This window comes from Toxorhynchites rutilus, chromosome 2 (genome assembly GCF_029784135.1).
Source record: "Toxorhynchites rutilus septentrionalis strain SRP chromosome 2, ASM2978413v1, whole genome shotgun sequence".
NCBI lineage: Eukaryota > Metazoa > Arthropoda > Insecta > Diptera > Culicidae > Toxorhynchites > Toxorhynchites rutilus.
Genome location: NC_073745.1, coordinates 134,068,685 through 134,140,773, shown reverse-complemented (window position 1 = coordinate 134,140,773; position 72,089 = coordinate 134,068,685). Strand labels below are relative to the sequence as shown.

Sequence of the window (72,089 nt, the reverse complement as noted above, 5' to 3'; positions counted from 1 at the left end):
ATGTAATGAGAGTACAGATCCATGGATCTCGACCGTTGGTTCAACTCGAGAAGCTTCTTACAATTCTCAATTACTAATGGGTTCATGATTTCGCTTCGGATTAAGAAGCGATAGGACAGTTCCCAAAACCGAACCTGCAATGGTAAAACACCTGCCAAGACTTCAAGGCTCATGTTGTGTGTTGATTGCATGCACCCTAAGGCTAAACGCAAGCAACGATACTGTATCCTCTCCAGTTTAATGATGTGGGTTTTAGCAGCCGAACGAAAACAAAACGAACCATATTCCATGACTGACAGAATTGTAGTTTTGTACAGCCGTATTAGGTCTTCTGGATGAGCACCCCACCATGTTCCAATAACTGTCCGGAGAAAATTTGTTCTCTGTTGACATTTTTTATTCAGATACGCAATATGTTTTCCCCATGTACATTTAGCATCAAACCAAACTCCAAGATATTTGAAGCTTGTGGATTGAACGATGGTTTTGTTGAACAATTGAAGCAGAAGTTCGGGAGGTTGGTGCTTCCTAGAAAATACAACCATTTCTGTTTTCTCAGTTGAGAATTCAATACCTAGATTCACAGCCCATGTAGATAAATTATTTAAGGAAATTTGCAGCGGTCTTTGAAAATCAATAGTTCTAGTACCTGATATGGTTACAACACTATCATCTGCCAGTTGCCTCAAAGTACATCCATCTGCAAGATGATCATCTATATCATTAATATAGAAATTATACAGAAGAGGACTTAAGCAAGAACCTTGAGGGAGACCTATGTAGCTAGTCCTAGAAACGGCACAATTTCCATGAGAAAAGTGCATGTGCTTTTCGGATAACAGATTAAACAAAAAGTTGTTTAAAATTGGTGAAAATCCATGGTTGTGAAGTTTATCGGATAAAATTCTTATTGATACTGAGTCAAACGCCCCTTTAATGTCTAAGAAAACAGAAGCCATCTGTTTTTTTTTATTACCAAAGGTCGTCAGAATTTCCGAAGCAAGTAACGCAAGACAATCATTTGTCCCTTTGCCCTTGCGGAAACCGAACTGCGTATCTGATAAAAAGTTATCCTCTTCAACCCATTCGTCTAAACGTCGGAGCAGAGTTGCAAAATCTCACATTCACTTTACTGACAGCGCAAGATATTGAGACAACATCAAAATCAACCACCAATTCCCCTGCAGTTCATGACAAATGAACCAAACTTAATTCCATGCAACCGACACTCCGTCACGTGGAACATTTGGTTTTTGCATTATTCCCCACACTCATTCGTTCCACTGTCTCACTGAGAATTTCCGCCCGAAATTTTCATACGCATCTTCGATCAGCTGACAGTGGAAGGGAACAAAATTCCATACAAGGAAATATCATCTCACTGACACCGCGTCAGACGTTTAAACGCGTGTTCGTGTGTGTTTTCCTAGTATGTTTCTAGCCCCGGTCCCATTTTTGTGCCGCTTATTGCACACACATCGATGGGCAACGGCACATTTGAGTGCTAAGTTTATGGGTGTATGACCAACGAAAATTTCACCAGGACGCAATGAAAGGTGATATTTTCGGCTTGAGCATTCACTGACATCGAGAATGAACTGATATTTCTGTTGATGGAACGAAAACTATATCAAAACAAACGAGATGGTGAGCCAGCGGTCATAGGCACAGCAGCACCGCGATAGAAAGAAGTGAAGAATGTCGGTGGAGATATTTTGCACTGATAAAAATTGCTTTTCGATTTCAACATGTTCTTTCGAAATTTTGCATCCTTGCGTCGGAGTATCATTTTTGACGTAGGACTACGTCTAACCGGAAGATATAGGGGGTGAAATGAAAATCTAGGCACTGAACAAGTAGGAAAAAATGCAAGATTTGGAACGCTTATAACTCGAGCATTTCTCAATAGATCGCAAAGGTTTTTGCATCAATTGATAGGAAATATATCTACGCATCTATCATAACGAATAACATTTCATTTTTCTTGAGATAAATAATTAAATAATTGTGAAATATCAAGCATTGTCCAAATGCACTATGTGTCCATTTTTGATTGGTCCATTTTGTGCTCCTCAAATCGTACCGTCCAAAACGGGCAACCAGAGCAGCAGCAAAATACAATGAAGCACGATTGGAAAGGAAAAAGAAAAAACAGGAAGTGGGTTATATCTATGGTATAACCGCAAGGGTGACGTAGGACTACCGTTGATTTAGATATCATTTGTTTGAAGTTGAATCTAAATCCATTCTGAATAAATGAATAAATGAATATTTGGGGGACTTCGAAAACGAGAGCGTTACGGTGGAGGCACAAGGTTTTATGCATCCAATATAGGATACGAAAAACCTTGTTCTGAAGAATAGTCTTCAAAAGCTTTCCTGCTAACTGCACTTGATTGACAAATTACAAAACCAAAGGTATTATATGGATATTTTATGGATAGAAAACATTAAAATAAACTTTTTCGCTTGAATGTAATTTTCAATTCCAAGGGGTACTGGCAGATTATTATCCAGCAACGATTAGATATTTCCACATTTTCCTCGATACTGGAAGCCTACCAGTAGTTAATACTAACTCGATAACCACCTGTTAATAGCACTTTATTGAAAAATATTTGGTCAGTGTTACATGGATAGAAAACATTAAAATAAACTCTTTCACATGAATGTATTTTTAAATTCCCAGAGGAACTGGCAGATTATTTCCCAGCAATGATTAGATCTTTCCGGAACTTTCTCGATGCTGAATCACATACACGTATGTGTCGATCCTTAGCCGTCCACCTCCTCCAGCACGTTAGGCAACGATGTTGTCTTGTCGATGTCCTCACGAAAAATGAATGCGTCTCACCACCATAATATCGCTTAAGTATGTTTTTTGTGTGTGATTGAATCGACAGAAGGTGTGGTTTACGATGGCAATTTGGAAGGCAAACTAGACGGCGATGAACTCTCTGAGCTCGAAACTTTCGGCGACTGAGCAGTAATCGATTGCGTGCGCATACAATATTGGATACGGAAATATCCTACTGATGGGGAAGAAAAATCTTCAGAAGCTTTCCTGCTAATTACACTTAGTTGAAAAATTACAAAATCAAATGTATTTGGTCGCTGTGTTATTTGGTTAGAAAACATTAAAATAAACTCTTTCACATGAATGTATTTTTAAAATCCCAGAGGAACTGGCAGATTATATTCCAGAAGTGATTAGATCTTTCCGGAACTTTCTCGATGCTGAATGGCATCCAAACGGAAAGAATTCCGCGCGTGTATGTGTGTGTGTAGCGATGTCTTCCCGGGGAACCGTTTGTGGCATCACTCTCCTCCTGATGGATTCCCTTCTGGCCTAAGGTGCACAAACAGGCTCTTGGTGACACCGTTCATCCGCGCTTTCATGATAAACACGAAGAGCTTCACCACAACAGCAACAACATGCTCCAATCGCTGTTCAATTAGAACTGAGTGGATTTCCGAGCGGCGTTCGCTTATATACCGATTGGTGATTTCAATAGCCTGTTTTGAGAACAATTTTAAGGCTATTGAAACAAGTTTTTGGATCAAAAAGTAACAAGTATATAACGCGTAGACATTTTATCTTTCGAATGAAGTGTTTAACATACCATTTCGTTCAGTTGTTTAGGAGCTATTAACACTCAAAATCTCGGTCTCCGGCGTAACGCTTTCGGTTTCGAAACTTTGATTTTACACCCCGGTATAGAAATGAAAGACGTAGTCCTACGTCAAAAAATGAACGAAACATTGGTCGCAGTCTCACACATGCATAATTCTCGAGCCAGCCAGACAGCTTAAAAATCCCCGCTCCGCTGCCGTAACGATCATTCTCATCGAAACCGTACACCACATCGTTTCGCATCACATCACATCAACAAACCAACACAAGCAGCCATGTCTGGACATGACAAATGAGGAAAAGTGAAGAGAAAGGCAAAATCCCGCTCGAACCGTGTTGGTTTGCATTTCCCCGTAGGTGTATTCACCAATTGCTCCACAAGGGTAGCTAGGCCGAGCGCGTTAGTACCAGTCCACCTAGCCGCCGTTATATAGTTCCGGCCGCCGAAGTGATCGAGTTGGCTGGCAAAGCTGCTCGCGACGATAAGAAAACTCGCATTCAGAACAGAACACATTCGGTTCGGTGGACATCAAGACAACAACAGGCAGTTGCAGCGAGTGGCGAGTGGCAAACGCAATCGCAAAACGGCAGCAGGTAGCAGAAGAAAAAAGTTTGTTCTTTATACAAACTGCTGTGGTGGCAAATCCAGAACAAGGCGGCATCGAGGGCGTTCGAAATGGTTTTTTTCAAAACCACGAGTACTAAGTTTTCTAAATTGGAACCATTCCATAAAACATGGCGCTTTTCAGGGCCATTAAACCTTCCAAAAAAGTGTTTACGAAATACAGTTCAATGCTTTCTAAAACAATATCCCAAATAATAATAAAACACAAATTTATTTTTTCATAATTTGTTTGCCAGGAGATAATTTGTTTGAGTATGAGAATTTGGCAGTTGTTCTGAGCTTATTGATGGTTGGGGACTTTCCCGATTATTCAATTTTCACCAATTCTTAAATTGATTTTAGATTGAAAGTACAGTCATTTACATTTAGCTCGACATTTAGCTAATTGGACGGACCTGTAATGCGACGTATTTATTTGGACATTTTTGTAAATATAGAGTTCGGGGTCCAAATTTTGACCCCACATTAAAAGTGGACACTGTACCACTGTCATAGCAAATGTTCAATTACAGTTTAAAATCGCCTCCAATGCGACACTGAGTGGTGTTTCGGCACGTCGCATTAAATATAATTTATGTTGTACAGTAACTCACAGTCACAGTCACAAGCTGGATGGGAAGAAATTTTCTAACTGTGAAAGCTGTGGCGAGTGGCAAACGCAATCGCTAAACAGGAAGGTTTAGCCGAACAAGATGGGGATATCGAGTGATAACAAAACAATAAACTCTTTAGATTAAAGATAATTTTGTGATCCTGAAAAGGACCTTTTTTAGCCTGCATCTGAATCCAACGAGCGAATAAATCGTAATGAATGTATTTTCTTCTTCTTCTTTTTGGCTTTAAGAGGGTTTAAACTCTTGTGCTCCCGTGGCCGAGTGGTTAGCGTCATAACTAACATGCCGGGTGTTCGGGTTCGATTCCCGTTCTGGTTGGGGGAATTTTTCGTCAAAGAAATTTCCTCCGACTTGCACTGTGATCACGCGTATTCTAGAGCTTGCCACTCAGAATGCATTGCAAGGCGTGTCATTTGGCATAGAAATCTCAACTAAGTACTAATAAAAATGACGCAAGTAACGTTGAGACGGCGAAGTTCCTCTAGGAACGTTAGTGTCATTAAAGAAGAAGAAGAAGAAGAAGAAGGGTTTAAACTTTTCAGTTCATTCGCCTCTATGAATGTATTTTTTTTGCCATCGCTGCCTTTTAACGCTCATTCATTCGTCTCGTTGGACTCGCCCCTTTGGCTGAGTCTGCCGATTTGTCTCTATCCTGTGAGCGTGTACCGCTAAAGTACAAAACGCGCGGATCCGCTGAAAAATATATCATTCTCTTTCAAACCGTAAATCAGTGTGGTTGTATGGCATCATTTCACATCTCACCGCATCAACGGATTGGTGCCGTAGCACCAGTATACCTAATAGCGGTTATAGAATTTCTGCCGCTGGAGTGCTCGAGTTGAGCACATTCGGTTCGGTGGCAACAACTAGTTTCAGCGAGTGGCAAACGCAATCGCAAAACGGCAGCAGGTAGAAGAAGGAAAAAATTTGTTTATACAACCTGCTTTGGTGGCAAAACTAGCCTCCGTAAAACACGGCGCTTTTCAGGGCCATTAAACCATTCAAAGAAGAGTTATTAAAAGTTATTTACAATACCAATGCATTCTAAAGTGACATAATATGACATATAATATGAACTGAATTATTTTGTTTATGCGTGTTTTTGAACTTATTGATGGTTGGGGTCTTTTAAATTGATCATTCAGTTTTCACAAACCCATACATGGTTTCCGAATTAAAAGTGGCTTCAAATTACAATACATTGTATGCAGGATGGCATTAACGAGTTTTCTCGGTAGCATGAACTGCTTTCTTTGGATGATAACTGATGTTGAAAATTGACTGACGTTACATCTGCATTGTATAGAAAAATAACTAAGGAGCAACATGATGAGCTATGTAGTTCCTGCTGCTCTGTTCTTATTTTAAAGAACTTTAATCCGAATGTCATCCGTCCCTGTATTTACTGTTGGTTTTTCAGAACGCTTATAGCTCGTTTATTTCTCGACAGATCGTAGAGTTCGTCTCCAAAACCTCAGTTCTTTTTCTTTTTTATTTACTTTGTTTGCGGAGACTACAAATCTTACAATTCATTCGTCTCCGAAACCACAGTTTAAGGTACGGTAATGTGCTCAATAGAGAAATATATGATAGTAAATGAGCTGATGACCACCTATGCATTCCCTATCACAGCCATCATTTTGATTGTACGATATGTGCCAAATACGCCAAAAGAAGTTTGTAAAAAAAAACGCAAAAACACAGCACCAAAGGTTCTTTTCTGAACCCCCAACATGTTCATAAAGAGTAAACAGTAAACTAATCCATTTTTCAGGTAGATAAGTAGGTATTCACGTAGGAGAAGAAAATAAAACAATATATTTAAAATATATATTTAGCAAAAGCTGTCCCCTTTGTATGGTTCTACGTCACTCCGGTTATGTCCCCGACATTACCCACCCGTCTTTTTTCCAATAACTTACGGATGCAAGATAGCATGGCTATTGGTCTGTATGAGTTATGGTGGGAAGCTGGCTTATTCGGTTTTTGAATGGCTATTACTCTCACTTGTTTCCACTCGATAGGGACAATATTTTGCTCAATAAACTTAATAAATAACCTTAATAAACGTTTCTTAGCGACGTTTGGAAGGTTCTTCAAAAGATTAAATTTGATTCCATCGGAACCAGGAGCTGAATTATTGCACGAAAGAAGTGCAAGTAAGAATTCAGTCATAGAAAACAATGTCTCGTTATTACTATTGGAAGACGATGTATTAAAGGGTGTGTCACATCAAATTGCATCACGGAAAAAACGCTGTAGAAATTCGCCCAGTAGACCGATCCTTTTGAAAATTTTAGACAGTAAAATAAAAACTATTAAACAGCTTTTGTCATTTTCTTTTCATTCATACTTCGAGCCCAAGCCCGTATGCTCGCACCTTCCTCTTTACCCCGTCCATAAGGTTCTGTACAACGTCAGGTTGTAGTTTTTTTTGAACAGAAATCCATTTTCTCTTGAAGTCCGCCTCCGATTTGACAACTTTTGGGTTCTTCCGGAGGGCCTGCTTCATAATCGCCCAATATTTCTCTATTGGGCGAAGCTCCGGCGCGTTGGGCGGGTTCATTTCCTTTGGCACGAAGGTGACCCCGTTGGTTTCGTACCAGAAGATGGTAGGGCCCTCGTGCTGCTTCAATAGTGGTACTAAGCGCTTCTGTAGGCACTCCATAAGGTAAACCTGCCCGTTTACCGTGCCGGTCATCACGAAGGGGGCGCTCCGCTTTCCGCAAGGGCAGATCGCTTGCCACACCATGTATTTTTTGGCAAACTTGGATAGTTTCTGCTTGTGAATCTCCTCCGGAACGCTGAATTTGTCCTCTGCGGAGAAGAACAACAGGCCCGGCAGCTGACGAAAGTCCGCTTTGACGTAGGTTTCGTCGTCCATTACCAGGCAATGCGGCTTCGTCAGCATTTCAGTGTACAGCTTCCGGGCTCGCGTCTTCCCCACCATGTTTTGCCTTTCGTCGCGGTTAGGAGCCTTCTGAACCTTGTATGTACGCAGGCCCTCCCGCTGCTTGGTCCGCTGGACGAATGAACTTGACAAATTCAGCTTATTGGCGACATCCCGGACCGAACTTCTCGGATCACGTCTAACTGCTTAACTACGCGCTTGTGATCTTTTTCACTGACGGAGCATCCATTTTTGCCGTTCTTCACCTTCCGGTCGATGGTTAGGTTCTCGAAGTATCGTTTTAGTACTCTGCTGACCGTGGATTGGACGATTCCCAGCATCTTACCGATGTCCCGATGTGACAACTCCGGATTCTCGAAATGAGTGCACAGGATTAATTCACGACTCTTTTTTTCGTTCGACGACATTTTTCCAAATTTACGAAAAATTGACAGTGAAGCATGGCCAACGTGATCTATACACTCTTATCTGATTATAAGCGAAAGCTGAAGATATAATTCCTAAAAATTAAATTTCTACAGCGTTTTTCCGTGATGCAATTTGATGTGACACACCCTTTACGAAATATGTCTTCTGCAGGGACAAAATCTGGACATACTTTTTTGGCAAAATCAAGAATCCATCGGTCTGAATACTATTTGTTTTCGTTTGTATGGTTTTTGTTTCGCAAACACCTGGCCGTGTTCCACAGGGTACTCATAGATGTTTCCCTTGACAAACCATTGACATATCGTCGCCAATAACTGCGTTTTTTCGCTCCAATAAGATTTTTGAATTTGGTCTCCAAAAGTTCATACTTATCAAAATTTTCCATTGAGCCATTTTTGCGAAAAATTTTGAAAGCAGAGGATTTATTGAAATAAGCATCCGAGCACTCTTTGTCCCACCAAGGAGCACCAGGGCGTCGGCGAAGTTTTGCACCAGGGAAACGTTTCGTTTGAACTTCAATAGCAGTGTCTCCTAGAGGCGAATGAACTGCAAAGTTTAAAGCCTCTTAAAAACAAAGAAGAAGAAGATAGCAGTGTGGTAAATCAAACTAGCAATGAAATCATATTCTTCTAGAGGTGGAAGTTCAGGAGTCGAATTGATGCTCTCTGATATAATACTAGCAAATTTCTCCCAGTCAATATTATGGGTAAGATCGTATACAACTTCGACCAATTTCTGTGGACACATCTCATTGGCAATAGAAACAAGGATTGGTAAGTGATCGCTACCGTGAGGATCTTGGATTACTTCCCACATACAATCTAACGATAAAGTAGACGAACAGAGTGACAAGTCTAGTGTACTTTCTCTTGGGTTGGGTAGTCTTGTAGCTTCGCCAGTGTTCAAAATTGATAAATTGAAATTATCGCATAGATCGTAGATGATTGAGGAACGGTTATCATCATATAGTGCCCCCCAGGCCACACCATGTGAATTGAAATCACCCAATATTAACTTGGGTTCAGGTAAAATCTCGATAATTCCATCGAGTTGGTTGCGTGAAATTCCAACTCTGGGAGGAATATATACAGAAGCAATGCATAGGTCTTTTCCCCTTATCGTGGTTTGACAAGCAACTACCTCGATTCCTAGAAGCGATGGTAATGGGATTTTATAGAAGGAATGGCATTTTTTGATCCCCAAAAGAACGCCACCGTGTGAGTCTCTTCGGTCTAAACGGATAATGTTAAAATCATGAAAATTCAAGTCCTCATCAGGGGTAAGCCATGTTTTACAAAGAGCAAATACGTCAGAACTTATATTGTTGACTAAAAATTTTAACGATTCGATTTTGGGTTTAATACTTCTGCAGTTCCATTGAATAACTTTAATTGTATCCATATCGCTTATAGAACAATTAGGCATCGAGAGAGAAAATGGTTGCAAGGAGGGGCCATTTTTCTGTCAAGAATGCAAATAATGCAGGAACCAAACTAATGATAATACTTTTGAGGGGCTCGGGAATGTTTAAAGTATCTAGAATGTGACTCGCAATACTTGGAAGGGAAAATAACCCAGCTTTGGAAGACACGGACGGAGTGTTCACGTCTTTTTGTGTTCTCGGGGAAGTAAAACCAGGAGGTGTTTGTTTTGGAGTTTTATCACTTCCAGAGGATTTCTCAGTTGGTTTAAAGTTTTCTTGCTTCTTACGAGGAGTCGGAGGAGTAAGAGGAGCAGAAATTTTTCTTTTTCTTGAGCCTCCCGGTATTCACATGAATGCTTCTTCAATGGAAGTAAAATTTTCACAATCATCGGTTGGCAAAATTGCATAAGGGTTCTCATGTGCTCCAGGATTAGGGATCTCTTTTGCGACAGCCCTTTTGAGCATTTCAGCATCGTCGTCTTGGATCGTTGTTTGAGAGAGTTCATAACTTTTGCCTCCCGCGATTTAAACGCTGGACACGCAGAAAGATCGTGAACTTCTCCTTTGCAGAAAATGCAGTTATCGGCATCTTCAGAGCATGATTTATCCTCATGCATCCCCCCACATTTTGCACAACGTATCTTGTTGCTGCAGTGGGAGTCTGTATGCCCCAATTGCTTGCATTTCATACAGCTCATCACTTTAGGTACGTAAAGGCGCACCAGAAGCAAAACCTTTTCAATTTCCACAAATTGTGGAAGAACTTTTCCGGGAAAGGTTACTCGAAACGAACCTGATTCGATATACTCTTTCCCTTTTTCGGAATGAGATACCGAATGCAATTTCTTGCAAGCAAGTATCTTCAGATGATCAATATTGGCATTCTTGAATCGACCTTTTCCATGGTGATGAAACCATCAATTTCAACGTCTATTGAAGGAATATAAACAAAATATTCCTCCGTAAAAAGTTTGCATTGCGTTATCTCAGTGGCTTGCTTGTGGTCTTTGACAACCACGCGAAGCTTGTTTAGCTGTCTAATTAGTTTTATCGAATCGACCGTGCTGAAATTCTTTTTGAGTTCTCTGGCTATTGTCAAAATTCTCAAAGCTTTCTGACGGGAGCGAAAATAAACATTGTAAGGTCCATCGGAATCTTCAGGATAGGACTTAATCCGAGGAGCTGTTTTTGATGGTGGATCGGGGTCCCCGGCTCCGGGATAGTTGATTCATTATTAGGAATGGGAGGGGCAGGGGGACTGTGGTGTTTAGTAATATCCACTTCCATTGTGAAAGCAAGAAATTAATTTCTTGTTAATGAGGACGATAAAAACAGGAAGGAAAAGCAAAAAAAGGGTAGCAAAAAGCAGAACTTAGCCTACCTGTTTTCGAAGAGTAACTCCAACAATGAGATCAGGGAAGGAACTGTGTTTGGGATAGACATTCAACACTAGCGAAAATCATATTCGAGTTCAAACAAAAACATGGAATTTTCACATCACGTAGACATGTTTAAGTGTTTTTCGGAAGACTGATGCATAGCATATCAAACAAATCTTAGAAAATTTCCGATTCGATAGTTATTAACGTTAACCCTATTTCATAAAAAGGTGACTTGTTTTCTGATTTGGCACCCTTGATGTAAGATGTAGTTCTACGTGAAGAACGGATCAGAAGACTCCTTCTCAGCCAGTTCCTGGTAGCAATAAGGATTTTACACTATTACCCGGAGAAGAGAAATACAAACGCTGCTCCACGATCTTCTTCTAGAAAACTCGCATCTAATCGAGGATTGATAGCCTTTTCGGACATTGTGGACTTCATATTAAACACGTTCAAAATTCAAGAGCCCCTCAGAAGCCTTATTTTTGCCTTGCTTTCATCTCTGAAATCTTATCTTAAGCAACTGACTGTTTCATGGCCCCTCCTTGCATCAATCATATCTCTCGATGGATAATTCACCTAACGTAGTAGAAGATATGATCACTGTGCTACAATGCTGTAGTCTAGTGCCTAAACTAGGCTCGTTCAAATTGTTACTTCAAAATTATGACTGTGATATATTCGCCCTTTCTAAAACATGGCTTTCTTCTTGCACAGAACTCAACTTCCACGATTTTAACATTATTCGCCTGGATAGAAATGATTCTTATGGAGGAGTACTTTTGGGGATCAAAAAGTGCTACTCTTTCTATAAAATTCCTCTCCCAGCTCTATTAGACGTCGAAATTGTCGCATGTCAGATAGCTGCAAAGGATAAACAACTTTGCATAGCTTCAGTATACGTTCCTCCAAATACTTACATTAGCCGTAGTCAACTTTGGGATCTAGTCTCGATTCTCTCATCCCCAGTTATAATTCTGGGTAACATGAACTCCATTGGAACTGGGTTGGGCGATCCTTATGATGACGCTAGAGCGGCTATTTTTTACAATTTACGTGACGATTTCAACTCTACTATCTTGAACACTGGTCAAGCGATACGAATTCCAAAACCTCCGCCTCGAGAAAGTCGACTCCACCTATCTTTGTGCTCAAATTTGCTATTATTATATTGCCAGTGGAAGGTCATCAACGAACCCCATGGTAGCGATAATTTGCCAATCAATATATCAATCAAGCGTGGCCCGTAACCTACTGAACCTTTCCGAGTTCCATTTGACCTAACAAGGAACATCGACTGGCAAAAATATGCAATGACGGTAACAATCGGTGTCGAATCAATAGATGTACTTCCACAATTGAAAGAATATCGATTCTTCGTAGATTTGATGTATAAAAGCTCACTGGAAGCACTAAAAGAAAAGTTCCAAGTGCTTCGTTTAAAATTCCTGGCCGGGACGATCAATGCACAAAATCGTATTTCAAAAAATTTGACACTTTCAAAACTTTTCATAGACATGAAACATCTACCCACTTCGAGGAACATTCAAAGCTTGAAATACAGCTGAAACAATCTGTGATATAACCGCAAGGTAGACGTAGAACTACCGCTGGCCCTGTAATCATTTTTTGAAGTTGCATCTGAATCAGTTCTCAATGGATGAATGAATAATTATTTCAGAAGATTGCTGGAAGTTTTCCTCGTTAGAGTGTGAGAGGATGAGTATGAGTATGAAATTGAAACTATTTCGAACTAATTGGTGGTCCAGAAAGTTGGGTTTGCGTGATTCTGCAAAAGCAACTGATGAAGTTTGGTACATAATTCTATTTTGTTCTCGTGAGAATAATACACGAGTGTTTTCATGACCATTCCACGCGGAAGCAGAATAGAAACTGATGCTATTGGATACGATTGCATCACTGAAACCGAAATAGCAAATCTACCTTTGCTCGAGCGCATCTACAAACGAACATATCCTCGTGACCATTCCATGCGAAAGCAAAACAGGAACTGATGCTCTTGGATACGATTGCATCACGGGAACCGAATGCGCAAATCCTCCTTTTCTCCAGGTGCCTTGATTTTACGTCCGTCCGATTTGACGTATTACGATCATCACAAAAGCAATCATCATGAGCTAGATTGTTATGATCTCAATGTTTTCAAAGCAATTTTCAAGCTATTCAAACGATTTTAGACCAATAAGTGACAATCATATAAGTCTTGGGCATTTTATCTTTCGAATGAAGTGATTATTATACAACTCCATTCAGCCGGTAAAAAAGTAAAAAGGGATATGTCTCAGTGTCAATTCAACAACAAAGCGACTTTTACTTCAAATTCTGGAGAACTCTGAACACATTTTGTCTCTAGAAGATCTCTAGTTCATTTGCGCTCGAGAATTCGAATGATTGTGACATTGTATTTTTATTATTTTGGGCCTATACTATGCAGTAGATTAACCTAGATCTTTCAAACGACCTCTTCAAAAATCGAAGGTTTTCCGATTACACACCGTTTCAATAATTAGTTTTATGAATATGGTTTGAGTTACAACCAAAGCTTCAATGTTGAAATCAACAAATTGAGTTATCACAGTTCCGTTATTGTGGGAGAACTGAAGCTATATTCAACTCAATCAATCAATTATCATTTCTAAAAAAATAAAATTTAGTTCACAGTTGCGCAATATATTCTTTGTTCAGATTTATTGAAAAAAACTTCAAAACCTACACTGTTTGACCGAAGCCAAATATTTGACTCTTTTTGACAGTTAAAATTTGATCAAATATATTCGACACAAAACACGACATGCAAATATTCAGTTATTGGATGCTATTGGATGTTATATGTTATAAAATCGACCCGTTTCTGAAGCGGATGTTGACTGGCGATGAAAAGTGGGTCACTTACGACAACGTGAAGCGCAAACGGTCGTGGTCGAAGCCCGCTGAAGCGGCTCAGACGGTGGCCAAGCCCTCATTAACGGCCAGGAAGGTTCTGCTGTGTGTTTGGTGGGATTGTCAAGGAATAATCTATTATGAGCTGCTTCCCTATGGCCAAACGCTCAATTCGGACCTGTACTGCCAACAACTGGACCGCTTGAAGGTAGCACTCATGAAGAAGAGGCCATCTTTGATAAACAGAGGCCGCATTGTCTTCCATCAGGACAACGCCAGGCCACACACTTCTTTGGTGACGCGCCAGAAGCTCCGGGAGCTCGGATGGGAGGTTCTTTTGCATCCGCCGTATAGTCCGGACCTTGCACCAGGTGACTACCACCTGTTTTTGTCCATGGCGAACGAGCTAGGTAGTCAGAAGTTAGCCATAAAAGAGGCCTGTGAAAATTGGCTATCCGAGTTTTTTGCCAATAAGGAAGCGAGCTTCTATAACAGGGGTATTATGAAGTTGGCATCTCGTTGGGAACAAGTCATCGAATAAAACGGCGCATATTTGACTTAAAACAGATGATTGTAACTAATTTTATGAACAAATGAAATTTCAAAAAAAAAATACCGCAGGACTTTTTTGACAGCCTAATGGCGGGTTTACATTAGGGAGATCTATAGCTATAGATGGATTTATTCACGTGAAAATAGGTGTAAACGGGTGAGAATAAATATGATACACTTATTCGAGGTTGTATATATAACTTGAATAAATTTAGCATATGTAAACGCTTGTGAATTTCTCACTGGTGAGAAATCACTAAAGTTGGATGCAGTTCTACTTTAGGTGAATAAATTCACCGATAATATGAATATATTCATTATAGAAGTTCACGCTAGTGTAAACGGTTGATGCGATATCTATAAATCTCATCATATTTCTTCACATGAATATATCACTAGTCTAAACCCACCCTAATATATTCCTATTCTTCCAGAATGTTCGATTGCATCCTCGGAAGCATGAGGGAATTCAATATCATTCTAGTTCATGGGTCCGGACACGATTGGTAATGCTAAAAGTGAAATACATTGTATGTATCATTCGATAATTTGAGTTTCCTCCCTCACCATTTTTCAAAAGTTGTCTGCGCCGTTAAGCCCCGGTATATTCATTTCGCTGTTCATAGCTCTCTGCGTTAAAATGGCTCGAGCAAACTCCATATTTTTGGTCTGGACACCAGGATTCATCATGTCCACAGAAGCGTATCCACATTTTCCTCTGCTCGTCATAGCGTGGGAATCTGTGGTACAATATCGACGTGTTTTTAGTCATACGTTGACTATTGTGGCACTGCTTTACAGCACAATAATAGGCCATAGGCCTCTTCCTATTAAAGTGACGATGACGCTTCACCTGGTATACAAATTATATAGCAAAAGTCTTATTAGGTGCAAAATCCGCAATACAGATTTCAATACAGATTTTCTGTTTCCTCTACAGATAAAAAGATTTCGTTGCTCGCAAATACAGATTCCAATGTGGCAACATGACGTACCGCTGGGGCTTGCCGACGTGCCAAAAACCGACTCGAATCAGAGAGAGAGAGAGAGAGAGAGAGAGAGAGAGACAGCAATTGAACCAAATGAATATTGATTCTCTTATTTCTTTTTTCTATTTATCGACAAAAATATATTACTTTTTTGGCTTTACATTTGGTCATTGTTAGGTCAGAGCGAACCAAGTCGCAAAATTGAAAATTTTGAGTTATTGATTACGTTTGGCTAAGTATTATGTAAGCTACATATCACACTTATCAGATTTGGAAAATTACGCATACAGCAGGATTGACGGATCGAAATTGTTATGAATGATCAACGAAAACCCCTCATAGTATGCAGTCGAAGCGGACCATGTACCATTTACCATGGCGAAATGGCTCTATATCATGTCCTGACAGAATGGACCATGTGTCAATCATTTGTATTTTGATTTTAAATAATTTCCAATCGCAATTTACAATTTTTTACAATTATCATACTTCAAAGTATGTAGAGTAGCTAACATTTCTGAGAACAATATTGATCAAAAAAAATCAAGGATCAAATATATCAGTTACTTCTATGAAGAACAAATGATGCATTGTTTTTCATAGAAGTCAACTTTTGTTCGAATCGTGCCATTTGTTCTTTTTTATCGATCACATTCGATTATTTTATAGATAATTAAAACATTTACAATGCATTAGTTATGTTTTATTTAGCACCCAAAATAATAATTTATATGTCAGAACATCGTTTGCCGGGTCAGTTTTACATAATAATTACAGCTCCCAGTCCCACATTGATTTTCCTCTTATTAGCACTTCTTTATATCCTTTCAGCGGATCTCCTATTTGATACCAAACGAATTCAGTGCTGTTGGTCAAATCTCCGTTGCCATTTAAATTGACCGCAGGGGTATCATTTTGGTTGAGCTGCAGGGCTTGTACTAAGTCATCAAATACATCCATTTCCTTGCAGCAGTGTAGATGCGTGTTACTATCCCGTTGAGATACATTTATCTCATATTTATGACAATTTATCGGCAGCTGATAATTCTCGATTATTTGCCAAGCAGTCGTTGTTTCAGTACTATTGTTTTCTTGGTCTGAACCTGGTGTAACGCCAAGCAATATAAATATATTCGTTGGGCCCGATATCTTACCGCTCGGTTGAAATTCGTCCGTTAGCATCATTTCCAGTGCTAGATGTTTTAAAATTGGTTCTAAAGCATTGCGATGATGAGCCGAATAATGGTTTCTATTGACTGTCGGTACATCTATTTGGAAGGCTTCTTTTGCTGTGTAGATAGTTGATCCAAACAGGAGGGATATCCGCATATTTCCCGTGCACTTTTTTGTGGCATTAGATATTTCCTAGAAAGAAAATGAATAATGGAAATGTTACTTTCGGCAATCGATTAATATTATTACCCCAAACAAATATTGCAATCTATCCCACATTCCTATCGCAATCTTGCGTTGTTTCTTCAATTGATAACAATCCAACCCACTTCGCTGTTGCTCATTCTCAGTTGTTTCTTTCTGGATTAATATCTCCACAGCCTTTTTTAACAAATCATAGCACAAGGGAATCTGATCACGCTGAAACAGTATAATTCCGATAGCAGTTTGGAGAATGCGTGAGCATGATTCCTCCGTGTTCACATCCAAATTAAGCTTTACATCCAATTTGTTTACGGTTGCGCTCCGCATTGTGAAGCAAATTCAAAAAAATCCCAACTGAATTGTGCACAGAATGTCGCGCCCGTCGCGCCACTCTCCCAGTTGACCAAAATGACAGCTTGTTGTTTTCACGGCTTACAGAGACAAGGCTAGTTCTTTAGCGAGTAAACATTTTTTTTATGACGTCATCCGAGTCGTCAGTGTAAACAGTCGCCAGTTGTATTTTGTTTTCCGACTTACGCGTAAATGTTCCTGAAATGAAAAACCGAATATGGTTCAATGCGCTGTGAGCGGGTGTATAAATTATGAAAATGACATTATCGGGCCAAAAAAGAGATTCTTTCGCTTTCCGAAAAACCGAGATTTATGTTCTTTGTGGAAAAATGTTTTATCAAATTATTCATGGTGTTAAATATAATCAACTATATTATCGACGCACAAACTTACAAAGCACGAAAAATAAAAAATGAGAACACATTGTTTAATTCAACGACTCAGATGACGTCACTAAAAAATGACTGATCCGGAGTAGCTAGCCTTGTCTCTGTAAGCCGTGGTTGTTTTTTTTCTGAGACATTTGTTTGGCAATATTAGAATCCACCTACTAGAGATGAATTCAGCATTAAGGCCCATTTATACGTTGCTAGTAGCTGACTTGACAATGAGCAGCTACTGACCCGGTGGACTCGCTTGACAATTGGTTGACTCGCCTTGTCCGTTCACACAGTGTGAGCTGCTGGCGAGAAACTAGATACTACGGCACGGGTTTACCAGGGATGCCAGGCGACTTTTCAAATGTCCATCAAATAGTCAGAAACAGCAATCAGGTCCGAATTTGTCAAATGATTGGTCCAAAATCGACTTCTTTATTGGCAGTTTTCATCTTAGGTTTTCAGTTGAATGTATCATCACACAATTTTATAGCAAAACAAACGCTGATCGTGTTTAAAAATACATACTTTGTGCTGAATTTCTTTGAACTGAAGGTACTATCCGAAAAAGCAGAAAGAGAAAAGGATTCGGGCCAGGAATTAGATGCAAAGAAAAGGAGCAACAAATACAATATTGAAGGAACTCTACGATGAGGATCCCCGAGATTACAGAGCAGTGTTGATAATAACACCTGAACAAGTGAAAAAACTGTTGGATTTAATTGCTCCACGAATACAACGCCAAGATACAGTCATGAGGGATGCTGTACCTGCAAGAGTTAAATTAGAAATGACATTGATGTGCCTTTGTTTTGGAATATCGTTGGGATTGTTGTCGATATTTTTTAGAATCTCGAAAACATCCATAGCTCAGATAATTCCGAAAGGATGTGATGTTATAAATGGTAGTCTAAAAGATTTTTTTTTAATTTTATTTATTTTGTGAAATGAAAATGATAGTCGATTTGCAGGTGCAATAAATACGCTTCAAAAATTTTAATAATGAATGAAAATGTACTTTTTTAAATCGAATATGTATTCTGTTTCTTAGAACAATACTTTTTTTTGTAAGTTGTGATCTGATAATGATTCTATATTAGAGATTCTCAAGAAAACTATCTCAAAAAGAAAGCGTGCCCCGCCAGCGTGCAAAACGAAATAACAATTATTTCGTTTAGAAACTATGAGGGTTTTATTTGTTTTTCCAATAATTTTGAAGTCTATAAATATCTTCACATATTTTCAAATATCTTAAAAATAGAGACATTTCATTACATTTGGCATCACTGATTCGAACGCTAAATTCTGTTTTTGACGTTGTGAAGCATGCAAGTGCGAGTAAATTCAAAAAACTTTGAAGTAGCTCGCACGCCGGATCACACATGACAATAACTGGCATGATGTGTTCACACGGTGTGAGTAGCTGCACTGCAGTAACTGACTAGACCGACTCGTATGCTTACTCGCACCGTCTGAACCCGGCTTTAGATTATCCAAAGCGCTTACACTCTCAGAAAAAATTTGATATGACGATTTTTTGTTGGTAAATACTACCAATGGTTATCTTTTTTTAGAATGAGCGAATTTTGCAGGTGCAAAAAAAATCTCAAGTCATTCACATTGAATCACGAAATTATGCGCACGGCTTACAGAGACAAGGCTTGCTACTCCGGATCAGTCATTTTTTAGTGACGTCATCTGAGTCGTTGAAGTAAACAATGTGTTCTTATTTTTTATTTTTCGTGCTTTGTAAGTTTGTGCGTTGATAATATAGTTGATTATATTTAACACCATGAATAATTTGATAAAACATTTATCCACAAAGAACATAAATCTCGGTTTTTCGGAAAGCGGAAGAATCTCTTTTTTGGCCCGATAATGTCATTTTCATAATTTATACACCCGCTCACAGCGCATTGAACCATTTTCGATTTTTCATTTCAGGAACATTTACGCGTAAGTCGGAAAACAAAATACAACTGGCGACTGTTTACACTGACGACTCGGATGACGTCATAAAAAAAATGTTTACTCGCTAAAGAACTAGCCTTGTCTCTGTAAGCCGTGATTATGCGAATCTGTCAAACTATCGTCCTCACAACGAAAACAAGTTGTACGAGATTGGTGAAACAAATTCATATTATTCACAAATGTGAGTTCAAGTATACCTCCAACTCGATACAATTCAATATTAGAAAATTCAGTTCAGTAAAAATAGAAAATCGTACAATTATTTATTATCCTTGAATTTAGAATTTAGCTTGAATATTGCTTACATCGTTCCATCGATGTGAATCTGAATCTATGTTTAAACGTTATGCAGGTAAAATTAATACAGCGTATGAGATAATATTCCATTTAATTAATCGTATATTTTAGAAGACAAGTTTGCGATTATACCTCGATGATTAGTTTGCTGAATCAAATGCTAGCTCAAAGATGAGGAGGAATTCTTGGTTGTTCGGGAATAATGTAGTTGTTGAACATATGGGAATGTAATTCTACGCTAGAGATAAAACATGACTGTTATGTTTAATAATCGAAATCTCGCATACTCTTGTACTTAGCTCTGTCTTACTCGTTTTAATAGTGAGAAATATTTAGTATCATTTTTTTGAATCGTTTCTACAATTGTGATGAATAATAATATCTTCTATATCTCAGAACAAACCCAAATTTATCCACCTCACGATCAGTATAATCTGAGCTATTCCCATATGGGATTCTGAAGTTTATTCATCTTATCCTTCCCATTCTCGTGTAATTTGATATACGGGACATGAAGTTTGATTTAATTATTTGAACAGAAACTGGTCAGCAGTGTCGGTCAGAAGCATAATCCTCATAGAAAACATCTGATGGGTTTCAAAGAATTTAAAAAAAGCGGAAAGTGTTTCAGATTTTTTTTAGACGGATATCAAAATTATGGAAAAAAAACTAGAGAAAAATTTATAACAGTATCTTGAGAATGCTTTGCAATAATAGACTCATTTTTTCCTTGTTTGAAACTTATTATCACTTTTTTAAAATTCTTTCAATCAAAGTATGTCTTCAAAATAATACCGTTGAAAATATCTATAACGTAAAAAGTTATTAATATCGTCCTGATTCTGGTCTGGGCCACCAACTGTGAATGTTTGAATTACAAAAAAACTAGCTCTGCAATGTTGGAAAAACTTTACAGTTATTATTTTATATTCAAAATATCAATAAATAAACGTTATACATAATCAATCATGATTGTATTTGGGCCAGTGGCCTCCATTGCCATTTTATGGTGTTGCAACTCTCTCTTAGTATAATCCTAAAAATAGAAACAAGAAATTTCTGTTCATTCAAGACAATCGGAAGTAGACCTCCGCCATGTTTCAATGGGCCTACGGGAACTACATTTTTAATCCTTAATTACATCCCATAGTGCATTCACCGAATCCAAATAAACAAATTTACGTCATCTGGATACGTCAGGATTTCGTTCTAAAAATGCTACCTGGCGGGTAAATTGCTGTTTGTTTATCTTTTGTTTCTTAAACAAGACAAGACAAGATCCAAAATGTTTGCAAAAAAGTTTAATAAATACGAAATTAAACTTACTCCATTCCGCGTGACTAGCTTTCACCATCTAAAACACAAGTGACAAATATACCTGTTTTTCTTCGTGACATGACAGTATCGTGGTATTCATAATAACACCTAGTTCATCTAAAGCCGGGTTCAGACGGTGCGAGTAAGCATACGAGTCGGTCTAGTCAGTTACTGCAGTACAGCTACTCACACCGTGTGAACACATCATGCCAGTTAGTGTCATGTGTGATTCGGCGTGCGAGCTACTTCAAATTTTTTTGAATTTACTCGCACTCGCATCCCTCAAAACGTCAAAAACAGAATTTAGCGCTCGAATCAGGGATGCCAAATCTTTACATTGTCTTTACATGTCTCTATTTTTAAGATATTTGAAAATATGCGAAGATTATTATAGACTTGAAAATTATTGAAAAAACAAATAAAACCCTCATAGTTTCTAAGCGGAATCGTTGTTATTAAACGGTTTTATTTAGCTTGCCCTGTAATCTGTTTGTATGTTTGTAACATGTCCCACATTAGTAGAAATTTGACCCCCTTCTTGTTGACCGATTGATCTGAAATTTGGAACACACCTTTATCTCTGTAGTCATTACAAAACTGCGTATTTCATTATCTTGTAAATCCAAGATAGAGGCCGCTACAAAATGGCGGATCCCTTTCTTCCTCAAAACCTCATCAATGTGGGTTTTCCAAAACCCCATCAATATGGGTATCAAATGAAAGGGCTTGACTAGCAGAATACAGTTATTTAAGAAAAATGCAAATCCAAGATGGCTGCCACTACTAAATGGCGGACTACATAGTTTCCCAAAACTTCATTAATATGGGTGTTGGGGGGAAGCAAACTACGCCACTGATGACTTGATCTGAACCTGCGCATCCGGACGGTGCCACTCCATGACGCACCCAGACAATCATTGACAGCTAGCTGTCATCACTGTCATTCTGAAAACTTCTCTCGTACCACACATTCTTTGCTAATCACAAAAAAGGAGTAGAGATAGAACCCAAAATAAAGTTGAATTCCCAAATTGTTAAATAATTGAATCATCCTGTCGTGCTTTGAATTTAAAACGAGGAGATCAAATGTAGGTAAAACCTAATAATGTAAAGTTCTTGTTTAATTATTGTTTCTCTTAATAAATACAGCTTTGAGCTCGCTATACATTGATAAAAACGCGTGCTGAATAGAACCTTCGAAACCCCCGTAACAATGGGTATCAAATGAAAGGGATTGACTAGCAGAACACGGTTATTTGTGAAAAATGCAAATCCATCAAAATTCTACCAAATGGCGGACTACATATTATGTCAAAACACCATTAATATGGGTATCAAATGAAAGGGCTTGAATAGTAGATCACAGTAGATCATGAAAAATTAAAATCCAAGATGGCCGCAATCACAAAATAGCAATATACTTTATTAAACGGTTTTATTTAGCTTGAACTGTTCGTATGTATGTATGTATGTCTGTAGGATTGTCCCACAGTAATAGAAATTTGACCAATAGGAACTGACCGGATAGGAACTGCTGTCATTTTAAAACTGCTTATCTTGAAAAATCCAATTTGGCCTCCGCTCAAAATCGCTGATTCCATATCATCTCAAAAAAAAGGTTGATTGAGATATGTGTATCAAACCAACGAACTTGACTTGGAGAACACACTATGTATTTTCTGCAATCTACTCAATATCGGTATCAAATGAAATTTTTTGACTGATAGAATACAGTACAATGCCTTTATTGTAGAGAAATATTCTAATGAAACAGATAATGTACTAAAAACTAGAAAATAAAATGAGTAAACAAAAACTTTTTAAATTATAAAATCCATTCATTTTCATTATCCACAATTAGTGATTTCATCATATGTCCCACTATTTTATTTTAGTCTTATCAATGCCCTAGACTAATGAAGGAGAGGTGTGATAACTACTAACTGCAACTTGCCTAATTATTTTCTCTAGCTTTTAGTACATTATTATGTTTAATCACAAATAAACCGTTTAACTTAAAAAGTTTTTTTACTCATTTTATTTTGTTTTGCACGCTGGTGGGGCACGTTTTCTTTTTGAGATAGTTTTCTTGGGATTCTAAATATAAAATCATTATCGGGCACAATTTTCATTCGAAATTCACTCACAACTTCCAAAAAAAGTATTGTTCTAAAAAACAGAATACATATTCCATTTAAAAAAGTAGATTTTCATTCATTATTTTAGTTTTTGAGGCGTATTTATTCCTCCTGCAAATCTACTATCATTTTCATTTCACAAATTGGTACACGAAGCTGCTGTCAAGGCGAAATAATTCAAAATTTGAAAAATCTTTTAGACTGCCATTTGTAGCACTACATACTTTCGGAATTATTTTAGCTATGGATGCTTTCGAGATTCTAAAAAAATATCGACAATAATCTGAACGATATTCCAGAAGAAAGGTACAACATTTCTAGTTTCACTTATGTAGGTATAGCATCCCTCATGAGTGTATCTTGCGTTGTATTTGTGGAGCAATTAAATCCAACAGTTTTTTCACTTTTTCAGGTGTTATTCTTAACACTGCTCTGTACTCTCGGGGATCATCATCGTAGAGTTACTTCAATATTGTATTTGTTGCTCCTTTTTTTTGCATCCAATTCCTGGACCGAATCCTTTTTTCTTTCTGCTTTTTCCGGATAGTACCTTCAGTTCAAAGAAATTCAGCACAAAGTATTTTTAAACACGGCCAGTGTGTGTTTAGCGATAAAATTGTGTAATGATAAATTCAACTGAAAATCTAAGACGAAAACTGCCAATAAAGAAGTCGATTTCGGATCAATCATCTGACAAATTCGGATCTGATTGCTGTTTCTGACGATTTGATGGACATTTGAAAAACCGCCTGGCATCTCTGGAAAACCTGTGCCGTAGTATCTAGTTTCTTGCCAGCAGCTCACATTGTGTGAACGGACAAGGCGAGTCAACCATTTGTCAAGCGAGTTCACCGGGTCAGTAGCTGCTCATTGTGAAGCCAGCTACTAGCAACGTATAAATGGGCCTTAAGTTGTCACGACGGATGAACTCTTCTGGATTCTACACACACGGTGACAGCCGTAATAAGGTTGTATACAATTCACTTCGTTTTCACCGTGAAGCGACGTTCGTGATCAGGCCCATCTTGTTGCACCCATTTTGATTATCTTGTATTGCCATCAAATCAAAACATCACTTGTGAACAGGGATGCCAGGTTTCAAGACATGTTTTCATTTTGAAGACATTTGACTTACTGTGAAGACATTCGATTTTATGAAGACATTATGAAATATGTGAAGACATTTCAGTATGATAGCGTATGTGTATTTTTGAGATATTATTTTCATAAATTTCTATTCGCCGGAAAGATCATCAAAAGAAGTAGGGCTTTTGTATCAGTCTCATTCGATCGCTTGTTTTATTAGTGTCACTTGTTTACTTTTGTTCTTAGGAATCAACAGAGACTTTTCCTCGGGGTTTTTTTTTAATGTTCAACTAGCAATAATCACACCTCTGATAAACCTCAATGGTTATGATATCGCCAAAGCTAGTCTCGGGGTCATTCACTCGCTTTTTTCAAACTTTTACAAGTAGAAAATCCACAAGTATATAGAAATGTCTCTAAAGACATTAGTTCATTTGCACTAGAACATTTGAATGACTGTGACATTGTATTTTTATAAATTTGGACCCATATTATACAATAGATTAACTTAAATCTTTCAAACGACCACTACACAAAACGAAGGTTTTCTGGTTACACACCGTTTCAATTATCAGTTTTATGGATATGGTTTGAGCTACAACCAAAACTTCAAAGCTGAAATAAACAAATTGAGTTATCGCAGTTCCGTTTGTGTGGAAAAACTGGGGCGATATTTGCCCAAACAACGGTATATCAGGCTAATTATCATTTCTAAACTCATGAAATTTAGTTCGCAGTTGTGAAATATATTCTTTGTTCACATTTATCGAAATAAACTTCAAAACCTCAAGGCAAGTTTAGTGAAATGCGCTTATAACAATGCCAATTAATATAAACATTGAATAAGCTATCAAACTTTGTCCAAATGTATGCTATGAATTTTAGTTTTTTCGATAGGACTGTGAAGATATTTGAAAACATTTTTTCGTACCATGTGAAGACATTTGAAGACATTTTTACGTAACATGTGAAGACATTTGAAAAAATCACCTGGCATCCCTGCTTGTGAATCTAATCTCGGACGTTTTTTATCATAAACCGTTGCAAGTTGGATGAGCTGTTTAAGTTTTCAACAAGATCAGCCAATCAAATCAAGGGCTCCGGATTCAGTTATTACGACCCATCGAAAAAAAATTGATTCTTGAAACAAGACATGAAAATGTTGAGAATCGTTATATGGTTTTCGTTCTGTCACAAAAAAAATGATTTATTTCTGTTTTTTTTAAAGATTTTATGGACTAACCAACTAACCTTACCAAGCAGTTTTTATTTGATTCTTAGAACGTTCCTTCGTCTTTGATGATGAATAATTCAATAAACAATGATCGAATCGCAAACCGAAAGGTAGTTTCGAATATTCCAATAAATTCCGATGCCGATCGCCTGTCTCGCGTGTATCCAATAAATCCCAGTGGACATGCCATGACGGTTCCAAAATACGCATAACTTGAAGAAACGGTAATTGCGGACCTTTTTTAAAAATGCGTTGGAAAAATGAAAATACAAGTTATTGTTTTCTGCGTCAATTTGTGCCTTTGTGCTGTATGTCAAGCTTGAGGCGTTTTTCAAAAGAATTGTACTCGACACGCACCTGGTCCATCGGCATCTCGTCCCAGATCTCGTACGGTCCTTGGCCGAGCCTGTCTCCCGGTACCGACGGATGGTGGTATAGATGAAATTCCGCTTCACTCCGTGGGATTTCAACCGCCGGAATATGTCGTCGGGTCGCTCACCTCTCACAAACAACTTTACTACGATGTCGCGGTACTCCTTCATCGTGCGCGGTAAACAAACAACAAATAATGGCAAGTCGACACCGTGCGCGTCGGTTAGCCTATTAGCGAATTCGTTTTTGTTCAGTTTCAACCCCAGAGCCACACTAACTACTGTCAAAACGTTTTTTTTATTCACTCAGTTTCAACCTAGTGTTGCACAAAGATCGCCCAGAAAGCTGTTAGTTTCGCACTGAGATGTTCCACGGGTTGGCACTCGGGTTCACCAATACAACTATACTGAACTGTCAAGTTCTGAGTATTGTTTTTGAGAATCAAAAAATAAAGACTATGAAAATGGAAAACCTGCTACTTTCTCTTTTGTTTTATTGGAATCGTAATCCAATTCGGATTCTGATTTCGAAGAGTTTATTCACGTAGACGACATTAAGGTAAAGGTGGAAGCTAGCCACAAATGGCTGCCACAATGGCGCTCATTTCTTTCATCTTCATTCCTCACTCTCCTTCATTCCTTCATTCCAAAATCAATAATTTTGCGAAACAGCGTGAAGAAAATGATCGTTTTCGCACACTTCTCATCAAGTAATATCAACCAAAATCTAATCGATTACTCACAAGATATTAAATTTTTATCTGCTGTCGCACTGTATAGTGAAAAACGTCGGAAAATTCGAGCTAGTGCTCTGAAAGTTAAATCTTCATTTTTCAATTTTCGGCAATGTTTTTGTTTATTTGGTGAAAGCATCGTTATTTTTTCGACACTGATGCCAGATAACATCATCAAAACAGCTATAAAAACCATTCAATAAAATGTTATTCCTGAGTCATAGCGTTTCATGTCATGAAAATCAATAGAATAAAATTGTGTTGATACCAAAACAATTATTATTTTTACGTTTAGTGGGTCTGTAATGTAAGTTCTAGCAACTTTAACATTGGTTAAGCAAATTGTATTACAGAGCTCAGAACACTGCCATGGCTGATTATGCTCTCAAAAACAGTAAACGGAAAAGTATTACATTCAATCAAAATGCCTCGGCTAACGAAGAGAAGGGTTACGGCTCTCCAACGTGAATATGTGAAAACAATACGATCAACGAAGGAAAATATTAAGGAATTATCAACATCGAATTACTATGCGGAAGAACTTGCTAATAGCAAAAGAGCCCCAATTCGCATGTGTTATAAATTTGCTCATGTTACGCTCGCGTATAATCTGAATTTTACCTCGTATGCAAATGCACCTTCTATATATATTTGCAATTGTTCATCAGAACATATCGTTCATACATTTTACTTTAGTATTGAGTTGTAATTTTTTTTCAAATGTATTCAAAGACTCGTGTCAATGAAGCGCTACACAGTCTGATAAGTGAATTGATCTATTTGCTCTTCTCTCACAAACACTATTACCCCATTTTTACACGTGGTTTTACCTATACTACTACAATGGCTTCCTTCCACCATCACCTTAAGCTTCGTGTGCTTTCATTAGGAGGCGAAAATAATTATGGATATTCAGGTGGAATAAACATGCTTTAAAAATCAAAATTATGAATGAAAATTTACTTTAACGTATCGAATATTTATTTTATGTGATGGAATAAGAGATTTCTTTTATCGCAGAAACATATTGAACGAAAACTGTGTCTAATGATGATTTGATTTTTTTTAATAGTAATTATTTGTGAAACAAACAGGAAATGCATCGACAATGGTTAAGTGAGTGTCAGAACTACATGTGTTACGTAATCAAACAATATGAAATAAAAATTTTCATTCAAACTTTTATATTTTTACACTGCACTTGGCCCTTCTGACCTCCCAAGCACTAATATCGCCACCAGACGTCGACACTGTACATTTGTCGTCGCAAATATATACAAATCAGACTATATAACGTACAACAACAAACAACCGCATTCGTGAAACTAAAAACGTTTTTTTTTATTACAGAGTCTGTTTGGTACTAACTCAGTTTTAAAAACGAATTCGCTATGATACTCTCACAAAACCGTTGCGGCGCATCATCTCCATCGAGCCACCGCAGCGACTGAGGAACCGTACAACAGTGATTTTGGAACCGTACACACCCGCCCCGCCTTGTGTGTTTTATCTCATTCACATTCCGTTATCGAGGCTCCACGGCGGCCTGTCATTGCAAAATCCGCGCGGGAAAGCCGTCCAGTGTGTTGTTCATAGTGTCGACACTTACAACTGTTCTAAATTGCAATACCTTCAGCATGCCTAGAATCAGTTTCAAATTTTGAAAAGATCAATGAAAATCATTCAATCTTAATATTTAAATGCCAGGGTACGTTTATGAGAAGGACTGGACTCGAAGTGTGTCCGACACGATTCACTTATACACTCTCAACTATGACATCTTAGCTTTGACGGAAAGTAGCAATCGCAAAGCAATTCATAACAAGTGTTTTTTTTTTGTTGCGAATATTACGTGTTTATGTGAGATAGAGGAGTTAGTGAACCATTAAAGTTGAAATAACGGAACTAGTACCCAGGATGTGTTGTTTCTGTATGACCTTTTTACGGCGGCCCGACTGCGAAGGAATATATATAAAATATTTCTATTTTCAGATAAAGCTATGTCTCGATTTGTGACACCCGGATGCGTGAGCGTTCGGACATTGATACCCTGGCTCGAATCCAACTCGAATTATGAAAACATATCCCACAAATTAACATTCCATTGATCCCCAAGGGATGTGACTATTCGGAAGAAATGGTTTCGATTCTTTGGACAGGACCTAAACAGCACTACTAAAAACATGTACATTTGTTCGCTTCACTTCAGTCCAGATTGTTTCATTCATATCGATGGATTGGGAGTGCAATATTGTCGAAAACTTATACAAACAGGTAATTTTGAACAAATCCATACTATAGTTACAATTATTACAAAAAAAAGGTTTTTTTAGCTGTTCCTACTGTCAGAAAAGCCAACGATTCTCATGCCTCGGGAAATCAAATCTAGTGATTCTGCTAGCTTAATTCAAGCACTGCAGTAAGAGGTATCGGAGGGCTACAGAGAGCTCCAGGAAGCTAAACTCTAAATTACCGAACCACAATTTCTCCTAGGTTTTGATCAGAAAAAAAATCTAAATAGATTGTCTTTACGCAGCAATGAATAAATGTATGCATTTAGCCAAAATACAAAAGAAATAAACTTATTTAAACGAATTCATTATACCGCTCCATGATACTTGCAAAGCTAACACGTCACAGCCTCACTGTTACTAATACACTAGTCAGTCCAGACTACCTTGTCATAAACGTACCCTGATTTAAATGCATAAAACCTGTAGCTCCGACCATTGTCCAACAATAATAATATATAGACTATTTTTCTCAGCTAGTCGCAAATGATTTTGACTGAGAAATTTGAAACTGGGAGATATGTTGGCATAAAAAATGCAACCAAAATCGAAACAAAAGTCAAGACACAAAGCCCAGACAAAAACCCAACGCGCCGTCCGTCTTCGTTAATAAAAGCGCGATTCACATACAACATCCACGTCACGTTCACGTCACGTCACGTTGCGTCAATTATTCTTCCATACAATTCCTATTGAAGCATTCACATACACCAGCAACGGCAAATCGAAGTTGCCGCTGCCGGTGTTTGTGAATGTTTGCATAAGAACTGCTTGGAAGAATAATTTACGCAACGTGACGGGACGGAACGTGAACGTGACGTCATTTATTTTACCATGCAATTATCATGAAAACATTCACATACACCGGCAACGTAACGACCCGACAGCATACGTTCAACGAAAACGACCGGTAGGATTTGTAGAAAACTATTCTCTTGAACTTATTTTGCCGACGTCAAAGTTGCCGGTGATTGATATGTGAATGCTACTATACGATTTCCATGGAAGAATATTTGACATTTCATTCCTTTATTTTGACTTCACGGTGACGGGACGTTGTATGTGTAGCGCACTTTAATTGACGGAGAAGGACGATTCCTTGGGTTTTTGTCTGGGCTTTGTGTCTCGGTTTTTGTATTGATTTTGGCAGGGGTATGACTAAAACGTCAAATCTCTCATATTGCCAGTGTACCCAGTATTGCTGCGGTTCACTGACATTTTGGTTCTGTCAATTACTGTTGTTTACAACTCGGTCCGGTTATATAGTCGAATAGTGGCTAACTTTAAACTCCATGCTAAATGTGAACACTTCCATGTGAAACCGAAACATGAAAATCGCTCATGCAGTTAGGAATAAAGCAGCGCTATCTCCGTGATTTCACCAATTGCAATCCTCGCAAATGATATGTTGGTAAACAAATGAAGCCATTTTGATTTTGATTTTGAGTAGCCTATATTCAATTGATGTCTAGCCCCTGGATTTTGGTTGTACAGTAATTTACATCTAAATCGACATTTAACTAATTGGATAGACCTGTGATGCAGCACGTTGAATTGGACATTTTTACCTCTAATTGGACGTTTTTGTAAACATTGAGCTTGGGGCCCAAATTATGACCCCACATTGAAAGTCGCCACCAGTCGCGAATGTCCAATTACTGGTCAAAATCGCCTCCAATGCAACACTGAGTGGTGCCTCGGCATGTCGCGTTATAAGTAACTTACTGTACTTTTTATGCCAACATACTTCTCAGTTCCAAATTTCGGAGTGAAAATCATTCGCGACTAGCTGAGAGAAATAGTCTATATGTCTTAAGGCCCATTTATACGTTGCTAGTAGCTGACTTCACAATGAGCAGCTACTGACTCGGTGAACTCGCTTGACAAATGGTTGACTCGCCTTGTCCGTTAACACAATGTGAGCTACTGGCAAGAAACTAGATACTACGGCACGGGTTTACCAGGGATGCCAGGCGATTTTTCAAATGTCCATCAAATAGTCAGAAACAGCAATCAGGTCCGAATTTGTCAAATGATTGGTCCGAAATCGACTTCTTTATTGGCAGTTTTCATCTTAGGTTTTCAGTTGAATGTATCATTACACAATTTTATTACGAAACACACGCTGATCGTGTTTAAAAATACATACTTTGTGCTGAATTTCTTTGAACTGAAGGTACTATCCAAAACAGCAGAAAGAAAAAAGGATTCGCTCCAGGAATTGGATGCAAAGAAAAGGAGCAACAAATACAATATTGAAGGAACTCTACGATGATGATCCCCGAGAGTACAGAGCAGTGTTGAGAATAACACCTGAAAAAGTGAAAAAACTGTTGGATTTAATTGCTCCACAAATACAACGCCAAGATACACTCATGAGGGTTGCTATACCTACAACAGTGAAACTAGAAATGATGTGCCTTTCTTCTGGAATATCGTTCAGATTATTGTCGATATTTTTTAGAATCTCGAAATCATCCATAGCTAAATTAATTCCGAAAGTATGTGATGCTACAAATGGCAGTCTAAAAGATTTTTCTAAATTTGATTTATTTTGCCTTGACAGCAGCTTCGTGTACCAATTTGTGAAATAAAAATGATAGTAGATTTGCAGGAGGAATAAATAGGCCTAAAAAAAACTAAAATAATGAATGAAAATCTACTTTTTTAAATCGAATATGTATTCTGTTTCTTAGAACAATACTTTTTTTGCAAGTTGTGAGTGAATTTTGAATGAAAATTGTGCCCGATAATGATTTTATATCTAGATACCCAAGAAAAATATCTCAAAAAGAAAACGTGTGCCGCCAGTGTGCAAAACAAAATAACAACGATTTCGTTTAGAAACTATGAGGTTTTTATTTGTTTTTCCAATAATTTTCAAGTCTATAAATATCTTCGCATATTTTCAAATATCTTATAATAGAGACATTTCTTTACATTTGGCATCCCTGATTCGAACGCTAAATTTTGTTTTTGACGTTTTGAGGGATGCGAGTGCGAGTGAAAACAAAAAAACCTTGAAGTAGCTCGCACGCCGGATCTGTACGAAAAAGTAAATTCATTCGTAAGTGGTAAATTTAAATTATTAAAATAATTGCACTGGTGGTGGGGTTGAAACAAGGGATTGCTAAGATGGCCGCCTTTCAGTAGCCAGCATAGAAAATCATGAGCATAGAAATCATAACCTAAAATTCAAAATGAAGTGCTCCGCGCGATTCTTCGGCTGTGATTTGAATTGCAAATCGTCAAGAAAGCTTCCGGATGGGTATCCAAACATCGCTTGCCAAAAAAAAACTATCCAACTAATCAAATATTAACATATATGACTCCAAACATTAAACAATACGTGAGCCCCCTAAGCGCGAGCCCTGTTGTATGCTGCCTACGCTCAATTTGCATTGGATGGGATAGGGTTGCCAGAGCCCCGGGTTGAAATGAATAGTCACATCCATAATCACATCCAATGCATGATGGAAAGTGAAGGGAAGAATACTGAACTCTTTTTCTTTTTGTTCTATTTCAGTTATTGGACGCACAAACACTGAGAGAGAGCGAAATTATTCCTCTCGCGTGCGATAAACTTCTACGCTTCGTATATTATTGACCTGTCCATATTCCCTCCACTATATGTCCATTATACCCGCATCGATAAAAATTTTCTACTTTTCGGCTTGTTTTAATTTCAGTAAAAAAAACATGAAAAAACACATTTTTATAAAACATTTGGCCAATTATTTCGAATGCCAGTATATTGAACTGTAAGAAACTGCTTTTATGTTTTGGAAAACATTAGTTTCCAAAGATACAACCCCTCATCTCCACTATATTATTTTTGCTGAATACGGCGGCTCGCACACCGGAGCAATGCGGAACTAGCAACTATCAACATGCAATAAGTAATATTATCGCCAATGGATTTTTCCATTTAATTTTTGTTGATCTCGCACACCGACGCAATACGATATCGCTATCGCAGACATATCGCATACAAAACATATCGCTGGCAACACAACGTGTCGGCTGAAGAGCAACTTATCGCTCATAATTTGACAAGTTTCGTACAATAAGTAGATTGTTTACATAATGTCAGGCGTTTTTATTGCTCTGGTATGTGAAGAACAACAAAATATGTTGCCTGTTGCATATTGCGTATTGCAGCTTGCTAGTTGCTTATTGCTCCGGTGTGCAAGCCGCCTAAAGGTCGGGACTACGGGGTTTAAGCAATTAAATAATTGAATTCAATGATTTTCATTGAATTTTTCAAAACTTAGAACTGATTCTGGAAGGAAGCCATTGTAGTAGTATAGGTAAATCCACGAGTAAAAATGGGGTAATAGTGTTTGTGAGAGAAGAGCAAATAGATCAATTCACTTATCAGACTGTGTAGCGCTTCATTGACACGAGTCTTTGAATACATTTGAAAAAAATTACAATTCAATACTAAAGTAAAATGTATTAATGATATGTTCTGATGAACAATTGCAAATATATATAGAAGGTGCATTTGCATACGAGGTAAAATTCAGATTATACGCGAGCGTAACATGAGCCAATTTATATCACATGCGAATTGGGGCTCTTTTGGTATTAGCAAGTTCTTCCGCATAGTAACTCGATGCTGATAATTCCTTAATATTTTCCTTCGTTGATCGTATTGTTTTCACATATTCACGTTGGAGAGCCGTAACCCTTCTCTTCGTTGGCCGAGGCATTTTGATTGAATGTAAAACTTTTCCGTTTACTGTTTTTGAAAGCATAATCAGCCATGGCAGTGTTCCGAGCTCTGCAATACAATTTGCTTAACCATTGTTAAAGTTACTTAAACTTACATTGCAGACCCATTATACGTAAAAAAAGTAATTGTATTGATATCAACACAATTTTATTCTATTGATTTTCATGACATGAAACGCTATGACTCAGGAATAACATTTTATTAAGTGGTTTTTATAGCTGTTTCGATGATGTTGTCTGGCATCAGTGTCGAAAAAATAACGATGCTTTCACCAAACAAACAAAATCATTGCCGAAAATTGAAAAATGAAAATTTAACTTTCAGAGCACTAGCTTGAGTTTTCCGACGTTTTTCACTATACAGTGCGACAGCAGATGAAAATTTAATATCTTGTGAGTAATCGATTAGAGTTTGGTTGATATTACTTGATGAGAAGTGTGCGAAAACGATAATTTTATTCACGCTGTTTCGCAAAATTATTGATTTTCGAGCGAGGGGTGAGGAAGGGAGATAAAAGAAATGAGCGCCATTGTGGCAGCCATTTCAATTCATGAATTGAAGATTAGAGGCGAATGAACTGCAAAGTTTAAAGCCTTTTTAAAACAAAGAACGGAATGAATTGAAAACAATAGGTTGTGTATGGTGTTTATAATATATTTGGCAATGAACATGGTTTAATTGGATATTTTTAATAACACAAGCTCTTTTACTTTTTCATAAATGAAATAACGTGGAAAAGTAAGTGGAACTTGCATGAGCTTCCATCGGGTTATCCCAAATCGATTGTTTCTTCTATGGAAAACTCTTAAGAAATGCTCATAGCATGGTGCCACCGAGTCCATGTCTTCAACAGTGAACACATAACGTTTTTCTAGAGCTATGTAAACTGCCTTCAGCTTGGGCAGTTCCAACAGTAAACTCTCAAGAGTGAGGACGAAAGCTTCCGTTATATCGTCGTCGTAGATAACTAGAATGAAGATGGTTTTAATGTCAATTCGAAATCAACAACAATTCAACTCACCATCTGCGGCTATCACATACTCTACGTCTTGCAAAGTTGACTTTAATTCACTAGGATAGTCTTCATATCGAACTTTGAAATCAAGTTCTGTAACTGTTACATTGCAGTCGGGATTTTTTAAATGGGAATTTCTGTTGACATTCGATTGAATCAAGTCTAATAGACCACCCACATTTATATCTTCAAATACATAAAGCGGTTTAGTGTATTTTAGTCAACCGTGACTCAATGTATCATCTACATACCTGTGCATATGACTTCTCGTGCAAAAAAGCTTGACACGACGCTTGTCAAGCCAACACCGGATCCCAACTCTAGTATTTTTCTATTTTTAAATTTCTTCTCGTTATAAATGATATAATCGGCCAGTAGTAACGCGCCCCGCCAGATCTGCAGACCGACGAGGTCAAGTTTTGTTGATTTGTGGTGTTCTAAAATACGATATGTTCGTTTTGTGAACGAGATTGTAAACTTAAGAGAGAAAAAAAATACGCATACCGATTTCGATTACATCTTTCTGCTTTCTTTCCACCACCAAATCTCCATCTTTATCCATTTGCGGTAAACTTTCTTTCCTTTTGAATGGTACACATTTCAAACATTCTGACTGATCATTCTCTGACTTGTGTTCACATTCAATGTTGTGAGTAATGGGATCTATATATTGTGCTCGTTCTTCATTGTTACAATCTGGATCAGGTTCACGATTTTTACCATTTAGGCATTTCCCACTTTTCGAGTTTTGCTCAGCGGGTAGCACGAATGCGAATCGGGATACACTGTCTGAAATTTGAAGCCGGAAATGAGTGTTTAACTAAATGCGCTAATGATGTTACTTACTTCCATTAGGCGTATTTATTGTAGCAAAATCAGATTCTGAATACAGCTCTGATGTTACCTCGAAGGTTGACATTTGTTTGATTGAAGATTGCTAACGAAATCAACTATTCAGTACCACACATAAGGGGAAATTCAACCACGAAAGTTAACTGCAAATTGGCAAGGGTATACCTCTCGTTGTTACCTCAACAACCCGACTGAACTCCTGCATAAGCATGAGCATATACACAACAAAAGATCAAAAGGATTTTGTTTATAAACTATTTTTAATCATCCCACATTTGTTTGAGTACCGGGTAACAGAGCGAGCTCTCCCAATTCGACAGAAATGAGTACCACATGTGTTTCTATGTATTGTGTACACGTAGTGAACCATAACTACAAGATTCGTTGGTAGGAAATATACCTTCAAAGCAAATCTTATTATCAGAGCGAGCAGACGCGGAAAAATCATCCTTGCAGAGCTATGGATGTCGTACATTTGAATTAGTACGCTGATGTCATCTCCATCATTTTTCATCTGAAAATTGAGGATATTGAACCGCACTGTATTTCAAGTTCAATGTTACCATTGAGAGACTGCAACTACTTGCGCTCGCTGCGGTACATTATTCTCAATGGGATTTTCTTCTACTTGCTACGCAAACTCATCATCATCATCGTGGAAATTACAAGTATCTAAATTTAGAACTAAACAGATCTTGGTATGGATTAGGCGTCTAGACTTTTACTTTCTCTTACTTTTAGCACGTGCTACTTCCAATTTCAGGATGGAAATAAACTTTTTTGGAAAGTGGTGTGGCTGGCGGCTTTACGCTATTTACATTCTCACGCTTCACATTACATCGAATTTGGTTTTTCTTAATCATAAATCTATGCATGCCTAGTTTCACAGTGACTAATAACATGTTTAGCTACAACCGAATGGTGGGAGATTGTAGCCGCTTGCACCTGGCACATTATACTCAATATGGAAGTCTTTTCGTCTACACGTTACAGACGATCGAACGATCGTCTGCCGAGGTAATGTTTACCAACATTTGATTAGTAGTATTTTTTAGAATACACATTGACTAAAAGGAATGTACAGCACATGATCCGGTACATTACTGAGCGACTGAATCAGAAATAACAACAATGAGCACACTTGCAGTTTGAGAGTTTGAGACAAAACGCATTCAATCATATGATCCGCTATGCGTGGCGTAAATACTCTTTTCCTCGTGTATCACTTATATCTCAACTAGATCTCAACCAACCGTCTGCTATTCACGTTGACGAAATTGATTTTCGTGTTCCGTTGGGTTGAAGCGAAAATTGTGATGGTTTTGCAGGTGGAATAAACACACACCTTTGTAATAAAAGCGATACATAAAATTCAACTTTTTCGTATCTAATGTGTGTTTCATAAAATTTAATAACAATTTTTGCAAGCGGGAATCTTGAATAAAAAACCGTTTTTGATGATGATTTTATCATGCATTTCAGAGGATATATCAGAAAATTTATTTAAAAAATGGTTATGTAAGAGTCCTAACTACGTTTTCAAAGTGATCAAATAACATGAAACGAGAAACTTCATTTAGATTTGAACAATTTAAAACTACCTTCGGGACTGCTAATTTGATAGGAAGAAATATCTGTTAATACGCCTCAAGAGCACAAATGACGCCACCAGATGTGGACACTGTACGTACGCGGATTAGTTTGAAGGCCCATTTATACGTTGCTAGTAGCTGACTTTACAGTGAGCAGCTACTGGGCCGGTGAACTCGCTTGACAGTTGGTTGACTCGCCTTGTCCGTTCACACAGTGTGAGCTGCTGACGAGAAACTAGATACTACTGCATTGGCTTACCAGGGATGCCAGATGATTTTTCAAATGTCCATCAAATAGTCAGAAACAGCAATCAGGTCCGAATTTGTCAGATGATTGATCCCAAATCGAGTTCTCTATTGACAGTTTTTTATTACACATTTACACATTTTTATCGCGAAATACACGCTGACCGTGTATAAAAACACTTTGAGCTGAATTTCTTCGAACTGAAGGTACTATCCCAAAAAGCAGAAGGGCAAAAGGATTTGGGCCAGGAATTGGATGCAAGGAAAAGGAGCAACAAAAGTAATACTGAAGGTACTCTACGATGATGATCCTCTAGAGTACAGAGCAGTGTTGAGAAAAACACCTGAATAAGTGGAAACACTGTTGGAATTCATTGGTCCAAAAATACAACGCCATGATACACTCATGAGAGGTGCTATACCTGCAAGAGTGAAATCAAAAAACGACATTGATGTGGCTTTCTTCTGGAATATCGTTCAGATTGTTGTCGATATGTTTTAGAATCTCGAAAGCATTCATAGCTAAGATAATTCCGGAAGTATGTGATGCTATAAATGGCAGTCTAAAATATTTTTTAAAATTTTATTTATTTCGCCTTGCCAACAGCTTGTACCAATTCGTGAAATAAAAATGATAGTAGATTTGCAAGTGAATGAATGAAAATGTCCTTTTTTAATTCGAATATGTATTCTGTTTCTTAGATCAATACTTTTTTTTGCAAGTTGTGTGTGAATTTTGAATGAAAATTGTGCCTGATAATGATTCTATATTAGAGATTCTCAAGAAAACTATCTCAAAAAGAAAGCGTGCCCGCCAGCGTGCAAAACAAAATAACAACGATTTCGTTTAGAAACTATGAGATTTTTATTTATTTTTCCAATAATTGTAAAGTCTATAAATATCTTCGTATACTTTCAATTATCTTAAAAATAGAGACATTTCTTTACATTTGGCATCCCTGATTCGAACACTAAATTTTGTTTTTGACGTTTTGAGGGATGCGAGTGCGAGTGAATTCAAAAAACTTTGAAGTAGCTCGCACGCCGGAAAACACATGACACTAACTGGCATGATGTGTTCACACGGTGTGAGTAGCTGCACTGCAGCAACTGACTAGACCGACTCGTATGCTTACTCGCACCGTCTGAACCCGGCTTGAGGGAAAATAATTTCCAGTCGATGGCTGTAATCATCGTTGATACCAAGGAGCTGGAATTGACAGGTGGTTCGTTTTCGACAGTATGATGATAAGGCATGGATGATGCGAGAGGGGATGAAAAATGACAGCGGCTTTTTTTTGTTTATAAACAAAGTAGATCAAATCTTTATGCTACATAGCGGTCCCCACCAACATATACCTACGCTGGGCTGGTTTCAATCGAACTAGCTGTTGTGTCTCACAACCCGAACGATCAGGCGAGTCTTCAGCTAAGCGTAAGAACACACTGGACGGCTTCCCCGCGCGGATTTTGCAATGACAGACCGCCGCGGGGTTTCGATAATGGAATGTGAATGAGATAAAACACACAAGGCGGAGCGGGTACGGCCGGTTCTAAAGTCACTGTTGTAAGGTTCCTCATTCTCTGCGGTGGCTCGATGGAGATGATGCGCCGCAACGGTTTTGTGATAGTATTAGTGTTTATGCGGTGCACATGAAGCAAGGTAATAGTTAATGTACTATCGGTGAGCCAATACGTGAAAATCACTCTGCGGTCATGTAGCTGCGGATTCTCGAATACTACCCAAATTATCGAGAAATGCAATATTTCAGACGTGTGCGATCAACTTCTTTCTCCCTCTCGCTCAGGTAAACATCCCTCTTCCGTTTTCCACCATTCTGTCTTTATATACCTCCCCTCTAATCCGCTTACTGTCCAAACAGTTGTACCTTGTACCATAGACTCGTCTTGCATCCGTCTATAAAAATATGATAATGGCCGCTAGTGAAGCCGTCGAAAGCCGCTGAATGTGTTTTTCATCGAGCTCCTGCTGCGACTTGTCATTGCGAGAATCGCGCGGGAGAGCCGTCTAGTGTGTTTCCACGCTAAAGCAGTACGGCACAAGCCCACCGGTTATTAAGAGCCACCTCTTTTATATACCCACTAGCAAAGCTCCCACAATCGCTGAGTTTCCAATCCCAGCAGCAACGGCAACAACCCTCACGTCCCGTAGAACAGCAATGCAGACAATAACTTGCAGCAGTCACCGAAACACTACAATGATGCCAACAGCGTAAACAAAACCAACATTTATGCGCAGCAAACACATAGCGGCATGCACTCCTCATTGCATGCCATTTGTTATCCTCTTTCTCGGAAAACTCTAGCCGTTCGTTTGGCCGCTGTCAATTCGAACTCAAGTAATGGCTGAACAGCAGTTCTGACATAACGTTCCACCTTATTATACGCCTTGGTTGATACCAAGCAGGGGTTAGACATCAATTGAATATAGGCTACCCAAAATCAAAATCAATATGGCGTCATTTGTTTATCAACATATCATTTACGAGGATTTAAATCGAAAAATGCGCTGCTTTATTCTAACTGCATGAGCGATTTTCATATTTCGGTTTCACATGGAGGTGTTCACATTTAACATGGAGTTTAAAGTTAGCCACTATTCGACTATATAACCGGACCGAGTTGTAAACAACAGCAATTGATTGAACCAAAATGTCAGTAAACCGCAGCAATATTGGGTACACTGGCAATATGAGGGATTTGACGTTTTAGTCGTACCCCTGATACCAAGACGGGTCTATTGGGCACCTTACACGATCAATCGGATTGACAGTAATAGCGAATTCGTTTTTGTTCAGTTTCAACCCCAGTGCCGCACTAACTGCTGTCAAAACGTTTTTTTATTCACTCAGTTTCGCACTCAGTGTCGCACTAGTTCGCCCCGAAAGCTGTTAGTTTCGCACTGAGATGTTTCACGGGTTGGCACTCGGGTTCACCAATACAACTATACTGAACTGTCAAGTTCCGAGTATTGTTTTGGAAAATCTAAAAATAGAGACTATGAAAATGGAAAACCTGCTGCTCTTGCTTTTGTATTATTTGAATCGTAATCCAATTCGGATTCTGATTTTGAAGAGTATATTCGTGTAGACGGCATTAAGCTCCGTGTGCTTTCATTGGAAGGCGAAAATTATTATGGATATTCAGGAGGAATAAACATGCTCTCAAAATCAATATTAGGAATGAAAATTTACTTTAACGTATCGAATATTTATTTTATGTGGTGAAATAAGAGGGTTTTTTCCGATATCGCAGAAACATTGAACGAAAACTGTGTCTAATGATGATTTTATATTATAATAGTAATTATTTGTGGAACAAACAGGAAATGCATCGACAAATGGTTAAGTGAGTGTCAGGACTACATGTGTTAGGTAATCAAACAATATGAAGTAAAAATTTTCATTCAAACTTTTATATTTTTACACTGCATTTGGCCCTTCTGATCTTATAGAGAATACTTTACCTCCCAAGCACTAATATCTCCACCAGACGTCGACACTGTACATTTGTCGTCGCAAATATAAACAAATGAGACTATACAACGCACACCAACAAACCACCGCATTCGTGAAACTGAAAACGTTTTTTTATTACAGAGTCAGTGTGGCACTGACTCAGTTTTAAAAACGAATTCGCTATAAAGCGGACCTTACACGGTCAACTTTATTGACAATATGATGACATTTGAGAGCATAATGACAGCTGAACATGGCCGACGACGCAGAAATCCGGATTTTCTGATTTTCGAGCATCAATATCCTGACATTTCATATGGATGCATGATGTTGACGTTTTACCTCACGGACTTCCAGACTGAGTTGCCAGATATGCAAGCGCACATTTAATTTTTGTTAATCTTTTTTGCGATTGCAATTAAAATTTATAAACTACTGAAATTGTAGGAATCATAAATGGAAGCTTTTGGTTTGGAAAACCGATACTTTGAATAGCAAAATACGGTACTTTTCACGATACAAATCAAAACTTCAAAGTAAACTGACAATGTGATGGTGAGAGAGTGGATGAAACTTAACAACGTTTTAGGAATTTTTTAACGTTGAACTCGGTCATTCTTTGCGCTAGTGAGCGGGTTGTGTGTTTCTTCACACTCCGCTATAAAATTTGGAGAATGAGAAGATCTGGGAAAATCACAGATGAAAATGCATCATGTGTTAATTCAAGCTACAGTAGAATCCCGATTATCCGCGGAATAGTCGGGCAAACTCATCGCGATTAGCTAAAATCGCGGATGACCCATTAAAAGACAAAAAAAAAATGCAAACACGAAAAGAGATGTTTCAACATAAAAACTATGTTCTAAAGGGTGTGTCACATCAAATTGCATCACGAAAAAAACGCTGTAGAAATTCGCCCAGTAGACCGATCTTTTTGAAAATTTTAGACAGTAAAATAAAAACTATTAAACAACTTTTGGCATTTTATTTTTATTCATACTTCGAGCCCAAGCCCGTATGCTCGCACCTTCCTCTTTACCCCGTCCATAAGGTTCTGTACAACGTCAGGTTGTAGTTTTTTTTGAACAGAAATCCATTTTCTCTTGAAGTCCGCCTCCGATTTGACAACTTTTGGGTTCTTCCGGAGGGCCTGCCCAATATTTCTCTATTGGGCGAAGCTCCGGCGCGTTGGGCGGGTTCATTTCCTTTGGCACGAAGGTGACCCCGTTGGCTTCGTACCACTCCAACACGTCCATTGAATAGTGGCACGAAGCGGGATCCGGCCAGAAGATGGTCGGGCCCTCGTGCTGCTTCAATAGTGGTAGTAAGCGCTTCTGTGGGCATTCCTTAAGGTAAACCTGCCCGTTTACCGTGCCGGTCATCACGAAGGGGGCGCTCCGCTTTCCGCAAGAGCAGATCACTTGCCACACCATGTACTTTTTGGCAAACTTGGATAGTTTCTGCTTGCGAATCTCCTCCGGAACGCTGAATTTGTCCTCTGCGGAGAAGAACAACAGACCCGGCAGCTGACGAAAGTCCGCTTTGACGTAGGTTTCGTCGTCCATTACCAGGCAATGCGGCTTCGTCAGCATTTCGGTGTACAGCTTCCGGGCTCGCGTCTTCCCCACCATGTTTTCTCTTTCGTCGCGGTTAGGAGCCTTCTGAACCTTGTATGTACGCAGGCCCTCCCGCTGCTTGGTCCGCTGGACGAATGAACTTGACAAATTCAGCTTATTGGCGACATCCGGGACCGAACTTCTCGGATCACGTCTAAACTGCTTAACTACGCGCTTGTGATCTTTTTCACTGACGGAGCATCCATTTTTGCCGTTCTTCACCTTCCGGTCGATGGTTAGGTTCTCGAAGTATCGTTTTAGTACTCTGCTGACCGTGGATTGGACGATTCCCAGCATCTTACCGATGTCCCGATGTGACAACTCCGGATTCTCGAATTGAGTGCACAGGATTGATTCACGACGCTCTTTTTCGTTCGACGACATTTTTCCAAATTTACGAAAAATTGACAGTGAAGCATGGCCAACGTGATCTATACACTCTTATCTGATTATAAGCGAAAGCTGAAGATATAATTCCTAAAAATTAAATTTCTACAGCGTTTTTTCCGTGATGCAATTTAATGTGACACACCCTTTATCAATACAGAAATCAATCAACTATCCATCTATAAGGTCGTGTACACCAGTGGCTAAATAATGTAAAAGCCATGACCACAACAAAAGAGCATGGGCCTACCACTCACTAACAAATTCCGGAAATGCCTATTGATTCACTATGGAACTCGCAGTCACGAATAATCCGCAGGGCGGATCACCCGCTCGCGGATAATCGGGGTTCTACTGTCATAGTCTCATTTATGGAATAAAAACATTTGCTTGCAGATAAAATAACTTGCATATATTTTCGCAAACTAAAATAATCTGGCATCTCTGAAACTGAAAGGAACAGTCTGTATTTGTGAAACGAGTATTATGATGTATTTTTGAGAAGAAAAACCGAATTCAAAAGTGTAAATTATGAATGAAAATTAACTTTTACGAATCAAATTGGTATTCTATGTGAATATAAATCACTTTTTTTCTGCAAGTGGTGAGAAAATCCCATACAAAAATTATGTCTGAAATTGACGTTATATTATAATAATACATTTTAGTAGGAATATCTGAAAATTCAGGGGAAATATGTTAAGTTAAGGTTAGGACTACGCGCTTCAACTAATTAAATAATACCAAGTAGATATTTTCATTCAAATTTTACCAATTGAAAATTGCCTTTTAGCCTTCTAATCTGATAGAGAATAGTTTGGATCCCAAACTCAAATGTCGCCAGTAGCCATCGCGGATATTTTCGTTGTCTCGGGTTGAGGGTGATATTGACCGTGTAAGGTGGAAAAATATTGATTGAGGTTAGATCAGATGTTGAAAGCCTAGCTGTCAGAGTCAGAGATGCCAGATTATTTTAGTTTGCGAAAATATATGCAAGTTATTTTATCTGCAAGCAAATAAATTCAATAAATGAGACTATGATAGTAGAACCCCGATTATCCGCGAGCGGGTGATCCGCCCTGCGGATTATTCGTGACTGCGAGTTCCATAGTAAATCAATAGGCCTTTCCGGAATTTGTTAGTGAGTGGTAGGCCCATGCTCTTTTGTTGTGGTCATGGCTTTTACATTATTTAGCCACTGGTGTACACGACCTTATAGATGGATAGTTGATTGATTTCTGTATTGATAGTACATAGTTTTTATGTTGAAACATCTCTTTTCGTGTTTGCATTTTGTTGTCCTTTAATGGATCATCCGCGATTTTCGTTAATCGCGGTGAGTTTGCCCGACTATTCTGCGGATAATCGGGATTCTACTGTAGCTTGAATTGACACATGATGTTTTTTCATCTGTGACTTTCCCAGATTTTCTCATTCTCCAAATTTTATAGCGGAGTGTGAAGAAACACACAACCCGCTCACTAGCACAAAGAATGACCGAGTTCAACGTTAAAAAATTCCTAAAACGTTGTTAAGTTTCATCCACTCTCTCACCATCACATTGTCAGTTTACTTTGAAGTTTTGATTTGTATCGTGAAAAGTACCGTATTTTGCTATTCAAAGTATCGGTTTTCCAAACCAAAAGCTTCCATTTATGATTCCTACAATTTCAGTAGTTTATAAATTTTAATTGCAATCGCAAAAAAGACTAACAAAAATTAAATGTGCGCTTGCATATCTGGCAACTCAGTCTGGAAGTCCGTGAGGTAAAACGTCAACATCATGCATCCATATGAAATGTCACGATATTGATGCTCGAAAATCAGAAAATCCGGATTTCTGCGTCGTCGGCCATGTTCAGCTGTCATTATGCTCTCAAATGTCATCATATTGTCAATAAAGTTGACCGTGTAAGGTCCGCTTATGGTACTAGGTGAGGCCGTTTCGTCACTAAGTTGGTAAGGGGAGCGGTATATGAAAACAGTACGGAAGAAAGCAGAAGGGGAATTATTTGCTTGAAGCGTGAAAGAGACAGACTGATCAGGAACGAGCTTCGGCACTAGCGTATTGTGTTTTGTTTACAAACAAAACACAGTAGACTTCCAAGATGGCTGAAGAGTGGTTTTAGCAAGTTGGCCCACCTTAGGATATACTTCTACGCGCCTTGGTTGATACCAAGATGTATAGAAGTATTACTAAGGTGAGGCCGTATCTTCAGTAAGTTAGCGTGGAAACACACTAGACGGCTCACCCGCGCGATTTTCGCAATGACAAGTCGCAGCAGGAACTTGAAGTAAAACACATTAAGCGGCTCTCGGCTTATTATATTTTAGACGGATGCAAGACGAGTCTATGATACAAGGTACAACTGTTTGGATAGTAAGCGGATGAGAGATGCGGTATATAAAGACAGAATGGTGGAAAACGGAAGAGGGGATGTTTACCTGAGCAAGAGGGAGAGAGAAGTTGATCACAAACGTCTAAAATATTGCATTTCTCGACAATTTGGATGGAATTCGAGTATCCGCAGCTACATGACCGCAGAATGATTTTCACGTATTGGCTCACCTGAGAGTACATTTCTTATTGCCTTGCTTTATTTACACCTATCAAAAGCGCATAAACACTAATACTCCCACAAAACCGTTGCGGCGCATCATCTCCATCGACCCACCGCAGCGTATGAGGAACCTTACAACAGTGATATTGGAACCGCACACACCCGCCCCGCCTTATGTGTTTTATCTCATTCACATTTCATTATCGAGGCCCCGCGGCGATCTGTCATTGCAAAATCCGCGCGGGAGAGCCGTCCAGTGTGTTCTTACGCTTAGTGAGGGGTAAGTAGTGAGGAATGTGAGAGGGGATTATTTACAAAAAAAGGCGGCAGAGAGACTGCCGAGTGATTGTGTCACAAGTGTGTTAGATTCTGCTTGAGGAACAAATGAATTTTTCTTCGAGTCTTATCAATGGTTAATGATGATTTATTTGCAGCATGAAACGACGACCCCAAAGTCTGTGATGGAATTTGGTTGGAGTTTACATTGACCAGGAACAATCGCAGCTGAAATTCTTGCTGGATCGTGCCATTTTATATTTGCATCAGTCTAAGGTATTTGTTCTCCTTCTGGTTCAATCGCCATTTTTCCAGGCGTAAATCGATAGCATATCGACGATGTCGTTTGAAAAGAGTAGTGAGAACTACATAATGTTTTGACGTAGGACTACGTCTTTCATTTCTATACCGGGGTGTAAAATCAAAGTTTCGAAACCGAAAGCGTTACGCCGGAGACCGAGATTTTGAGCGTTAATAGCTCCTAAACAACTGAACGAAATGGTATGATAAACACTTCATTCGAAAGATAAAATGTCTACGCGTTATATACTTGTTACTTTTTGATCCAAAAACTTGTTTCAATAGCCTTAAAATTGTTCTCAAAACAGGCTATTGAAATCACCAATCGGTATATAAGCGAGCGCCGCTCGGAAATCCACTCAGTTCTAATTGAAAAGCGATTGGAGCATGTTGTCGCTATTGTGGTGAAGCTCTTCGTGTTTATCATGAAAGCGCGGATGAACGGTATCACCAAGAGCCTGTTTGTGCACCTTAGGCCAGAAGGGAATCCATCAGGAGGAGAGTGATGCCACAAACGGTTCCCCGGGAAGACATCGCTACACACACACATACACGCGCGGAATTCTTTCCGTTTGGATGCCATTCAGCATCGAGAAAGTTCCGGAAAGATCTAATCATTTCTGGAATATAATCTGCCAGTTCCTTTGGGAATTTAAAAATACATTCATGTGAGGGAGTTTATTTTAATGTTTTCTAACCAAATAACACAGCGACCAAATACATCAACCAAGTGTAATTAGCAGGAAAGCTTCTGAAGATTATTCTTCCCCATCAGTAGGATATTTCCGTATCCAATATTGAATGCGCACGCAATCGATTATTGCTCAGTCGCCGAAAGTTTCGAACTCAGAGAGTTCATTCCCCTCTAGTTTGCCTTCCAAATTGCTATCGTAAACCACACCTTCTCTCGATGCAATCACACACAAAAAGCATACTTAAGCGATATTCTGGTGGTGAGACGCATTCATTTTTCGTGAGGACATCGACAAGACAACATCGTTGCCTATCGTGCTGGAGGAGGTGGATGGGGAAGGATCGACACATATACGCGCAGAATTCTTTCCGTTTGGATGCCATTCAGCATCGAGAAAGTTCCGGAAAGATCTAATCATTTCTGGAATATAATCTGCCAGTTCCTCTGGGAATTTAAAAATACATTCATGTGAAAGAGTTTATTTGAATGTTTCCTATCTATGTAACACTGTGACCAAATATTTTTCAATCAAGTGCTATTAACAGGTGGTTATCGAGTTAGTATTAACCACTGGTGGGCTTCCAGTATCGAGAAAAATGTGGAAATATCTAATCGTTGCTGGAAAATAATTACATTCAAGCGAAAGAGTTTATTTTTAAGTTTTCTATCCATAAAATGTCCATCTAATACCTTTGGTTTTGTGATTTGTCAATCAAGTGCAGCTAGCAGGAAAGCTTCTGAAGATTATTCTTCAGAACAAGGTTTTCGTATCCTATATTGGATGCATAAAACCTTGTGCCTGCAACATAACGCTCTCGTTTTCGAAGTCCCCCAAATATTCATTTATTCATTCATCCAGAATGGATTTAGATTCAACTTCAAACAAATGATCTCTAAATCAACGATAGTCCTACGTCACCCTTGCGGTTATACCATAGATATAACCCACTTCCTGTTTTTTTGTTTATTTTCACTGTGGATCATGATGTCGCCTAGGAATGCATGGAGTCCATCCGAACCTGTTATCATCCTTGCCATCAGTTTCTGGAATGCGCCAAGAGCTTAACCGTTACTTCGGTACAGGTAACGATGGGTGTTGATTATCATAAGTTTCTTTGACATATGGACTTCTACTCGCAGGTACACGTCGGAAAGATGAATAATACTGGGGACACGTTTGCCGACTAGTTTGATGCGAATATCTCCGGGCGTTGGGAGAGTGTGGTTTGCTCTAAGCGCTGCCTCGAGTCCGGTGGAATAATCGGCGCAGATACGCATATATGCCAATGATAAGGAGCTGCCCGATCGGAGAATTCGATGAGCGTGATAATATCCATACGTTGGAGCAGTTCCGATTCTTCTTCTACTTTTTAAGCGGCACAGAAAGGAACCGCTCGCTTGTATCAAAAAATTGACTGCCCATCGTGTTTTAGGTTCAGACGAACTTTAGTTTTAGTGCAGTGACTCAGATGTTATTAAAAAAAACTTCGAAGCCCCGAGTTAGGAAGTGCTAATCATTACAAAGGAACTTGGAAAGTTTCACCTGATTGCAGTGTGCAGCAAGTGGTTTTAACCAAAGATCGAGTGCATTCATCAGTCCATTCCAATTACGTTTAGATATTTAACCGAAATTACGTAGAAATACTCCATTCGAACTGGCTTATGATGTTCAATGTACTGAACTCCCCTACCGAATCAAGAGGTTCTTCATGCACGAATGTTACATCCATTTGTGTGGAATTGAACGTAGGTCAATAATCTTATAATTTTTTTGTGTGATCACCGAAATGTCGAAACAAAAGTCGAGCTTAAGATCCGCTTAGGAGCCGTAGAAGTTGACGGAAACATATCTCGTACGACTCTGTATATGCATCACTGACTGAATCGTCTTCATTTGCGTTTTCTTGTCTTTCTTGTTGACCTTCTTGTCGCCTGCGGATGTTGACTGAGGACTGACAATGCTCTGAAATGCATAGCTCCACACTATCAGCACGGAAATGGAGAAGTTTTACCGTCTGTTGTTGTTGGTTTTGATTGACTGTTTCTTGATCTGCCGAACCGCCTAAACCGAAGCTGAACGATTCTTCCACCAACGCCACATCATGCTTGGGGTTTGACAGGCCCTGGCATTCGGTCATCAAACCATAGGTGTTCACATCGGATGTATCGGAGCTTCGATAGGATATGGGTGTCTGTCGTCGTTTTGAGGCTGCAGTTGAACACCAAATGCCTCGCACTCGCACTCGCACGGTTCACCACCCCGGCACAAGTGACGAAATTATCGGCTTCGTTCTTAATAAGGTGAATGCAATCGTAATGCTTACAGAACAAAGACTTTTGCTGTCCAAATATCGACTTCGGCTTCAACTTGTCCACAACGTGAAATTGCGTTGTTCATATGACAAAAGAAAATTCAAAACCGTAACGCTGAGGTTACACAGTGTAGCCGCACCTTTCCCAAGTCATTCAGGGTGCTACCATCCTGCCTGAAGCAGTCTTATAGCGAATTCGTTTTTAAAACTGAGTCAGTGCCACACTGACTCTGTAATAAAAAAACGTTTTCAGTTTCACGAATGCGGTGGTTTGTTGGTGTGCGTTGTATAGTCTGATTTGTTTATATTTGCGACGACAAATGTACAGTGTCGACGTCTGGTGGAGATATCAGTGCTTGGGAGGTAAAGTATTCTCTATAAGATCAGAAGGGCCAAGTGCAGTGTAAAAATATAAAAGTTTGAATGAAAATTTTTACTTCATATTGTCTGATTACCTAACACATGTAGTCCTGACACTCACTTAACCATTTGTCAATGCATTTCCTGTTTGTTCCACAAATAATTACTATTATAATATAAAATCATCATTAAACACAGTTTTCGTTCAATGTATCGCAGAATCGGAAAAAACCCTCTTATTTCATCACATAAAATAAATATTCGATACGTTAAAGTAAATTTTCATTCCTAATTTTGATTTTGAGAGCATGTTTATTCCTCCTGAATATCCATAATAATTTTCGCCTCCCAATGAAAGCACACGGAGCTTAATGCCGTCTACACGAATATACTTTTCAAAATCAGAATCCGAATTGGATTACGATTCAAATAATACAAAAGCAAGAGCAGCAGGTTTTCCATTTTCATAGTCTCTATTTTTAGATTTTCTAAAACAATACTCGGAACTTGACAGTTCAGTATAGTTGTATTGGTGAACCCGAGTGCCAACCCGTGAAACATCTCAGTGCGAAACTAACAGCTTTCGGGGCGAACTAGTGCGACACTGAGTGCGAAACTGAGTGAATAAAAAAACGTTTTGACAGCAGTTAGTGCGGCACTGGGGTTGAAACTGGACAAAAACGAATTCGCTATTAGTACTTTGAGAACCATTGGTCGAACGTGAACACGTGGTCCGAAGTGAAACTCCAAGATGGCAGCGGAGAGTTCAATAATGTGTATTCTCAAATCTTTAAACTCATCGCCAAAAATTAAGCATAACATAAAACAAGTTTGAGGAACAAACGACATTTACAGTAGAACCCCAATTATCCGCGATGCGTACAGGTCATAACTTAATATGGTCAGAAAACTGCGATCGTTCTGAAATTTTAGCAAAATGCTTTTAGATATTCTACTATACAAAAAACTAAAAACAGATTTTAAAAAATCAAACCAAAATTATAACTCGGAGGAAAGTTGTCCTTCTTAAATAATTACAATTAATATTTTAGTTATTACTATAATTATTCAGATGTTCCACAAAAGGCTGAAATAAATCGACATGTTGTTTATGATAAAAAAAAAGGTTGATTTCTTTATAAATACAGAAGTTTGATTAAACATGTACATGTAAATTTCGAAATACGGTAAGTTACATCTAATTCGACATCTAGCTAATTGGACAGACCTGTTAATTTGGACTTTTGGCACAAATACTTGGACTCCAATTACAGATCACAATTGATCTAATGCGACACTATTAATGATTAGAGGCAACTGACTATAGTATGTTAGATTTTTTCATCAAAACACCAGCTCAATTATAACGATGTGTTAATTATCAATGAGCTAAGTAGTTTCGTTGCTGCTTGAATTTAAAAAAATGTAGCATAAATATACTTAAATAAACAAATCATTTTAGTCACTTTTTTATGGTATATTTATTTTTCCGTCACTATCATCCGCGCTGCACCAATATATTAGTAAACTTATCCTGCAATAATTCTCTCCGCTTGCATCTCGACCGTATCGAAAATCATTTACCGACAAAAGTTTCATGTTTGAGAGCTAAGCTCATCCTTCCGATATTCTTCCCCAACCATCATCATTTGTTCGTTGATATATCCGATGCAGCGAATCAGTGCGATGAATCTTTAACTTCAGAAGGTTTTGCGTACGTGACTTCGATCGGTTCTGACATGAACAGTGGAAAACCGACACAAAACTCGAAGCACAGAATGCCCAAACACGATACTTTTCATACCTCAAGATATGCACATAGCCATGACAGGTTGTCCTTTACTTGTTGGTCGGCAAACCTTTGCAATGTTCAGTTTCGTCCGCAGTCATCAGCAACAAGATCCATGGGACAAATTGCAATGGATGTGCGAACGACGACACCCACTTCCCGCGCACACAGCAGGAAGGAACTCCGAAGAAAAGACATACAAATATTCCATCAAAATCACGAAATATTTCCTCCTATAACCTCATGGCTGATTCACGCAGTCAATATCCTTCCAAAAACCATCTCCGGTAGCAGGTAATCCAGTGGCCGCAAAGCGTTTTCCGTCGATTCCATCCTCCAATTTCACGTTGTCATCATTCGGCTTCAGATCGCTATAAATAATATTGTCAGCGTTGCAATTGAATCTGCTATTTGATAAGTGTATTTACTTGCCACTCTTTCCTCAAAACGTTCATTGGGTGATTGTTTCCTATATATATATATATATATATATATATATATATATATATATATATATATATATATATATATATATATATATATATATATATATATATATATATATATATATATATATATATATTCCTATAAGTTCTAGCACAAAATAAAACCTACACTCTTCATGAAACCGGATACAAACGAAGAATGTGAAAATGACTGGGGAGCAAACAAAAGTAAACATTAGAAACAATATCGGAAATTGCCATTATATACTCACTTCAACCACAATTATATTTCGACTTCCTACAAAATCTGCTTCTCTGACCGTCCATGTTTGCTTTCTCCGCGCGAATAAACTGGGCAGAACAAAATAAAAATCAACGAGATCGTGCTTGCTTCCATCGAAGAGATGGCTGTAATGCAAATGGCCGCATCGCATTGCAACTTGTTTATAATCAACGTATTGTGTTTTGTTTATAAACAGAACACAGTAGACTTTCAAGATGGCTGCAGAGCGGTTTTAGCAGATTGGCCCACCTAGTAGTAATACTTCTATACATCTTGGTAATTACTTTTTACTGGCATCCCTGTGTAATGTCAAGAGCAAGGCGCCTAGAAGTATATCCCAAGGCGGGTCTATGGTACTAGGTGAGGCCGTTTCGTCACTAAGTTGGTTAGGGGAGCGGTATATGAAAACAGCACGGAAGAAAGTAGAAGGGGAATTATTTCCTTGTAGCGTGAAAGAGACAGACTGATCACCAGCGAGCTTCGGCAATAGCGTATTGTGTTTTGTTTACAAACAAAACACAGTAGACTTCCAAGATGGTTGAAGAGTGGTTTTAGCAAGTTGGCCCACCTTAGTATATACTTCTAGGCACCTTGGTATATCCTAAGGTGGGCCAACTTGCTAAAACCAAGACGGGTCTATGGTACTAGGTGAGGCCGTTTCGTCACTAAGTTGGTAAGGGGAGCGGTATATGAAAACAGTACGGAAGAAAGCAGAAGGGGAATTATTTCCTTGAAGCGTGAAAGAGACAGACTGATCACGAGCGAGCTCCGGCACAAGCGTATTGTGTTTTGTTTACAAACAAAACACAGTAGATTTCCAAGATGGCTGAAGAGTGGTTTTAGCAAGTTGGCCCACCTTAGGATATACTTCTACGCGCCTTGGCTAAAACCAAGACGGGTCTATGGTACTAGGTGAGGCCGTTTCATCACTAAGTTGGTTAGGGGAGCGGTATATGAAAACAGCACGGAAGAGAGTAGAAGGGGAATTATTTGCTTGTAGCGTGAAAGAGACATACTGATCACGAGCGAGCTTCGGCAATAGCGTATTGTGTTTTGTTTACAAACAAAACACAGTAGACTTCCAAGATGGCTGAAGAGTTGTTTTAGCAAGTTGGCCCACCTTAGTATATACTTCTAGGCGCCTTGGCTAAAACCACTCTTCAGCCATCTTGGAAGTCTACTGTGTTTTGTTTGTAAACAAAACACAATACGCTAGTGCCGAAGCTCGCTCGTGATCAGTCTGTCTCTTTCACGCTACAAGCAAATAATTCCCCTTCTGCTTTCTTCCGTACTGTTTTCATATACCGCTCCCCTTACCAACTTAGTGACGAAACGGCCTCACCTAGTACCATAGACCCGTCTTGGTCAAGAGCTCATAATAAACTCAATTTCATTCGATTGCTTATGTTCACTTCTTCGATATGGATGAAGACGATGAAACATTATGCAAATATGGAACGCAATTACCACCATACGAACAAGGTGTGCATCACAATTCCTATATGATATTTAGAGTGATCTCATATTGAATTTATTTTCCGCATCGGTAGATGAAATCCCATCGAAGAAACCTGTATCAGTCGAGGACCAAATTGTGCTCGATGTCAATGGAAAACGTCGATTCCATGGTGCGTTCACTGGCGGATTTTCCGCCGGATATTGGAACACGGTCGGTTCCGAAGAAGGTTGGAAACCAACGGAGTTCAAAAGTTCCCGCCAAGAGAAAGCAAAAGCGAAGGTTCAGAATCCAATGGACTTCATGGATGACGAAGATTTGGGAGAATTCGGAATTGCACCCCAGCGTGTGCAAGCGAAGGAAGATTTCGCACCAGCGAGTAAAGCGACGAAACGTCGCATGCATACGTCTGGATCAGCCATCGCACAACCTGTGCTAAGAGCGCTACTCGAACCGGCCAAAGAGAAGACTGTCGTGGGAATGCTCAAAAGAATGGGATGGCGTGAGGGGCAAGGGATCGGTGAGCGACAGGATAAAAGCGAGAAGAAAAAGGCTAAGGAACGTAATAAAAAGGAAAGGTACGTTATGAGAATGTATGGATGTGAACATCCGGACAGAACAGTGTCACATGCTTCCCATGATGAAACCGATTCGGAGAGTGATTTATCGGACTGTGAAATAAATTTTGCTCCCGATGATTTTGACCCTCTTGTGGCCATGATCAAGGATAACGTTTTTGGGCTTGGTTATAAGGGGCTGAATCGACATGACGGAGAATCTAAGCGATTTAATCTTTTCGACACGCTCGAGGTCGTTGATAAAAACAACAAGAAGCTGTCCATAAGAGGTCAGGCGTTCGGCATTGGGGCATTAGAAGAAGACGACGATGAAGATATTTACGCGAAAGATGACATGACTCGTTACGATTTTTCCCTAGGCGAAAAATCCAAAACAGTTCGGGCGATTACACACAAAGATCATGAAGGATGCTTGGAGGGGTTTTGCCCCTCTAAAATGAAGGGTAAACAGAATAAGAAAATATTTCGCGTAGAAGTTCCCGCCACATATGTCGCTCGCAATTGGATGGAAAGGCGCAGTCGGTTTGAACCAATCGATGAAACGAGACGGCAGCATCTGAAGAAGGATGAATATAAACTGCAAGGATTGGGTCGTCATGATTTAAATCCGTTAACGCGTGGACAAATTTTAGGTGAACCTTCTGTTGAACCATCCTCTAGTGCTTCAATTCTAGATTCAGTAAGTAGACAACAAGAAAATTTGGTCTCCGCTGAAATCATTGATACAAGTGATGCTTCCCAAAGTAGACCTGTTGCAAAGATCTCGAAGGATTTGAAAGTCGTCCCGAATAAGCCCACATTACGCCAAGAAGCCTCAAATTACGGATCAACGTCAGGCGGCTTTAAACCCTTCATTAATTACCCCGATAAACAGGATCGTTATGAGAAGTTCATTTCGTTCAAACCGTCGGATAAATTCAAAAACAAGGAAGCCTATCTGGGTTCGTTGCAACCACTAGGGATGTCCGAATGGGATAGAGAACGTGAACAGAAAGAATTTATTCAAGCTCAACGAATGTATCGACCTATGGATGGATTAATGTCGGATAGATTCGTAACAGAGTCCACTTTGAAAGCAGAACGTGATGTCGAGAACCAATCTCAAAGCAAAGAAATAACAATGAAACGTGTACGAGTTATGTGGAAACCTCAAAAAGAACTTTGTAAACGCTTCAATGTACCTGAACCTTTCGGAGGTATGATGGAGGATGAGAAAGACAAACCGAAAGCTACATTCTCTGTGTTTGACTATCTTGAGGTTCCAGTTAACAGCAAGACTAACTTTGTAACGCCAGTGATTATTCCTAGAAAGAGCGATAAAGATGTAAATACCGACAAGCCTTCCAGTCCAGTGAGACTAGCTGCTCAGTCTGTAATTAATAGAGAGAAAGAACTTTCGACACCTCCACTAAAATCACAACAGTCGCAAATAATCATTCGACCGAAGACTGAAAAACGAACTGAGCTCGAACAACAAGTGATTGAAAGTGTCAACAAACCAACGGAAGAGAAGAAAAATCTGTTCAAATCAATATTCTGTAGCAGTGATGAAGAAGATGAAGGCACGGATATTCCACAATCAGAAAATAATGAATCCTCAAAGCTACCTGATAGCGAAAAAGCAAAGCTAGTCGATAGTCTCGTAGCTATCAAACCAGCAAGTGAAGTAAATATCTTACGCAATAACTCACCACCGCGGGGAATTTTCAAAAGTATTTTCGAGATAAAATCTTCTCGACAAGCTTCGCAAGATTCGATGAATGTCACTGATAAAATCTTAGAGGCAAAATCTTCATCAAATACTGAGAGCGATGTACAAAATGATGCGCTTTACGGGCCGAAGCTACCCGCGAGTATATCTAACGCAGCAATACGTGCAGATAAAACAGTTGGTTCCACAATCGAAGTTGATAAAAGTAAAGAAGACGTAGAGTGGGTAGAGAAAAGGAAAATATCAGGAAAATCTAAGAAAAAGCATAAGGAACACAAAAAATCTAAGAAAAACAAAAAAGATAAAAAGAAACACAAACATCAACGACGGGAAAGGTAGACTGTTTTGAACCCTGATATTCTTACATGGTTTTGCAGTTTAAACTTGTATTTACTTGTATTAAGTGCTTGATGCAATAAAAATCAAATAGTATCTACCGAACTTTGTTCCGTTTTGCAAAATGCAGAAAGCCTATGAAGGGATAGTATTCGCCCTATGTCTTGACCGTGAGCTACTGAGCTTTGATGTTCGATAAGTTTATTGGTCAAATTACATACTGCTCCTAAAACGCCGGTTCATTTCGTGCGTCAGCCTGCTCGTGGTGTCTCTGAAGTAATCCCAAACACTGAAGCAGACAGTGTGTGTTGGCTGCGGACAGGGCTTTCAGCAGTAATAGATCCGGATCAGTGTGCGTGAGAGGACTTGCTACGTTCTCGACGGCACGCGCCAATGCCGCATTGCTCAGCTCAGTTTGTTGCATCTGTTGACGCGCCACACCGAATGCGTCGTGTGCGGCGAGTTGATCGCGGGGTGCCAATGAAATAGCCGAAATCGAATGGCTTTCGACGATCGCACGAAGGCCATCGACCCATTCTTGTCTGGCGCGAGCATCACCTGCTCGCAGCTTCATCATATCGCCCGATGCACAATTCACAGTGAACGTTTTGGAGTCTTCGTCACTCGGACAGATTACTGCCCCAGCCAGATGCACCTGTCCTCGAGGAGCGTTACCTACTATGTGCGGGTTAGAATCATCGTTTGACGGCTCACATAGATAGTAGCTGAGTAATCCTGCCTGTGCATCAACTGTGAACCAGCGATACTGCCATCCTGGGGAAGATAATTGTTTCCATTTCTTGTGTTTTACTTACATCCTATTTATTCACTCTTACCTTTTACCACATTAGTATATTTGTACAATTGTCCGCTAAGCTGTTGTCGATTCATACACAAGATTTTATTCAAGCTTGATTCCATCGTCAGCGTCGATAGGTATGATTTTTTGTTTTTAATTGTTTTTGTTTACGTCTTTTTCGCAATAATCCACGAAAAATTGGTGAGCTGTTAGCCTTTTTAGTGTAAGTAGACTTTTGTCACACAACTATCCACATATTGTTCAGAATTTTTCATTAGAAATAGAATTCAAGGAAAATAGTAATACATTACTGTCTAATACATTTACTTTCTCTTTTGGAATCGCAACCTCCTGCTCTAGAATTTTCGTAATTCAGTGTATCGCCATTGTAAACATATTTGTTTTCTGCGTGCTGCTTTGCAGATCTCAGCTTGGCAGCTGAGTACGTTACACTCAAAAAAATATTCCCATTGAATTTGTGTGAAAACTCCTTTGCATTGAAAACGGGATTCACACTGAATGCACAGCAGTGGAACTCCATACAATTCACTAACTAAAAAGTGTCCACATTTTCATCGCTTGTTTACGTGAAGAATATAATTTTTTCAGGCACACTTGATTTGAGAGTGTATGGATTTCTGGCTGTCTTGACGCAAGGTCTTTAATGAAAAATGAGAAGATGGGAAGGTTTATATAAACATGTTTATAATTACATAAGTTTATTCAAATATTAATATTGCCCTTATTTAACTATTCAGTGCAATTTTATCAAAATTTGAAAGACAAATTAAAAAAGGAATGTTTTTTTCAATATTTTTATGAGATTAATCTATTAAAAATCCATGATTACCTTTGCTTTATTATTTACCCCCCATTATTTGTTAATTTTTCCTGCTTTTCGTTCTTTGACCTATCATTTTGAGAGGTTTGAAATTGCGACAAGATAGAAATTTGGAGTGAAAGAGCGAATTGTAGAAAATTAAGTCGCAAATTCTCTAAACTTTATAATTAAAGTTTTTATGTAGTATTTAATTTTTGAGTTTGTTTGAATGACAGATTGAAGTTGATTCATAGAAGAATAAGATTTCATTTGATATTACGATTTTTGAAATCGACTCAATGGTTGTAAAATTATGACGTTTTGGAAGAAATCTTACTTATTTAATCAGCAAAAGGCCCACGTGGCATGTGCTGTACACAAAAATCGTCTCCATTCACATGAATTTAATTTTTTTTCCAATTGTTAACTTTCATTCTCATATCAAGGATCAACATATCATATCTTTCCATTAATCCGCAAACATGCCTAGTAGTAACTTAAAATAAAACAAACTCATAAACGACAAAAAGAGTCTTCGTATATTTTTTATATATTTTTCACAGTTTTATAGTAGTTTTATAGCGCTTTTTAAGTTGGAGTGCTTTTTAATAGGCAGTTCGCCAGTTGGAGCACGCGTCAATCAAGAAGCAATCATCCGTCATAATTGTATGTAAGTTTTACTCAGTTTTTCAATGCCATTTTTATCGAAGAGTCTTCGAACGTTAAAATCAAAAAATTAAGGCACAGTATAAAAGTATTTAGTTTTGCAGTTTGTTTGACAAATGTATTCGTTTGAAAATATTTATTAATATATATACATATATAAAGTGGATTATATCACATCCACTATTCAAGGAAGTTAATGATATTTTCTACCATCAATCCAAATGCAGTAATCTTAATTATTATTATGGCCGCACTAAAAGATATGAAAAACAACAAGAAAAACGCGAACTTTGAAATTTGTGAACTATTGCAGTAATGTATTATTGCAGCCATTCCATGTCAAACTGATATAGTGGTTTTCAGATTTCCGTGAAAGATTTTCGTGAAAATTGGTAGCTTGTTTTCTTTATGGTAAAATATTGAACCTGTATTATTTTTTTGTTGGGTCCCAGCAAACATTAAGTCGTATGAATAGCTATAATTGGAGGCGATATACATACAACCAAGACACATTTGTATGATATATGATGCATATAACTAGCATATACACGCAAAAGTGGAGGCTATATACGTATATGGCATATTTTGTACGCATATAAAGCCGTATATAACGATATGCGATGCTTTTTGGACTGATATGCGATTTGATCCGACAATGTTACCACTCAATCCATCGATGACATGGAAAATCGTGTTTTTGCATTTTATGCGAGTTTAGATATAAATGATCGATATTTTGATTGATATTTTATGCGATTGTGATTTGATACGAATTTATGTAACTTATCATATGCCAAGTTATACGATTTAATGTTTGCTGGGGTGATTCGATTTTTTTCACTTTTTCCCAAAAATGACTTTTATCAAAAACTCATAACTTTTGAACCACTAAGCCGATTCAGATTATCGATACATCAAATTGAAGTTAATGAGCTAGTCTTTTTTGGAAAAAATGTCAAACTTGCAAGAAATTTGATTTTTTTTCTTGTAATTCTTGATTGTATCCGTTTTTATAGTTTACATGGTTTCGGGACCAACGGCGCTATATTTTTCTATATTTTTTCTTGAAAACTGAGGATTTTTAACTCAAAATTAGATATGTTCTTTTTTTCCTTTTTGAGTTATAATTTTTTAAAGTTAACCGATAGTTCGGAATATTAATTTCTTCCCCTTTTTCCTATTCTCAAAAATTCATAACATTTGAACTGCTAGAGCGATTCAGATGATAGATATATCAAATTAAAGCCTAGAATTTTTTGGAAAAATATTGCACTTGCGAAAAAAAATTATTTTGTTTTCGTGATTAATAATTGTATCTGTTTTTTTATAAATAAAAAAAATAATTTTTTGCAAGTGTGAAATTATTGACTTGAATTAACTATGTCTATTATCTAAATCGGTTCAGTAGATCAAAAGTTATGAATTTTTGAAAAACGTAATTTCGAAAATTTGATTGTACGAATAGAAACAAACAATTTTGTTCGATAGAAGCTGACGAATTCGAACGAAGCGAGGGGGAAGCAATGTAACCACACCAATACAACTCAATGTGGTTGTTTCCTTTCACTATTGCATACAATTCGTACGACCACTTTTCCGCATCCAGTGTCACCGCCGCCAAGGCGCCTAGAAGTATATCCTAAGGTGGGCCAACTTGCTAAAACGACTCAGCCATCTTGGAAGTCTACTGTGTTTTGTTTGTAAACAATACACAATACGCTAGTGGCGAAGCTCGCTCGTGATCAGTCTGTCTCTTTCACGCTACAAGCAAATAATTCCCCTTCTGCTTTCTTCCGTACTGTTTTCATATACCGCTCCCCTAACCAACTTAGTGACGAAACGGCCTTACCTAGTACCATAGACCCGTCTTGACCGCCGCCTTACTGACTTCATTGATTCTACAAATACCAGGGTACGTATATGGAAAGGTAGTTCGGACTGACTAGTGCATCAATAGTAGTGAACCTGTGACGTGTTAGCTTTGCAAGTACAGTAATTTACATTTAATGCGATATTTTTTTAATTGGACAGAGGTAAATCCGCACTGACAGTGGTTAGTGTCGACGTCTGGTGGCGACATTCAATTTGGGACAAAACTCGATAGTGTAATCTATATCAAATTAGAAGGCACGAATGCAGTTTTAAAATAATAAAATTTGAATGAAAATTTCTACATCATGTGAATTAATTACTTGAAACACGTATTTTTGACTCTTATTTAATCGATTGTCTATACATTTCTGACATTTTGACTGAAGCCTTTCATTATATAATATATAATATAAAATTGTCTTCAAACACGATTTTCGCATGAGATTTTTTAACCCCCTGTAAAAAAAAGTGTATTTCATTTAAATAGAATACTACTTTGATACGGATAGGTTAATTTTTATTCATAATTTTAATTTTGAATACGTGTTCATTCCGCCTGAACATTAATTACTATTTTTCACGCTCCCAAAATCATGAAACGAAGCTCAGTGCTGTTAATGCGAACATCAACAAACACGGCACAAACAAAAAACAGAATATGAAAAACAAGTTAGAACCAGAGAAGAAAAACATCAAAACGGACTCAGAATAACATTTTGATAAATCGTGGTGAGAGTGTTCCACAAGTGACTGACGAAACGCTCGACAGATTACGGAATCGAGAATCAAGAAATAGATGCGAATGCAATCGCTCAGTCCATGGCGCCGAAGAAATTAACCAAGACCATTCATAAACTTATCAAAAAAAAGGTTTAGATGGATATTTTAATGTTATTTCCGCGTGTTCTTATCTATATTAATTAATTGCAGCCTCAAAACACAAATCTTATTTACGATATGGATTAAAGGATGTTCAAGTGCGTCCGCGGAATAATGAAACAGGGTAAGCAATGTGTATATTGTGTGTTGAAATTGAGGTTGCAATTGAAAAAAGGTTTAAAAAAGTCAAATATCTAATCGGAAGTCTCTAATTCGCATCTCAATTTTTACAGGATTGTAATTTTCGCTGCAGAAAAGTGGAAATCATGTGTCACTTGCCAACTTTTTGTGAGTAACGCAATATCCCATATTGCTATACGCCGAGTCGGAAGACTTGGGAACAGCAGTGGGTGTGAAATGAGGCACAGTCGCAATGCTAATCCGAGAGCAGCCCGATTATCAAGAACAGTTCGATAAACTAAAAGTGAAAAATCAATGCCGTCAACACGAATATACCATTGTGCGAGTTTTTACAACACGATAAATTTTTAGGAGTGTTTTGAACCATTTTTCCAATCAAAACAATTTATGGTGTTACAATCAATCATTTTGTATTTTTGTTATCATGACATATACTTAATTACAATTCGCTATTGTTATTTGTCAAGAAGACGAATAATTTCATTTTCATATTTGTTTTTCCATTTTTCAACTTCCACTAATTTATGATCATCACCAACAGCAATAAGAACTTTTTTGAGTATATCCATGATGCTGATAGCCTTCTTATAATCATTGCGTTTCTCGGATTGACTGCTCCAAGAGTACATATAACCCGAAGTACTAAGATCACCCTCAGCACTTTCGTTAGTCTTCATGGTCTTCATGGTCGGCCTCGAAAAAGTCACCACCAGAGGCAATATACTGGGCCAATTGCTTGTCGGTATATATTTGCGCTACATCTATGTTGTCTGAGTTGCATAGCCATTCTTGAACTTCTTCTTCGGCCAGTACGTAGTTTGGATCAACGAGCTGCACTACTTTAGAAGGCAACACGCCGGGGTCACTTGTTGGTGAAGAAATTGTGAAATCGTTGAACGAGTTATAATGTTGATCTTGACTGACACTTAAGAAATTGCGCCAACAGTTAGCAATCGTTTCTGGGGTTACAGTGGCCCACGAATCAATCGCTAGTTGAATAGCATCATAAAGGCTAAACGATTTGATAACATCTGTAACTGGACGATCGCTGTCAGTTTCTAACAGAACACGGCGCAGAAAAATTTATTTGTAGATAACTAAAAAATAAAAATAATATTCACTAACTTGGACTCGAAAATGTATTGACATTATTATCCTTAAAAGCATTGGTGATTCCTTGATCCATAGGCTGCAGAATGCTTGTCACATTTGGAGGAAGGAAGATCACCTGAATTTCTGCGTCATCCACTTGAAAATTATCTTTACTGCAATGTGCGGTGCAATTATCTAGTATTATAAGCGCTTTTGTCGGTCTATTCTGTGCAGCTGCCTTCCGATTGAACGAAAACGGAGTAGAACCAGTAAACGTAAACGTCGCACTAGTTTGCCACGCTTTCTTATTTGAAAAATAGTGTATCCCATCGGGCACGCCTTACGTTTTAAAGCATCTAGGATTTGATGCGCGGCCAAGCACTTGTAATGGTAATTTGTGGCTACCACTTTCATTACTGCAAGGTGTAATTGTCAGTCGCTCCTTCAACGACTTGCGTCCGGGTGCAGTTTTTTCGCTAGAACTAACCAATGACTTTGTAGGCAAGGCCTTTACAATTAATGCCGTCTCATCAGCGTTATAGATATCATCAGCACTATAATTGTTTGATGTTATAATCTCCGTCAATTTATTCTTAAACGGTTTAACCGCAGCAATATCTGCGTCAAGTTTCTCTCCCGAGACAGTTAACGTTCTGATCCCGTTTCTAGCTTTGAAGCTACGTAACCAATCATAACTTGCTCTAAATCGACAATTGGGCGTCGTGCACGATGTTTCGTGGAGAAGCTTGTATTTTTCACTCAAGAGTGCATCTGATATCTGATCTGTGTTTCTGAAGTTTTCCGTAGAACCACAATAAGACGACTTGATTCAGCAATACATGCGTCGGAAGTCTTATCCGTTTGCGAAACTGGATCGTTTTGTTGGCCAACGTCTTGCAATGCCGCAATGATATTTCTTGCTTCTTGATTCCGTAAACCGTCGACCGTGGAAGGCCGTCAGTCACTTGTAGAACAGTTTTACCACAATTTAGCAGGTCCAAGAGTATGTTCTTATCTTTGATGGTGAGGACATTATACTTTCGTCTCTTGTATTTCACTGGACGGTCATTTTGATCGGGCTTGCTGTTAGCTTCGCTGACGGTGATTTGTTCTAAAGCAATAGAACAGCTCGAATGAATGTTGGCCGGTAGTAGATCTTCTAAATGTTTATCTAAATATTCTGCTTGCATCCATTTTTCTGTTTTTCTTTTCTGATTCTAACTTGTTTTTCACATTCTGTTTTTCGTTTGTGCTGTGTTTGTTGATATTTGCGTTGACGGCACTGAGCTTTGTTTCACGATTTCGGGAGCGTCAAAGATAGTAAATAATTTTCAGGCGGAATGAACACGTATTCAAAATTAAAATTATGAATAAAAATTAACTTATTCGTATCGAATTAGTATTCTATTTAAATGAAATACACTTTTTTTACAGGCGGTGAAAAAATCTCATACGAAAATTGTGTTTGAAGACAATTTCATATTATATATAGTGAAAAGTTTCAGTCAAAATATCTGAAATGTATAGACAAACAGTTAAATAAGAGTCAAAAATAGGTGTTTCAAGTAATTAAATAACATGATGTAGAAATTTTCATTCAAATTTTAACATTTTAAAACTGCATTCGTGCCTTCTAATCTAATAGAAATTTTACTATCTAGTTCGGGACCCGAATTGAAAGTCGCCACCAGACGTCGACACTGACCACTGCCAGCGCGAATGTCCAATTACAGGTCACAATATCCTCTAATGCGACACTGAGTGGTGCCTCGGCATGTATAATTAATATATTAATATATTTAGATAATATATTTAGATTCCAAACCTAATCAAAACATAGAGTAAATTGTGGTTCGGTAATTTAGATTTTAGCTTCCTAAAGCTCTCTTTAGCTCTTCGATATTTCCTGCCGCAGAGCTTGAATTGAGCCATCAAAACCTGCCGAATCGCTAGGTTTTTCATTAGAGATGTTGTTGTATGAAAAACCTAGATGTATTTTCAAAAAAAAAAACAAACACGTAATATTTGCAACAAAAAAAAAACACTTGTTATGAATTGCTTCGCGATCGCTGTCATAGTTGAGGGTGTATAAGTGAATCGTGTCCTACACATCTCGAGTCCAGGATACCTTGTCATAAACGTACCCTGCACAAATACAACGTATTTGACATTTCATCATGTGAGTTTCCCGTGTGAAAATTTAAAGAATTCACAATGGCGTCTCGATTGCTTGCAGACATAGTGTTTCCAACCGATTTTATTAATATTTTGATGAATGGTAAGTGTTACTTTGATTTTTTATTAGACAACTTTTTTATCCCATATGTTTATTTCTATTTAGGCTCATCAGCACTTCAGTTGTAACAGAGCCGGATTAATTTGTGTACATTTTCATTTTTATTTTCAAAAACGTTTATTTATCAGACAATATTACTTATCATCTAGCGTTTACATATTCAAATTTCACCTTAAATTAAATCTTATTCGCTTTTAATTAAGAATAACAATTTAATAATAACTAACTCTAATATTAGATAATATTGATTAGACAGGACAAGGATTTAGCACTAGGATGGAGGGAGTGAGGCAGTTTGATGAGGAGGGCCGGAATGAAACAGTGATATCATTTCTTTTGAGGAATTTATAAAGAGAGAGTATAAGGTTGAGGTCGCGACTATGCTAAGATGTCTCTAACCGGTAAGTCAAATTCCTAGCGCCCTGAGTGATTCCGATAGGTGAGCCCTGACAGAATGAATGTGACCAGACCACATGCTCGATGTCATGATAACCATCACCACAAACGCAAATATTATTAGGTGTACCGGTAAGTTTCTTCAGTTTTACAACACATGCCGTAAATTGATTATTATTCCAGTGAATCAAATTTCCAGACATTCGTTGGAAAGCTACTGTCATTGCGCGTCTTTTTCAGCATATGTCAAAAAGTTGAAGCGCAAACAACATAGTTTTTTTGCCGCTTCGAATATGTCGAATTTCGTACCAACGAGAGTGTTTTTGCGGGGAGTGTTACTTCATTACTTCAAGAAGAAAAAAGCTGCGGAAAGTCATCGCATTTTGGTGGAAGTTTATGGTGACCATACTCCAACTGAGCGAACGTATCAGACGTGGTTTGCACGGTTTAAAAGTGGTAATTTTTACTTGGAAGACGAAGAATGTTCCGGACCGCGAAAACGCGTTTGAAGATGAAAAATTGGAGGCTTTACTCGATCAAGATCCGTCACAAACGCAACAAGAACGAGCAGATACACTTGGAGTAGCTCAGCAAACCATATCCGATAGTTTAAAAGCAATGAGAATGATCTGAAAGATAGGACATTGAGTGTCGTATGAATTGAAGCCACGAGACGTCGAACGTCGTTTTTTCACGTGCGAACAGCTGCTCCGACGGCATAAAAGAAAAGGTTTTTTTTTGCATCGAATCTTCACTGGCGATGAAATTCCATGATCCATTACGACAATCCTAAACGTCGGGCAACGTATAGATACCCCAGCCATGCATCAACATTGACGGTCGCGCGGAATATTCACGGCTGTCTATTTGGTGGGACCAGCTGGATGTGGTGTACTATGAGCTGCTAAAACCGAATGAAACCGTTACGGGGGACCACTACCGACGACAATTGATGCGTTTGAGCCGTGCACTGAAGGTAAAACGGCCACAATACGAGCAAGTTTATTTGCAGCACGACAATGCTCGGCCGCATGTCGCGAAGCCGGACAAAACATACTTGGAAACGCTGAAATGGGAGGTCCTATCCCAACCACCGTCTTCTCCAGACATTGCTCCGTCCGATTCTTAGGCCTGATTGACCAGCACTTATATAAAAATATAAGAAATAGTTGTGACTAGCGATGAATAATAAATTTGTAACCATTTTTGCAGAATAAAGCATTAATTTCAAAAAAAAAAACGAAGATATTTACCGGCACTCCTATCACTATAAACAATTCCAATGCGATATAGATGTACATCTAAACGATAAAACATGAGGTGGGACATCTCGCGAATGTAGTCCCGACCTATAACCAATCTCTTGCGTTGCGTTTGTAGATGAATTAGAAATATTTGTATGCAACTAGCGTCCCATGTGATGTTCCTTCCAATTGTGTTGCCAATTGGAGAGTGCGTTCCAACGTGCAGTACTAAAAAAAAATCATGATCATTTATTTGTTGTTCAAAAATGGTGCCTTCCAAGGCGCCGATCGTAGCTTACGAGTCCGAGTCCGCTCCAGGTTTACCATATCTACAGAATAATCTGTATTTCTACAGATTTTTTCGACTTTTTAAAACAAGAATCTGTAGATACAGATTACAGATTTTTTGGGTTTCATACAGAATATACAGTTTTTTTTAAAGAACGTTCCAATAATAGTTACGGTTTTTTTTTATTAAATCGTTTATTTTTACAGGCTCAGTTACATAAGTTTAAAGGAGCCAAACTCCTGACTGTATTGTTACAAGTATATATAAACATTTTTTCTTAATTATAATGTTAATGGTGTAGAAAACCGATTACTCGCGGTCTACTCGAGTCTAGAAGGGTGACATATTTTCTTCAGGAAAAGGAAGGGATAAAAGTGCACTCTCACATTCAAACTCACATTCATTACAAATTCTTAAGCCTATCTTATATCTAATATGTATTTACATTTCATTTTATTCTATTGTTAATAAGAAGGGATTTGATTTCTCGCGAAGGAAAAGGAAAAGGAGAATATAAGGATATAAGGACAATCAGTATCACTGCCAATTCAGCAATATACACTGAGCAAGTATTCTGAAGACTGTGGGAGGCGCTAAAAAATTCGTTGAACACTTCAAATCCTGTGGACTAATTCATAGAGGACCCATCAGTAAAGTACATATTATCACAATTGATACGCCCATACTTTGCATTGAAGATCGTAGGAACGATCCCCGATCGATGATAATCTGGAATTCCAAGGATGCCTCCTTCATGAACAGATCAAAATGTACAGAGGAATTGATGTAGTCAGGAAAACAAACACGGTCGGGAATATACGAAGAAGGATCAACCTGCATGAAGATGAATTGATGATATGAAGTCATGAATCCAGAATGAAAATTTAGCCTGATCAGCTGCTCAAAATTTCCGATCACCAATGGGTTCATAACCTTACACCGGATGAAGAACCGAAGAGATAATAAATTGAAGCGATTTTTTAGTGGGAGTACGCCTGCCAAAACCTCGAGACTCATGGTATGCGTTGAGGGCATACATCCCAACGCAATACGGAGACAAAGATACTGAATTCGCTCGAGTTTAATGAGATGTGTTTTGGCAGCTGATTGAAAACAGAAACTGTCACACTCCATCACTGAGAGAATAGTTGTTCGATACAACATTATAAGATCTTCGGGATGGGCTCCCCACCAGGTGCCGGTAATTGTACGGAGAAAGTTTATTCTTTGTTGGCATTTTTTACTCAGATACCTAATATGGGCCCCCAAGTACATTTGGAGTCTAACCAGACCCCATGATACTTGAATGACATAGCATGAGTGATCGATTTACCCAAAAGTTAATAGTTACGGCTTGATGTTAATAATATTTTATCCCATTTCACCCATTTTATTCATATAGCATTCCAATCTGATCATCTGTTTTCGACATTCATATGTAGCATGATGTCCTACATTCTTATGCAAACATCTGCGTTACTGTTTGGCATTATCTATCTAAATCAAAATGGAACGCCAAATTTGTTGGTAACCTCAAAACCCGAGTACGGAATGGTCCGATTTGAGCCGGCTTCATTTTGTTGTATTTGTCTCTACTCGTAGAATTTTTATTTTGACGTAGAACTACGTCTTTCATTAGGAGTGCCAAATGAGTAAACTGGTACCGTTTTTATGAAATAGAGTTATCGTTAATAACTATTTTTGTCGCCAATGGATTTTGACGATTTATATACCAAACGAATCGGAAATTTCCTGAAATTTGTTTTTTGTGCTGTATATCACAATCCTCTGGTGTGTAAACGGTTCAAATAGATGAAAACTAGAAGCGTTTCCTTTTTCCCATACATTTGTTCTGCTTATTTGTGAGCTTCCCTACCAAGGCCATCAATAACGAGCAACTGATCGGCGATCAATAAAGGAAGCTCTGTGAACATAGAAAAGAAGAAGAAAAATTAAGGGCAATATTTGCATAGAGCATAAATATTGGATCTTGCTGAGGCAAACTTTCAGTATTGGTCTAGATACGAAGCAATGAACATCGTTTGTTCTTCCTTGTTTTGTGTCGTCACATATCTTCGTTCGGATTGTGCTGTGGGCGCGACCAAATTGCTTTCTCGCTGGCATTGCAATCGTTACATGAAACTGACGCGTTTCCTTTGACGTTCTGAACCAATTGTATGAAGAGCTCTGCGATTGAACCCAAAAACGTTCACTTATTAAGAAAACGTGAATGTTCGAAGTAATTTACACACAGAATGTGTAAAATTTTCTTTTACTTTCCCATATATTTGTGTAGTCCACAAGGTGTTTCCCTAACACAGACTATAAAATTGGTCTAGTCCGAATTTGTAAAACCCATTGCGGTCTAGTTATTTATAGTAATTTTTCGCACAACGCAAAGCGAAAAGACTCAATTCACAAAATATTGAAGCTTAAACCATTGTAAATGCTGAATTCGACACATTGCTATACAGCTATTCCATGTCAAACCGATATGATGCTTCTCAGATTTTCGTGAAAAGTGGTAGTTTTGTTTCTTATCGAAAAATATTAGACCCGTATTTCTCTATTTTTTATTAAAGTGCTTTGTTCCATTTTAGGGTGGTCAAAAAATCAATTGTTTACCTTTTTTTTCTCCGAAAATCACTTTTTAAAAAAAATTATAACTTTTGAACTACTGGATCGATCCCGATGATCAACATATATGAAAACAATACGATACTGGTGTACAAATTGGATTTTGTTTTTGAAATTATTGATTGTATTTGTTTTTCATAGTTCACATGGTCTCGAGACAAAGGGTGCCATATTTTTCAATGTTTCTTCGTGAAAGCTGAGGTTTTTTTTGGCATAACATATGCCTGATGTTACTGAAACATTTTTTAATAGAAGAGACGTAAATCGGTTTTCTTTAAAACAACATCTAGCGAAATGCGTATTTTTTATCATCGTTTTAAATTTTTAGTTGGTAAATATGTTTTAAAGAACGATGTGGTGTGGAACTACGTTTTGCAGTTGATACAATTGGTAGATTTATCCATTAAACTTTTTTTCCAGTAGGTAATATTGAAAAGTTAAAAAAGTTGATTGAGTCTCATCACACTTTATATGTAACTTTATTCAAAAACCAGCTTAAACCAAAACACATTCACTACCCGAAATTTTCATTTCAGATACGAAAATGTCGAATTTCTCTTGAAAGAGGTGGAGAAACACGATCGGTCCCAGCTTTCACAAGTCGATGATGAGGAGTTTCCTGAAAATGATTGTTTCGCATTCGATCTATTTAACTGGATGACGGCAGAAGATGATTTGAGAAAGGATTTGTCTGACAACAATGGCCAATAAGTTTATGTACTTTTTAAGGCCACTTTCTATAGCCGTCTCTGCAAAAATCAACTGAGGCGGCGTGAATTGTGCGAAAAAAATTGTAGTTCAGGCTCAACACCATATCTTCTCAAATTGATTTGGTCCATGTGTGAAAAGTATGTAAATCGTCAAGTTTTGTTTGATGGCGAAACTTCCCGTTGGCAAGATCCAACACATGGAGACCTACAATCTAAACAATCCAATGATTATTACTATGTGGCGTGGAAAATGCATTAAAATACATATTTACGTATACCCAACATACTTGGAATCAAACGATATCAAAACGTTCTGGGAGTGCTTATTTATTATCACCGACTGCTCTGAGGCACATTCTACGAGGGGTTATTCGCAGCTTGCGAACGAGCTTCGCGGAAGTGTAAATTTGGTCACCATAGCTCGTGGCTACTGTGAGCTAAATTATTGATTCATCATCAGCACACAAACGTGCTAAACTCAAGAAAGCTTTGACGTGCCCTCTTCAACTAGCTAGGCACTTCCGATAGACAGGTGTGTCAGAATCTGCCGACTGCAAGCATTGAATGCTTCGCGTCTAGCATTATATATTACTATAATGTAACACACAAATCACTTCATTTATATATTGCTATTGTTCGCTTTGTATCCACATGTCAATTCTGTAATTTTGACATGAATAGATCGAAGGATAATATTTATGCATATTTTCACTTAACTTTGACGTGATCATTTTTTTGAGTGTACTGTATAGAATTTATTCAACAAACTGAAAAATTTCACTGAAAACCACAATATAATCTAGGTGCACTTTTGAGAACGATAATTGTTGTACTAGATTAGACGAGCGTCATGTCAAACGTCTACTCACCTTTTGAGCGGGTTTTATGTTCTGACCATCGTCTTTCGCCAAAGAAGCATACAGTGCGCATAGAAAAAGACGAGGATCTGTTTTGTTGTTCAATTGTGCATTGAAACCCCAGATAAAGAGAAAATTTGATGTAGTTTTTTTTGGTGGTTCAACGAAGCATTATTTATTTTTCGGTTCAAATCGTGGACATTTGTTGCCAAAAAAGACGAGAAAGTGAAGGTTTTCGACAACAAGGGAACTACCGCTCTTCTATTTGCCTCATTCAGGCTGTGTTTGCTCACGATCGGCATAGAACCAATATCGCCATCAAGCTGGAAGGAAAGGAGCTGAAAAGCTGCAATAGCAGCAGCACCGGAGGGGGCAGCAACGCTGTCGGGAACGGTGGTTCCAAAAATCGGAAAGTGGCTCCAAAGAAAAAGGAAAAAGATGCGGAAGTGTCCAAGCAACCGAAGCTGGACCAACTTCAGACAGACCACGAGCTTTTCATGCAGGCCTTCGAGAGTAAGTGTAAATCGTTCTCATGTTGATTTTGTTTTCGTGTGTGGTGGTGGCGAAGTCTCACCTTTATGTTATGCGATAAGCGGTTGTGACAGGAGTTTCGAATGTTTGCTACATTAATTTTCAGTCTCGCTTTGATTTTATTTCCATTTCACCCAAACGAATTCACCTTCGATTGATGCCATGAAATATTTGAACATGCATAATGTAATTAGACTGAAGTTTTTATTTTTTATGAACAACAGTTCGCTATTTTATGATTAAAGGTCCGAAACTAAATATACTCCGTGGGCCATTCAGACATTCTCATAAATTACAATGGTTTTGTGATTTGTTGTTCAATTGAACCTTTTTTGTTTTGATAATATTCCTTTATCTATGTACTAATTAAAGTCTTGCCTGTCAATAATGGAATGTTTTATATTGAATTATAAGACAGCTCTAAATAAATGAAAAGAATCAATTAGTAAAACATATGTTGTTGCTTATTCTTTAGTTTAAGCAACGTTGATATTTCTTTTAGTTTGTCTCAAATGAGATCTCTATGCTAGGTAAACGCCTTGAATGTATCTAAATGTTCATCTCATTTTGATTTTAGAACCTACTCAGATATATCGATACTTACGGACGCGTAACATGATTTCGGTAAGTTTTGCAAGCTAGATTTACAATGTCAACTTCATACAAGGGTTTCGTTTTATTGCAGCCAATCTTTCTCAACCGCAATCTGTCCTATATGCGACATCGAATGTCTCGATCTCATAAAACGCGAAATACATTCAAAATTGATACCATGCTGGCCCAAAAAATGAACAGGATGCGTAGCGACAAAGCGAACGGCATTTCTCTT

The 72,089-nt window shown here is 38.3% G+C and overlaps 5 protein-coding genes and 1 long non-coding RNA gene across 9 annotated transcripts in view; 3 read left to right on the top strand and 3 right to left on the bottom strand.

Annotated features, from left to right (window-relative positions):
• Positions 1-16,148: 16,148 nt before the first annotated feature.
• On the bottom strand, positions 16,149-17,267 carry LOC129769537 (uncharacterized). The gene is made up of 2 exons (XM_055771884.1): positions 16,883-17,267; positions 16,149-16,825 (listed from the first exon to the last, which is right to left on the bottom strand). Exons 1-2 carry the CDS (start codon positions 17,162-17,164, stop codon positions 16,232-16,234), a joined length of 876 nt encoding a protein of 291 aa, XP_055627859.1. The 5' UTR covers positions 17,165-17,267; the 3' UTR covers positions 16,149-16,231.
• Positions 17,268-34,388: 17,121 nt separating this feature from the next.
• On the bottom strand, positions 34,389-36,056 carry LOC129769536 (methyltransferase-like protein 22). Its single transcript, XM_055771883.1, has 5 exons — positions 35,604-36,056; positions 35,262-35,546; positions 35,009-35,194; positions 34,764-34,943; positions 34,389-34,709 (listed from the first exon to the last, which is right to left on the bottom strand). Exons 1-5 carry the CDS (start codon positions 35,674-35,676, stop codon positions 34,417-34,419), a joined length of 1,017 nt encoding a protein of 338 aa, XP_055627858.1. The 5' UTR covers positions 35,677-36,056; the 3' UTR covers positions 34,389-34,416.
• Positions 36,057-45,155: 9,099 nt separating this feature from the next.
• On the top strand, positions 45,156-50,462 carry LOC129769543 (uncharacterized). Of its 3 annotated transcripts, none has more exons than XR_008741902.1 (4): positions 45,156-45,770; positions 45,925-46,042; positions 47,757-47,843; positions 47,901-50,462. It is a non-coding gene; the product is annotated as an uncharacterized LOC129769543 (long non-coding RNA). The 3 variants fall into 3 exon arrangements; XR_008741903.1 differs by lacking the exon at positions 45,156-45,770 and adding an exon at positions 45,780-45,847; XR_008741901.1 differs by lacking the exon at positions 45,156-45,770 and having other exon boundaries at positions 45,856-46,042.
• Positions 50,463-53,151: 2,689 nt separating this feature from the next.
• Positions 53,152-56,127, top strand: LOC129769533 (G patch domain-containing protein 1 homolog). Its single transcript, XM_055771876.1, has 2 exons — positions 53,152-53,432; positions 53,501-56,127. The coding sequence occupies exons 1-2, from the start codon at positions 53,372-53,374 to the stop codon at positions 56,032-56,034; spliced, it is 2,595 nt and encodes an 864-aa protein (XP_055627851.1). The 5' UTR covers positions 53,152-53,371; the 3' UTR covers positions 56,035-56,127.
• On the bottom strand, positions 56,062-57,294 carry LOC129769541 (oxysterol-binding protein-related protein 11). Of its 2 annotated transcripts, XM_055771892.1 has the most exons (3): positions 57,158-57,287; positions 56,868-57,076; positions 56,062-56,805 (listed from the first exon to the last, which is right to left on the bottom strand). In XM_055771892.1, exons 2-3 carry the CDS (start codon positions 56,950-56,952, stop codon positions 56,258-56,260), a joined length of 633 nt encoding a protein of 210 aa, XP_055627867.1. In that variant the 5' UTR covers positions 56,953-57,076; positions 57,158-57,287; the 3' UTR covers positions 56,062-56,257. The 2 variants fall into 2 exon arrangements, with proteins under 2 accessions (XP_055627867.1, XP_055627866.1); XM_055771891.1 differs by having other exon boundaries at positions 56,868-57,294.
• Positions 57,295-64,984: 7,690 nt separating this feature from the next.
• LOC129766146 (polycomb protein suz12-B) overlaps positions 64,985-72,089 on the top strand; it is a 19,991-nt gene continuing 12,886 nt past the window's right edge. Inside the window, exons 1-5 of the mRNA XM_055766611.1 lie at positions 64,985-64,997; positions 65,117-65,124; positions 70,876-71,242; positions 71,838-71,884; positions 71,946-72,089. The exon at positions 71,946-72,089 is cut by the window's right edge and continues 1,466 nt beyond it. Coding sequence (XP_055622586.1) covers positions 64,985-64,997; positions 65,117-65,124; positions 70,876-71,242; positions 71,838-71,884; positions 71,946-72,089 — 579 coding nt within the window. The remainder of the gene's footprint in view (positions 64,998-65,116; positions 65,125-70,875; positions 71,243-71,837; positions 71,885-71,945) is intronic.

Excerpts from the sequence above, each read along its gene's own strand:
- LOC129769537 (XM_055771884.1), bottom strand. The coding sequence starts at position 17,164 with ATGCGGAGCGCAACCGTAAACAAATTGGATGTAAAGCTTAATTTGGAT. Across the intron at positions 16,826-16,882 it reads GATTGCAATATTTGTTTGGG|GAAATATCTAATGCCACAAA; the intron begins GTAATAATATTA and ends TTTTCTTTCTAG.
- LOC129769536 (XM_055771883.1), bottom strand. The coding sequence starts at position 35,676 with ATGTCAACCTTCGAGGTAACATCAGAGCTGTATTCAGAATCTGATTTT. Across the intron at positions 35,195-35,261 it reads GAAAGATGTAATCGAAATCG|AACACCACAAATCAACAAAA; the intron begins GTATGCGTATTT and ends ATCGTATTTTAG. Across the intron at positions 34,710-34,763 it reads GTATGTGATAGCCGCAGATG|TTATCTACGACGACGATATA; the intron begins GTGAGTTGAATT and ends TCTTCATTCTAG.
- LOC129769533 (XM_055771876.1), top strand. The coding sequence starts at position 53,372 with ATGGATGAAGACGATGAAACATTATGCAAATATGGAACGCAATTACCA. Across the intron at positions 53,433-53,500 it reads ATTACCACCATACGAACAAG|ATGAAATCCCATCGAAGAAA; the intron begins GTGTGCATCACA and ends CCGCATCGGTAG.
- LOC129769541 (XM_055771891.1), bottom strand. The coding sequence starts at position 56,952 with ATGGAATCAAGCTTGAATAAAATCTTGTGTATGAATCGACAACAGCTT. Across the intron at positions 56,806-56,867 it reads ATATACTAATGTGGTAAAAG|GATGGCAGTATCGCTGGTTC; the intron begins GTAAGAGTGAAT and ends TATCTTCCCCAG.